The following is a 61,764-nucleotide window of genomic DNA, read 5'->3' on the forward strand; positions in this document are numbered from 1 at the left end:
TATTTGTGATAAGCATAATCTTCACTTAATTGAATAAATTATCAAGCTTTACCGTCAGATCTCTCTATAAACATCTATAGTGTGTTCTCATAAAGCCAGGATTGATAGCAGATAATTAAAGTTGCTCTCAGTGATGACTGATACTGTGAGATTACAGCTCTTGATTGTGCCTGATTCCCAAGAGGGGAAATAAAGGACAGAACACAACACTGTTTACTTTCCAGGCATATTTAATTGGCACAGTAAACACAATACAAAGTATTCAGTGCTCCAAAACACAAGCATGGGCTACCAAATGGAACACAAACGAAAAAGTGCAAAACACACCATTTGGTAGACCTTACAAAGGAAAGGAAGTCTTACTTTGCAAAGCAGATAAAGTAATGGTAAGACTCTCAATAGTTAAAATAGATGTTTTCCTTTTTTAAACTTTATTTATATATTCATATATATTCTCTCTAATTCCATCACGCCATTTCCACTGTACAGGCAGGTTATTCTGGGGCATCGATTAAAAGGTTTGTGGTGGTCTCATTGTAGAGCACTGGCAAGCGGGCGGCTACTATAAAGCTACTGCTGCCACTGAAGCGGTGGCCTTTGCCTCGTCAGATTTATCTTGTCATTTATCACTCAGAAACAACAAAACGAACAAAAAGGCTTGTTTGATATCTTGAAATCTTGAGATGGGTGGTGAAAAAGCCAACGTGGTACTGTCTTAAATTCGATTCAGCAGGGATCTGATCATTCCTTCCATCACGACTCCAAATGGTCATTATGTCCATTACTCATCATCAAGTGTTCATAATATTCTGCATCAGATGAATATTCAGCAATGGCTTCATCCAAAACACACACGATGTAATTGTTACTTATATTCGCAGTTAAGGGATGTTAGTCCCGTTCAGGCAGAAAAAAGCTACAATAAATCTCCAGCTTAAAATAAAAACACAAAGCGGAATCTCAACTTAAGATCATCAAATATAAAACAAAAAAAAAATTGTTAAAATCACATACATTATGTGCCGTTGAGCCGGAGGAGGGGGTCAGTGGACACGTTTCCTCTCATTTCATGATTATAAAAAACTGCTGTGCCCCCCAAACTTCTGAGATAATCACATCTTCATCCTTTCACCAAACCACAGCCAACATCAGCATCATTCTGCCTCTCAGTGATCGAACACAAACCCAGTTAAGGCCCAAAAACAGTTGATTCTGTTACACTTCAGTCACGAAATTCACAGGAACATGATGGATCACAGTATATTTTCATATACAGTAGAGAGTTAGTGGACCATTGTAAAAACTTTAGGTGGAAATCAAATCTTCATAGGTTTTATTTTTGGGTCGACTGCTGCTTAGACCGAGTGGAGACATTCCCACAAGGTGATTAACTGTAAACTAACATCAACTTGCGTTAGACACTCTGATCAAAACATACAATACTAACATACAACAACATACTGTATTGTGAAATTACAGTAAAACAAATGCACAAGACATCCATGACCTACCTATGCATAAGATCATTCAGAAAACAACATTTCGGGTCCCTGTTGTCCTTTTCTGACAGTTTTGAGATTAAACTGGGTGGGACACTGGGAGGAGGAGGTGATCACTCACTTGCTGTTAAAAACAGGAAACATGCTTTCTGAACCAACAGGAAAGAGATTTTCTTTTTAAAAAAAAAGTAAAGAAAGAAAAAAAGAACCACAGGCACCGAACCCAAACAGTAGCATTCAGGTTAATTCAAACAGTACGACCAGGCAATGAGGGTTAACTGAACGGAAAGACTGGAGGCTGGAGGCAGGAGGCGGGGGGGGAGGGGGGGGTGTAAGCCTCCCCCACCAACACCACCACCACCTCTTCTGGGCTGCCAGCAGAGCGGCAAAGAGGAAGACAGGGCAAGCATGCAGCACACCACAACGCTGAGAGGCCCCCGCCCCTCGAGCTGTTGCAAAAAAATAAAAAAATAAAAAACAAGGTAGGTAGGGGGCTCAAAGCAGCCAAGGGATAGCCTGAGCCGCCTGAGCAGGGAGGGGCCGTGGAAGCGAGAGGGGGTGTGGTGTGGTCAGAGAGAGGAACAGACACCAGTGACAAGACAGGTATTGGCTGGATGAGGGTGATGGTGAATGGACCCATCATCATCTCTTTTCCCTCCACAGTTGGTCCTGGGGATGTGGGGAGTGATTGCAATGTGGAGAAAACGGGAAACGACGTCACACAAAACCTTCATAATAAGGCGCACGCACAAGCGTTCAGATCAGTCAGACAAACCAGAAAGACATGACTCAGAAAAAGATGATTAGCACCTTCAACTTCTTCAGTTTCCAGTCGGGTGAAACCTGCAAATATGGAGCTGATTTTAGTGAGAGAGAGGTGAGCGTGAGGTTTTCACAGCCTCATATGTAGGCAGATGAACCCAGGATGATTCTCTCCAGAGTCAATGAGTGAGTGAGTGAGGAGTTCATGACTCTCACACACACACACACACACACACACACACACACACACACACACACACACACACACACTCTCACACACACACAGCTGGATGAAGAGGGACACGGCTTCCTCCAGCTGGTCTTTTGTCCATAGGCTCCTGCTGGTCTCCGTCCTGTCTCTGACCACACCCTCTGCCGTATGCGAGTGTGTGTGTGCGCAGCGGTGGGGGGGGGGAGTAAGGAAACAGAGATGTGGCAGAGTCAAAGGGGCGAGGGGCGAGGAAGCCAACAGACACTTTGATGACCGCGCGTGGTGCAAGCGGAGTTAGTTACATTAAGAAGCAAAGCTTTGCTCAACAACAAAAAGCAAATCGTATACTGTGGCTGTGACTGCTGAATGGGTGTTAAGAATGGAAAAGGTTATCAGCGCTAAAATTTAGATGAATTTCTCTTATCCTGCAGAGTTCTGCAGAGGAAGCGCAAAACTGCTGATGAGTTTTTTTTTTGTTTTTTTTTAACGGTTTTGGAAATTGAGATGCGTTATTATTGGCCGTCTCTCTCTCTCTCTCTCTCTCTCTCTTTTAGATTCAGGTCACCTTTCGCTTTTTCTCTCTGATTCTGTGAGCGTGTGAGGAACGTGGTGGTTTTCTCCGAGGCTGCTTGCCCTGCCATTCCTCAGCCAGCCTCACACTTTTAGGAATCTGCAATTCAAAAAAAGGAAATACAAACAAACAAACAAAAAAAAAAAAGAATGACAAAAAGAAAAGTTAGATCGTTTTAAAGGAAAATCGAGTCAAAAACAGCAACCCAAACATTCAGAGATGGAGAAGAAGAAGAAAGAAGTCATTGCATATATGAAAATACTTCAAACTGACTGAATGCAATCTGCACATACTGTATGTGTGAAGGACCTAATTTTACCCAAAGATGTATCTGTTTAACTAAAAACCTTTCAGCTTACTCTACTAACGTTTTCATCTGGCTTGAATGCATGTTAGAACGCAGCCACTCGACTCTGTCACAACATGCTGCGATCATGTCACAACAAGGACAAAAATCCCACAAATACTGCAGCATGCACCACATTTCAGACGCTCTTCAATAAAAATCACAGGAGGCATGAAATGTGTATTTACAGCGCTGATGTAAAATGACATCCTGCGCAGAAGAACCCCCATGCTGTGCCAGTAACAAGCCGTCAGAGCTGATTAAAACGTGTGAAAGGAAGTTAAACAAAGGCTTGTGTGATGAGTTATGAAAGAGATGATTTCTGAGTATTGAAAAGTAGCACAGGCCTCCTTATTTTAGCAGTGAAGTGAAATGGCACAAAGGCCGTACACGCCATGCTTTTTACAGGGAATGCACCGTTCACAGAGGAGCCGCTCAGAGACTCATGCAAGAAGAAACCACAAAGCTTTAAAGTCATGACCAGCTCCGTGTCTCAGCCCAGTCTCACCATATAGCTTAGTACAGCTAACTCTCAGTCCTTTATTCCTTTACCACTGGCCTGGAAAAAAGGACCAGAAGAGCTCAACACTATCATTATCAAAAGGTGGATTAAAAAAGAAAAAAAAAACATGTCAAATGGGTTATTAGTTACCTAATTTAATTATTAATCTTATAAAATTTACCCTAACCAGGGGTGAATCATTACTTCTCAACTTTTTCATGTTGTAACAGCACTATGATCAATCTACAGCATGCAACACTTGAGAGGGGGGATATTTTTTTTCTTTCTGTTTAGACTACAAAAATATCTTTCAATATGTATTCATATTTTACAGCAGATTTAAATTACATTTGCATGATTGCACATGGAGCATGCTTTCCTTTACAGCACAACAAGTGACTGAAACGCAACGACTTGCGTCATGATTCAAGTTTCACTTGATGTTCGGGGACACTTCAGATGGTGCGTACATTCACTCAGCTGAGTTTAGTGGTTTATAACCATATTGGCTCAAATATTTGACAGAGGTTGTGGATCGGACTCTTGACTAAAAGCATGTTAATTTGATTGGAATATGGTAATCTGACATTTTAAATCTTAAAAAACAAAATAAGATAAGAAAAAAAAACAAACAAACACTGTGTTTGAAATTTACACGTGATTGTCAGTGAGTGATTTGTCCCATCATGCTTTAAACCGGGGGGTGGGGGTGGGGGTCATTTTTTGACTGCATGACCACTAAGTGGCACTGCAGGGAACAAGAAGTGAGGAACTATGAGCTTCTTTTCACACACTTCTTGTACGGGCTCAGCTGGCATTCAGTGTCATTTCCTAAACATTAACAAATGTTGTGTTCAGAGCTCATGAACGGTGTACAGTGACACACACGTCCCAACTGTCATGAGGCACAATGGACAAATCCATGTGTGTGTGTGTGTGGGGAGGGTTTTCTTTTGTCTGAGCTATCAGTAACAATCTTTAACCTCCATAACTTGCCCCATTCATTTTGCACGTATTTGGGAACTTACTGACTCACAGTAACAAAAACACACTAGCTGAGTTAAATGTATGTCATAGCACCTTTGGCATTTGTTTCCAAAAAGACCTCAACGTAGGATGTGGGGACGTATCCCTCCTCGTCCTCGTTCCTGCGTACTCGTGTCCACCCGTCTCCTTTGTCTTCCTCTATGACGTACAACAGCTCGCCCTCAGCCACGGAGATAGTACCCTCATTGTGGCCTGCAAAGGTGTGAGGAAAAAAAAAAGAAAAAAGGCAAGAAATGTTCACTCTACATTCTGTGCAGATTGAGGAACCTCCTCTGAATAACTTCATGTAGATCAGAGCTTAATTTGTAAATCAGATTTCCTGGATACAAAGAGGAAGTAAAAGCAGCTGGTACGTGTCAGGAAAATGCAATCATGCTGTAACTTAACAAGTCATTATGCTGCTCAAGAAACTGCATTAGCCTACAGAGTGAGGATGCTAACCTGTGTCTACACCCCTGTAGTCTGGACAAGAATGAAGCAAAACTGCAAAAACTATCCTGTAAATCCACCTCTCAAGGAAGAAAATAACAGCTCTTTATCGTCTTGGACAAAACTTATCACACACTTTTCTTCACTTAATCTATCCATTAATGAAAAATCTGCATTATTAAGGGTACACCAGCAGCAATAAAGCGATAAAAGTCTTTGTGGATATTTGAAATTTAAAGGAGTGTGTGGTTCCAATATACAAAATATTTAAATAATACCAACCTGGGGGTCAAGACTTTCTCAATTAAAAGGTATTCTGTGAAATACTGGATATTCTATACATCACAACATCTAAAGAACCTTTTAAAATTTTATAACTTAAGGTCCTTAAAAATCCCGTAAGTAAAATAATAGATATTCTTACCTGCTCAGGCCTTGAAAATTCATTTAGTGAGACAAAAACAATGGAAAAATCATTGCTCATGATTCATGACCATACTTTCATGAGAGGGTCACAATTCACCTATTAAAGGTTGGGACCCACTGTATTAGACAGTTACAAGTTTGTGCAAAATATTTAGTGATATTGTAACCAGTTGGCCTGAGACACATGTTGGTGCTTCTGGTGTATGTGGAGCAGTGGTTGGTGGCTGGGGAGCCATTTTGGGGTGGGGATTGGGGATCGGGGGTTGGGGGTAGATATCTTATCTTTTGGTCTTTGTACAAATTTCTTTTTTATTTTAATCCTGACTCTAATGGCTCAGGGGCTTTAAAGATGTATGCAAAGAAACAGGCCCTAAATCCTAAATCCACTATTTGGACTTATTCCTGAGCCTATTGATTGTTAGTGCTGTTGTGTTGGCTTTCCTTAGTGTTAGTTAGGTCATTAGTTATTAAGCACTTTTTATAACAATTGGTTGTGTCATTTTGATGTTCTTACCATCTCATATAGAGGAAGATTTTCCTGTTTTTTCGCTTCCTCCTTTCCCTCTGATCGATTAAGGCTCTTTAGTTAACGACCTCTCTCTGATTTGCACTCAGGGCTACACTCAACATCTTTTGATAGTTCAAGATGAAAATAGTGTACCGAAGAAATGACTATAATTCCACCCACTCTCCTCCTCTGCACATTTCCTTAGAAAGGTCACAAACCTACTCCTCCTCATTCCCAAGAAATCTAATCAGATTCCTCCACCCTGCATCCATAGACGCTGAACTGTTTCCAGAAATAACAAGATGTTACCAGCAGCAGCTGACCAATAGAGAGCAGGTGTGTGGCACCCAACCAACCAGTAAGCTTTGTGATTTGAAACACTAGCAGCTAACTATCGGGTTTCTGTGTTCATTTTAAACATTTGTAATCGTTACCTTCAAAGGGGTACAGGGCTTTGCAGGTGCCGATGGTGGGCAAGGTCTCCTCATCATCAAACTCATCATCAAACTCCGGCGTGGTGGTGGTGGGGATGGGGTGGGTGTTGGCTTTGACCTGAGTCTCTGAAGTCTGCTCCTCTGTGTAGCTGCCATCCGGGCTGCTCAAGGGCCAACACACACACAGTAAATATACTGTGAAAACATACATAGTTTTCTTTCGAAAGGATAAAACGTGTAACAACTCCGGGGTCTGGGGCTGATTTCAGGGGTTTGTCAGAGTATACCATACCTCTCCCTGTCCTGCGCACAGTTGTTGCTCACTGTTGTGTTGTTCTGGGTCTCATAAATCCCACTTCTCCTGTGAGTATCACTCTTGGATGGCATCCTCTCCTCCACCTCTGCTAGCCAGCCCTGAAACACACACAGTGATTATGTGAATGTTGGCTGCAGCTGATCTTTTTTTTTTTCCTACATGATGATTTATTTCTGTTTATCCGTGAATCTGATGGCCTTTATAATTTGGCAAGAAACTTCACAGGAGGAACACCTCCGCCTCACACTCCACCTTGTTTCCCATTTATTTACAGGGTTAAACCAGGCCATTGTTCTGGGCCTCCTCTCTCCCTGCACAGAGGTGGAACAGGCAGCCAGCCCATCCAGCTGCATTACATCTTCTCCTAATATGGACGAGCAGCAAGTCTTCTCTGGAACTACCCAGGATTGGAGACGCGTGTTTGAACTCCTCATTATTTACTGTCTCACATAAACCAAACAAAATAATCCTGCCAACACTAACATTCACACAGAAACGAGAGCTAGGGCTGGCACCGAACTAACCTCGAATTTCTGCACTTCTGACTGGAGTTTCTCGATGGTCTGGGCTATTTCTGATAGCCGGGGGTCTACGCTGGCGGGGTCTCCCATCTGCGGGTTCTTCACGTACACGTCTTTCATCTTAGTTAGAGCATCCCTGTGGGAGCAAATTACAAAGATCAGTGCAAGTCTTTGAGTCTCTGTTGCATATTAAAGAGGTAAACACAAATATCACTTGTCATATTTGGAAAGAAAAAACTTTATCCTTTATACTAAAGTCAAAGCTTCATAAAGATACCTCTGGTCCATCTCTTTCTGAATGTCTTTATTTAATTCATCTATCTTGCCCTGCAGCTTCTTCCTCCTCTGCTCTGGTGGCAGGTGGCTGAAGTCCTCTGGTCCAGAACCCTGAGAGAGGCAGGAAGGAGAACCAAATATAGAGAAAGAGATGGAAAGAAACTGTAAGGTAAAGAAAAATAACTTTTATAATCCAGTATTTGTTGTGTTGCTGTTTTAACAGGGATCATATCTAGTTAAGGTGCAGTATCTCCATTTGCTGTAAACCCTGTGAGCCAAGACTCAGGGATAAATGGATAACAGCTCCATAAATGGAGCTCTTGTTATGTTCTAACCACATAATTCAACCTGAAGGAGATACTGCAGCCACTCTAACACACTCACTGAGAGTTGGGATGTTTGTCTGTGTACAGACTTGAGGCCTTTCACCTATTCAGTCGCCACACCTAATTTAGTGCTTGCTGCGGATGCATTGGAAATGTAATAATGTGTTAGCTACATCCTATTATTGCTCATATAGTGTTTCAGTGTGAGCAGGATAATGCTTCTGAAGCTGTCTGACAGGACTGTGTGTTCTTAAAATGGAGGTTGTGTGAGTGAGAGGTTTTTTGGCTGGCTAATGGGTCATATTTCCAGGCTGTAAGACTGAACTGATGAGTCACACTGCTCGGCAGTTTCTCAAACTCTGCAGATATAGTCTATCTGTACTCTGAAGCACTGTAGTGCTAGCTGGCCTGTACGTATATTTATTTTAACTTATTTATTTCCTTTTAGCTAAAGAAAAAACAATGCTAAAGTAATTTTGAATCAATTGGTGTAGAAACAGTGTATGGAAACAGCAACTAACACCTCTTTAAACTTAGCTTAACAATTCTGCACATGAACTGCTACTAAATATAGAACTTAGCATGTTCTTCAGAGAAAAACACACATCCTCTCTTTGTGGTCACTTTAGCCAGCAGAGGCTAACTAGTTAGCTGGCAGTAGGTTAGGATGACAAACCCATGCAAAGATGAGATGTATGCTTTACAAGGACTACGTGGTTGGTTTGGCAGATGCATTTCTGGTAAACTTCCCCACCTCAGATAAAAACTAGCCCTCAGCAACTACCCTGTTATTTTCTATGGGAAACATCCAGGACTGTGTTTTATGCTGTTGCACATTCCCAAATGGGGTGAGGAGTTGGTAAGCTAGGGGCATTTGATTGGCTGAAAGGTGAGGGGAATTATAAACCCTGTTCTAATTCTATTTATATACTATTATTTTTCTTAATTTTATTGGTTTGTCACAAATACTCCTCTATTTATTCAAATAAGTATATTTATTCATTTCATTAATATTGAACCCTTTGTGAGTCCAGCCTCTATCACTTTATTTTTGAGTGTGGACTGAATAGATCAAGGCCTGCGACTGGATCTCATTGAGATGGGTCACAGCAGCACCACAGGATATAACAGACTTGACGTCAGACACGAGCCAGGTCAAACACAGCATCTAGGTTACCACGGCAACCTTACCCTTTCTCCCTGTATCAGCACGCAACACTTACCAGGCATGCAGCATAACAAAGATCTGTCAGTCATCATGCAGAGACATGCTCCTTTCTCAGTCACATTACAGTATGTATTAGTGTTGACACTCTCTATGCACCCCAAGACAGATGAAAACACTATTATCTAAAATGTAGTTCCACTCTATATGATCAAAACTATAACTATGGGTGGGCATTAAGTAATTTGTTGTTTGTAGTATGATTCTGTATGGAATCAGGTCTAGATTTAGAAAATGAAAAACTCAAAGACACTGAATACAAGAATGCTCAAATGACATTAATCATACAAAGACATAATTTTCATTATAAAGTCAGCTTAGTTTGCCATTTTTGGCAATTATTTGCTTTCTTACTGAGAGATGCTCTCATGTCAGCACAGAAAATGTGAAACCAGAGCCAGCAGCCAGCAGTTAGCTTAGCTTAGCATAAACACTAAACAGGGGAAAACAGCTCTGTCCAAAAGGTGATCTGTTTCTTCAACCGGGAGCTGTGACTTCACACTCACTGTCTTTGGTTTCTATACGTATTACACAAATAAGATATGACGAGCTAGTCAGTGAGCTTTCAAGGTGACTGAAAGTGGATTTATTACCTCGGGACAGAGCTTCAGTTTCAACCTATTTCCAGTATTTATTCTAGGCTAAGCTAACTGTTTGCTGCCTGTAGCGTCATATTTATTATACCGACATGAGAGAGGTGGCAATCTTTAAAATTAACCTTCAGCAATAAAACAAAGAAGTGTATTTCCCAAAATGTCAAATCATTTAATACTTAAAATGTCTTGGTCTGAAAATATGGAGGTCTGGCAACATACACCATCAGTTCTACAGAGCAGCATTCAATTGTATAAACAAAATTGCAAATTGGCATGCAGTGTGAGGACGTGAGTGAGCAACTACTATGTAAGATCAGATTAGTATTTGTTACGAGGATATACAATCTGTCGAGACAATAGGGACTACCAGACAGGCTACGAGACGGAGACAGATAAAACATAGAGTAAATCTGATCACCTCAATGAGATTCCGGACGTGGGAATTGAGTGTGATCTGCACCACAGAGACCACAGACACAGTTTGGGAGAGACATGACGAGAACACAATCACAACGTAAAAAAACAAACAACAAAATAACACATAAAATGAGACAACGACATGAGTCTGAGGTCCATCGTTGTGTCACAGCAAAAAAATTAAGTTAATAACTCAAATCCAAAAATTAAAAAAAAAAGAGCACCACAAAAACATAACGGCGCACAAAACGTTATTCACAATGTGTTACTGGGAGGACGTGACATGCATGCTATGGTCATGCCGCTATAGTCGTGCGGTTATACGGTCATGCTTACCAGCTTGAGAGAAAGCTTCATGGGGGAGAGGAGATAGAAATGGCGAGGAGCAGGAGAGAGAAAGAGACAACATAGACAAAAGTCAACATCAGAAGAATATAACGGCCATTTGCTTCAGTTTCCTTCAAACAAAAATTGTTTACATATATTTTATGGTAACGCTTTGCCAAACTTCACCATTTAATTAAAAGAGGGTATAGCTCCTATAGGCTGAAGGATTTGGATTTATATTGTAGCTATGTCATAAAAAAGCTCTTTCAGCAGCAGTTTCAACTACAGAGCCCCCACTCTTTTCTACTGTGATGAAGTTTGACATTTCTAATATGATGGATTAATGAGAAATGAGAGATAAGTTGGCAAAAGAACCAACCCACTGCACAAGCATGGAGTAAAGAATGAAAACAATTAAGACAGATGAAGATAAATGCAGAGGAAGAAGTAGAGGGGTAACAGTGACTGCAACAGGGACGGATGTACCCTCGAACACCCCCCCGCTGTGCTGCCATTGCAATGACACGCAAGTGACAGCAGAGGGCGCCAAAAGCATGTGTCACATAAGCAGATCCATAGGTTGACATGGAGGCAGATACTGTGCACAGACAAAGCTGGAGAGATGCTTTCAAAACCAAACTATCAACACTCACTGTAAGAATACAAATGTACACATCCAGGTCTGTACACTTCAAATGAAAGCAGCTGAATGAAAGTGGAAAACAAGTCACAGCAATCATGAACCAAAAGACAAATGGAGAAATTAAAACAAAAGAAATCGTTATAAAAGTGCTAATTCTGATCATTTGCTGAGTGATTCTTGAGGGGATGTGGTTATGTTTTGAAGACAAAGAACAGAGTAGAGAGCAGGTTAGCGACCATTGGCTGGTATAGCCAGAGCAGATGACTTGTAATCCTGTTAGAGGCTCACAGGCTGGTGCACCGAGGAGCTCCACTCACTTCAGCCCACTAATCAAGTCATCCACCTGGAATGGCCTGTTACGGGCCTCACTGAGGCGCCTTGTGTTCCTCAACCTCACCTCCCCACTACTATATCATTCCCACATTTTCTGAGTGAATTCCTGATATCACCAAGTGTACTTTCTGTACAAGTGATAAAAATGCCTCTAGGTTTGGATTCAGTTTGAACCTTGCTTATGTTTCTAAAGGATCAGATATGGACTAAATTCTAATGAGCATGGATATAAGAGAAATTCTGACTTCCTGGTGTAAAAAATGGAGAAAAACAATAAATCTTTGCCTGTAAAAGATGAACTTTGGACTTAAATGAAAGATAAAAGTAAAAATAATTTCCTCCTACTCCCAAATGAGGTAGTTTTAGCTTAGATTGTGCAATTTGATTTGAACATTTGATAGGATGTTAAGTCACTTTATATTCCTTTTTGGCATTTGTTAAGCCTGAAAACAGTGAGAATAAAGCTGGCACTGATTTTTTTCTATTAACTCTGTTAATTATATGACTGTATTTAATGCACATCATCTGCCAGCAGCAGAATCTCTTTCATGCTCAAGTTTGGTTTTCTTTTTGTTTATTATTTAATCCCTATTTATATATTCATGTCTTCTAAATACACTGGTTGATTGTTTTACATGTTAACTGAGCATCATACAAATGAACTCTCCTTTTAAAAATTTAAATCATACATGCACAATACTACACCACTGAGAAAAATGTAAGGATTTTTTTTTTTTTATAAAGAATGAACAATGAGGCAGATGCTGGGTAAATCCTTGTCTCTGACTGGCCATTCCTGCTCCAAGCATACATGTGATGAATCATGTAATCACTTGAAAGCTCCTTTTTTCTATAAGTAGGAGTGAGTCACACTGTGTATTTTATTCTAAACTTCCATCAAATAATTCTTTACATGTGATTCTTTGAGTCCGATTAATACAATCTACCTGAGTTCTTTCCAACCACCCGGATAGACATAGATATACAGGTATATCATGGTACTTACAAACAGATAACACTGCTGCTGTATGGCACACCAGCACAAAGAAAGCCCTGGAAGGGGTGAATTCTGGGTCCTGTAGGCTGAACCCAGATCCAAAGTGTGACCAACACCTTGCCTAATGTTACATCCCCCTGATGGTGAGAGGGGTGACTGCTGGGTGAGATTAACAGCATCCTCGCACCCAAAATTCCCCTCGTCCACAGGTGCTTGTGACACTTTGTGAATTGACCCCTTGTAGATGCTCGGTGGGGAAGCCCTGGAAACAGCTGCGGGACACAGCGAGCGACAAATAACCTCAAGCTGATACATGTGATGTGGGATGAAGTCATCATCTTCTCCGAACATTCGTCCTGATTCTACACGTGTCAGACCCATGTGATCAATACAGAGCCAGACACAGACACTAGCCTCCTCTGTGAGGAGAAATTTATTTAATAAATTGTGACAAACAATCTCCTCGTAGAGACATGGCAAATTATTATTAATGAGGCTACTGCCTGTGTTGTACATGGCTTTTACTAATCACACACATCCACCCACATCCAATATTCATTCATGCTTTCTTTCAAACACGCATACACACACCGCTGGTACTCGCTGACGCCCATCACACACACTTACAACATATTGCCTGGCTTCGAAAGCATATGTGGGCCGGCCCAGAGTCCTCTTCATAAGCTCTTTGTGACAAATGAGCGAGCGCGGGGATTGCTGCTGTGGTGGTCGTCAGAAAGAATACAGCTTTATCAATGAGAACGCAGAAAACAGCACTGACGTCTTAAAGCTCTTATACTGTATGTTTTCTTAATTTTAACTCCCAAAACATGTACACTTTCTCTTTTTCCTCCCAAGCAACAAACATACACGCGCACATACACAGTGACTGCGGATGGATTACACAGCTGATATGCAACACACAAAGGCTCTCCTGCAGAGGTAGACATCTTTCCACTGTGCAGAGAGAAACGACACCCCACCTGCACTGGCAAAACTACTCTAATCCCTAAAGTGATACTAGGCTCTCCTTGCAGGAGGTCCGAGAAAGATACTCTTTTATTTTCCTGATTTACCTGCAGCTGTGACCACAGAATATCATTGAAACTATGTTTCATATCTTGCTATTGCTCTGTGAAATTTTAAAACAGGGTTTATGTAGCATAAGATTTAGATCGAGATTAGATTTTTGCCACATAAAGGCAATTTAATACCTGTTCAAATTCAGTAGGTATGGTATTTCCAAGAAATATTTATTAGTAGATCATATTTTTTCAGTACTTCCCAGCAGTGTATAATTAATAAGTAGAAATAAAATTATTTAAATGAATTCAACCTGGAACCAGATATGAGGCAAAAAAGGATTAAACAATTAAAAAGGATTAATTCTTTTAAATTCATTTAAGTTCTTGCTAACATCAACACTTGCTTAATGAGCTTACAAGCTGCAGTAGCTAGTGGTGGTGACAGTGTTTGCTGAATGTCTCACGCTACGACTGAAACTCAAAAAAAAAAAAAAAAAAAAACGAAACAGAAAAAAAGGATATAATAGATTTGTGTGTGTACAATCCACTGTCACAATAATCCCACTTCAATTAATTAGTATGTACTATCCCCCTTCAGTCTTCAATTAGATACGAAAACATTCTTTAACTAACATCACCGTCTATGGCAGGCGAGGGAAAATATTCCCTTCCTGCTCAAAATGAACATAAGTTACTGTAGTGCTGGTGATAAAAGTCCTGAAGGCCTGTTTGTAAAAGGCCTGCAGGAATTACCCTGACCCTCCACCAGTAGCTGAGGCATTGCGGCCACCTCAACCACTAAAGGACCTCTTGTCATCTTACTGGGTTAATCATGCACCCTCTCAGAAAGTCATCATATTATAAAATGTGTGCTAACGCAAACAACATCTATATACATGGAAAACATAAACAGGTAACTGTCATGAGACATGCAAAGGAGTTCAAATTATAATTAAATGTATTGTTATGAGATATGGAGAGGAGAACTAATTCAATTGAAACCTTTGATTCTCCAAAGGGATTTCTACTCTGATCCAGTTTCTAACCTCTCTTGGCCTCAGAAACATGATCTGACCAACCACTGCGCTGTGAAATGTTACAGTAAGGTCAAACTTCAATCTTTGTTAATCTATGTATAGTTGAAAACAATGCACCTCGTTTTCACTTTGAACATTTTTTATCGCTCTTCTCGAGAGTTGTTGCAGCACTTCCGCTTTGAGAAACATGCACTTCCTGCTTGATCTGTCTGGCGCTTGAAAAAATACATGCTTCCCTTTTTTCTGCTGACCTTCAATCATTTCCTCTACAATACGCTCACACACCGCACTCTAGCGCCGTTATTGTTCTTTGGCCTTTTCAGACGTCACGTTAGCACCAGTTCATACAAATGTTTTTACTTTGAGGCAACTGCTACCCTTTCAAAATATGAGCGTAAACAAAAGCTATATTTGTGGGGCCCGGAAGGAACACGTGAGTTACCGCCCATTCCTGAGGTCAGGGACAGCTGGAGGGTGAAGTGGATAACGGAAAGGCTTGCTATGACCTGCCCCTGCCCAGCGACTCGATTAGAATGGGAACTGGTGATGATACCCACCAGGACCCTGAGCTGGTGCTGATAAAGCCACTCGCCAGGAAGCCTAAAATTACCCTGCTGGCCTCACTGCACAGAGAAGTGACTCTGTCAGCCTGCTGCCATATCCACAACCCTTGCCTCAATTCAAATTGTGATATCAAATCCTCTTCTTTATATTCTTTTCTTTATATCACTTGCAAAAAAAACAAAAACAACAACAACAACAACAACAAAAAATAAAAATCTGCCTCCAGCACAGACTGCAGAGAAGTGCGCAGGGAGCAACTGCAGTCTCCATGCTACTGCCAGGACCGCTCAGGCGTCTTGCTAATTTCTGTCCAGAGGGGGAAGATGGGTGAGAGGGACTGTCATTGTGAGCACAGTTAATATGAAGAATGACGGGACAACATGGAAACACTGCTGGTAAGTCAGACAAGTACCATGGATTCATAGTTATGCGCTACGAAAGCATGCTAGAGAAGCAAAAAGCCTGAGCACTGTATGAGTGAAGGTGCGTTAGCATTTTGGTCGTTTGTAATAATAGCATCAATTTTGAAGGCAGCTCTGAGCAGCAAAATGTGAGAATGAAAGCAGTAATGGGTCAATGTGAGCACTATTTTCTGACTGCGGTCACATTGCCCACATATAGATAGATTCTCTTACTCATAATGCAGTGTTCAATTACCTGCTACGACACCAACATTCAATCCTTGTATTACTTCACCCATACAGTGTAGCAGGTACAGAGCTCAGATACAGGTGTACAGATACACACACACACACATGCACAAAGCTTGCTGGACACACACACTTACCCCTCGCCTCAGGCTCCGGAGGCAGTGCATTTTGGGTTTGGAGGCCATGAAGTCGTTGAGGCGGTGGGAGAGGGGCTCCTTGTGCTGCTTGGGAGACTGGGGGTCGTTGGGAACAGCAGAGGGTGAGGGTGGGGATGAGGCTGGGGGGGCAGGTGGGGGCTGGTGGGGGGATGTTAACAGGGACATAAGCTACCAGTAAGAGAGGGAGCCGTGACGGAGAGGAAGAAGAGGAGGAGGAAAAACATGGAAGAAGAAGAAGAAGAAGAAGGGGGCGAGAATCCAACGAAAAAAGACAAAGGAGGAAAAGGAGGAGGGAACACAAAACGAAATAAATAAGCCTCCTACAAATATTAAAAAATAAACACACAACAGAAAACCCAAACAGAACGTAAAGGACAACCAAAGGAACGTCAAACCTAGTGTATCAGTAGTTATGTTGTGGAGGAAAAATGTCAAACACATAAAACATAAAAACAGTTAAAAAGAAGAAAACAACCAGAGTGAGTAGGAAGCGTAAAATGTATTAAAGCAAGCGGCTGCGACAAAGCAGACAGCAAAGAGTCTCAGTCAAAGCGCATGCAAGCTTCCATTTTAGAAATTCTTTTTCCCTTTTTTCCCTTCCCGACCTCATCACATGCCAGCTAGGACGAGAAATTCACCGCATCCCCAAGGATACCAGCAGCTGAATTTGAGGTCATCATCAGAGAAATTTAATTGCTTATTGCTGTCCTAAAAGATTTGACTGCATAATTCATCGACCAGTTTAGGAGTTAGAGAGTGAAGCAGTGACGAGTTCTAAGATACCACACAGTGCGCATGCATGGGCAAGTGATTCAGAAACCCTTCTTTACAAAGCAGAGACTGGAAAATCCCTAAAAACCCCTGGTTCTTTGAGGAAATAATGGTGCTTTTATACTGAAATACCAGTTTATGTTTTATTTGTGTTTCTGTTTCTGTTATGCTTGCATGCCGGTGTGTGAATGTGCAGCATATATACCTCTGTGTATGAATGTCTTTGCTCCCAAACACTAATAGAAAGATACTGTTCTGAATAAGAATATGTTTGGAAATACACACAGTGAATAAATTAAACACCATTCTCTGTTCCCATACAGGCAATACGCTGGGGTTTCTCATCTAGCATTGCACACACTTGCTTCCAGCCTTCCTCTTCCACACACACAGACACACGCACCCAATTACTCACTCATGCTCTGATCTGATTCAATACCAACAGTGCCACCAGCCCATAAGACAGTCAAGAGATCAGTTTTGCTGTTCAGAAGCAGGAAACTGAAGGAGGCTACTCGAGGCCGATCACCAATCAATGGAAAGACGGTGGAGGGAGAATTGTTACTTTAGATCGAGTTAATGTCTGCCAGATGAGTCCATCCACAGGTTGAAGGTAGAGATGCATTAGTTTGAGTTACAGAAGGGCAGGCTCCAAAATCGGTGAGGGTGATTGCCGGGGAAGAGGAATCGGGTGGCAAATAATAACAACAAAAATGGCAGTACTAACGGAGAACTAGCAACAAAGTTCTTGAGCTTAACAGAAGTCAAAGAATCTACATAAAATGAAGCTAAATTAAATGCATAACCAGTGCTAGCAATGTAACAGATACTGGAAATGTGACATTGAACACATATATTTCTATAGCCACTGTATCACAAGACACCGTGAAGTCATTTAACCTTGAACATCCTTCAACCCCACCCCATAAAAATCTCCCCAAAGAGTAATGTGACGGCTTAATGTGCAAAACCAAATTTTCTACAAGCAGTGAGGCTGTATGTTCGAATGTAAATGTGACTCTTTGTTAAGCGTGCATTCATGTGTTACCTTGTTCTTATTCTTAATGAAAGGCCACAGTTTGGGCTTGGTCTTGCCAGGGGGCTTCTCTTTGCCCTCTCTGGTGTTGGACAGGCTGGTTTCAGACGCCGCCCTCTTCATGGCCTGACCGTAGTCCTCGAATTCCACATCTCCCGGGGGCTCGAACCCAGACTTATAGGACTCCACCACCTGCTTTGAGTCCTGGTGGGGCAGACAGTGGTCACAGCAATCAGCAACAGCCTTATTCTTGATACATTTTTGTCGACCTTTTAAATATCATAACAATCTTTTTCAAACTTTTTTTTTTTAAATGCAAGCAATGTAGGAGGATTTCCTTTTTGTTCAGATTGTCCAGCTAATCAGCAGCTCTGGTGATAAGATGAAACACAATAGTGACCTGGTGATTCTGCTGTTTAGAGCAGTTTCAGCCTGATAACAGTTTGTGAGTGTGTCATGAAAAGAGAGGGAGAGGGACCAATGTTATTCAGTTTGTGGGCTACAGAAGAAAGAGAAAAGGACCTAAATCTGTCAGCCAGGAGTTATGACAAAACGCTGAGGTCGGGGACACAGCCAGGCTCGACAGACACAGGAAGAGACACATTAATCAAGTGCAGCGTGCATCGACCTGCAGTATCTGCACTGATAAGGCCAGAGGGTCTGGTTGGAGTTAGGATCAGGGGTCACAGAGCTGCTGTTGTGCACTATATACATGAGGGAAGAGTGAGAGACAGAGGAAGAGAGATAGAAAGAAGAAAGGAGCATGTGATATGTTATTCCCCCGCTGTTGTTTACTGCCGCAGACAGTCACAGGCTGGAGTCATCTCCCTGGAGCTGGGCCATGCACACACTTAGATATACACATACACGTACTATGCAATCCCCTGGGGATAGTCTTGTTTTTTGTCATGCGGCAGGCAGCCAACATGTGACATCTCAATATATCACACTGCTCATTTTCTCTTTAACGTAGGCGAATTTGGTCTTCCTTTTGAGTATCAGCCATGGGACAGGGCTTAAGCCAACAACTGCATATTAGCTTCGAAAAATAGAAAGGCTCTCATCAGCACGTTTAACCTACAGGAGGAGGTCCAAATACCTATATTAACTTTCTGGCAGAAAGTTGGATGAGAAAATTGATACCATTCCCACAGATGTTGATTAAGTACAATGCTACAGTCAGCAGTCTGTTAGCTGAACTTAGCATAAAGACTGGAAACAGCTAGCCTGGCTAGAATTGTTTTACACTTCAGTTTTGTTATGGATTGAACAAACAAGGTACAATGTGTTAAAAACTGTGCTGGTAGACAGATTTTGTGGCCACTGAACAGAACCAGGTGAGCGGTTTCCCCAGTTTCCAATCTTTATACTAAGCTAAGTTAATCAGCTGCTCTCAGTAACTTCATATGTACAGTAGACATTGCAGAGAGTGGTATCAATCTTCACATTTAACTCTCAGCCAGAGAGTGAATGAGCATATTTCCCAAAATAACTATTCCTTCAAATTTAATGGACTGCAGCAAACCACACTTAGCAGTGCTGCCCTGTGTATCCTTGTGTGTGTGTGTGTGTGTGTGTGTGTGTATCAGGAGTATATCAGTAAAAGTCCTTTGGAAGAGGGCCAACACAACCTATATGAAATGCATACGCCTCAAGTCAACACTCCTTACTCTCAACTATTTTCCTCAGATCTTTAGCATCATTTGAGGGTGAAAACCCCAGTTCTTGCAGCTATGAGCTCATTGACAGGCACTAAAGGGGAAGCACCTTTGAGGAAGCTGGCTGTATGTGTTTTCACTGATTAAGTCATATGAAACTTAGGGGGCAATCCAGAGATATAGTACTGTACTTCCAGATTCTGCCTTTTTGTCCATAGTATGGGTGTGAGTTTCAAAAACGTTGGATCCTATATTCCTATGATGTATGTCTGCAGCATCTTTCATTACACTGTCATTCAAACCCCACACCTCCAGTTTGTAATATGGGCTTCTTCAGGAGGTCTCAAGCCAAAAGTGAGATTATTACATCATCATTGCTATTTTCCTCAGTCTTTGGGAATCTCTTCTCAGAACCACAGAGGACATTATGCAATTGTTTTGACAGGCTGAATAGTAAACACAAGTTAACTGAATATCAGTGGAATGTCCCTTTAAGGGGGACTACGGTGTGTAATTTTAGGCAACACAAACCCCTAAGAATTATTCATGGGGGAAATACAGTGTGTGCTCACAGCTCATTGATTTTCTTACTATAAAAGAAAGGTCAACACATAAATTGAATCATTTTGTTCAGCTATTCTCTCAGCTAAGACACGGTCCTCCCACAGCACTTCGTCGTTCACAGGTGGGTTGTTTTTATTTTTAAAAAGCCCCCTCAAGAGTATCAACCCACCAGCACACTTGTTGCTTAAGTGAAAGTCTAATCGTTGTGTGGGTTGTGACTGACAGCATGGCTGAGTGAGTAATGTGTCCCACATGGTGGCGTGTGTGAGTGTGTGTGTGTGTATGTGTGTGTGTGTGTGTGTGCACATATATCACATTCTGTATACTCACAGTCTTGGGCTCGATGGACTCGGCAGCTTTCGTCATGCCATCTAAACATTTCCCCACGATGGGCAGCACTTGGCGGTCTACGTCTGCAAACGTCTTCATGCACAGTCCTATCCTCTCAATTCTTCTCTCCTCCATGTCTTGAAGTTTCTACATAAAAATGCAGGCACATTCATACATAAAACTTTACTAGCATAGTGCCAAAGAATGAGGCATGAGTCAGTAGGGCTTGCTTTGAAAATGATACTCTGAGCTTGGAATAAAACTGACTAAAAGAGCTGTAGTTTGATATTGAGCATCAAAGATGTGATGCACCATCTGGTAAATCTCTTATGCACTTTCCATCTCTAAATGTTTCACTGCACAAGAAAAACCTACTTTCTGTATCTCAAACTCACAACAAAACAAATAGCTGCACTCTTTGTAATGATGGCTTTTTACCCTGAGTGTTTCCCACATGTTGAAAATGTATTTTTAGTTGTCGACCCAGAGGGGAGTGGGGGTTGGTGGCCAGCAAACAGCACTGAATTCACAAGCTAACTAATGACTGCACATGAATGCATTCTGGCCCACTTTTTAATCAGTTGGCACTTCTCAGTTACATTACTACAGCACTCACATTTTTCACAGAAATGTCTGGGTAAAGGCAAACTAAAAAAGAAAAATATTATATGTTGCAGTGTTGTTGTATTTACCTGGAATATGGTGGGGATAATTGTAAAGTAATGATCATTCTGCTCCTGGTTGAACTTTTGCAAGTAGGAGGAGTATTCGCCCTTACTGTCAGCGGCCATCTGGTGCCTCATCTGAGCTTGCTGTCGTGCCTGAGGAAAAGAAAACACACAAACATGCACATCACAAACACACTCTACTCACGGTACCTCAGTGTCCCCCTGATTAACACAGACATATGAGTTACACACACACACATACACACACATAGCCAGAGCATAAAAACCTACACGAGTTGACACATTTGTGCATATGAGTGTTCAAGCATGCTCATGTACAGACATAAACATTGAGGTTGTGGATGCTCGGTCACAGGTGCAAATCCAAGTCGGGAAGCAGCAACAGCCTTAGGCATTAGACTATATGTAGGCCAGAGCAAACACACAAAAAGGGAGACAACAGCTGCCTGCAGTGGCTGAAGAATGGAGGGATTTGGATTTTGATTGCCCGTCCAGTCTAGCCTATCTCTTCTGTCGATAATGTTGATTATTTTAAGCTAGTTCAGTCTAAGGAAGGGAAGGCAGGCAGTCAGAAACGCAGCGGGAGCAGCCTATTACAGATCCACGGCAAGCAGATGGAGATGAGATTATCTCAGCTAGACAGCATGTGGGGCATGTGTGTATGTTGTGTGTGTGTGCTCGTGCAGCTAAGTACTCATATCTGTTTCCTCTTTCCATTAGAGCTGTGGCCTGTCCACTCATAAATAGTGGTTTCATTGGTTTGTCTATAACAAAGAGTCACCTTGTGAACCTGTGATTGCAATCAGCATTTGGTCTGCTGGATGCAGATGACCAAAACAAAACACTACACTGCAGCCATATAGCTGCATGGGGCAATGGAGGGAACATAACCCTGATCTGCCATAGTCCTGAGGGAAACATTTAAAGGACTTCATCTGAGGACTTCCACTGATCTGAGGCAAGAGTTAAGTCTCTCACACTCGCACTCACACACATATGGGTAAGTAATAGATGACATAATAGAGGAAAAGGAGGACATCAGAGCCGAGGTGCTCGTCTGACACAAAAGGTACATTATGTCCAGCACATGAGGGGTGACAGATAATACCTTGGTGGAAAATGATAGTCGCAGCCTACCAAAAAAAAAAAAAAAAAGGAATCCAGAGGAAAAGCTAAAAAGCACATGTGAAAGTCCAGCTGTTTAAAGTCTACGTGCAGGCCTGTGAGCATGCATTTATGGACGAGTGCTGAGCTGGTGTAGGTGCATGCAAAGTGTTCTGAATGTGTTGCAAAATGACAAGGGTAAACAACATCGCCATGGTAACCTGCCGGATAAGGAAACCTCGAAACAAGCTGCTGTGTCTGCAGCCACATCACATCCTGTTGTCATTTTCTGGAAATTACCTGTTTTGCTGTTACTCACACCTCTGTGCATATACGCATGTGTGCATCTAAACATGCATTTCTATTGAGTCATCTATCTATCTATCTATCTACATATAACTGAGAATGAAGAACAAAGAGAAATTTTGAATGAAAGTTGGTATGAAAGCTGACACCTTACGCAACATATTCATCATTTCTCTCATTTCATTTCTCTTACATCACACATATAAACCTCGGGGTGACAAAGTGCTCAGCAGAAAACAGTGAGGCAAGCCACTGATCATGGTCAGACAGGACAGGGCGTGTTAACAGTGATCTGGTTGAGGCTGTGGGTCAGAGTCTATGTGAGTGTGTGTGTGTGTGCGTGTGTACTGAGACACGAGTCGAGACGAGTGTGTGTTCCCACAGATATAACAGACTGTCTGTCCGCCGCACCTACCTTGTGGGAACTTCGCTTCAAGGCATGGCATAAAATAAATATACAAACACACACACACACACATACACACACAAACAAAAAAAGGTTTGTTAGCCGTTTCCAGCTAAACAAGAAGTTGCCATAGATGCACTTCCTGGACCACCAGGCCTGTCATCAGTCAAAAGGGGAAGCTGGTGTCATGGTAAGCACACACAATAACCGCTAAAGTGCTGGTATTGTAAACCGCTGTCTTATGCTTTTAGAAAATGCAGAACAGACGTGGAGAGGAGGAAACTGTGTAATTTTTCTAATGCCTTATGACTGAGGATCACCACGACAGGGAGGTCTGTGAGTGAGTGTGTCAGGGCCGGGGGTCCCTCAAAGAACTGGAACAGGCTTTGTGGATGTTTGGGCTATGAATCCAAACCCCAAATTGAGGGATTTCGTTTGCCAGAGGAGAAGAGGGAACAGTTAGAGGTTTGTGCCAGCTGGGGAGAAAACCACAATACCTCAGCTCGACAAACAGCAGCTCTTTTGCATTAGAGAGAGACATCACATTACAGACAAAAGCAACTCCAGGAACTTAGCTTGTCAAAATGTATCTGTGTTAAATATTAGCAGTTTCTTCTTTATTGTTAGTGACAAGTTACTTTGTTGAGGAAGTTAAGTTATATAATTTCTTTATTAGTAACTTATTAAATCCCAAGTTGGTCCTTAGCTGCAGAATACCAATGTACACAGATACAAATCCACACACAACTATGCCTACAAACATAATCTCTGTTTGTGCTCTTATTTTCTTCTCCCACCATGCATCCTTTCTGTCTGTCCCAGACCTATTTACACCCCAAGGCTTTAACTGTAACTAAAACACAAACTAGTCTGAGGTTGTGACATTTCATCCCTTCTGGTGATAAAATACTGAGAGGCTCTCTAAGTAACAAGAAGAATATGCCTCTGCAAAGAAAAAAACACACTGAGACTTAACTTTAAAAAAAATATCAGTGCACTTTGCTTATATCTAAACATGATATATGGCAGCATTGTATCTACAGTATATACTCTATAAGCTACTGAGCAAAAGCAGATGGAGTAGACACACAACACTGAGATACATAAAAATAAAACACTTGCACACACACTTTTTCATACACCTGCACATTTTTTCTAGAATCGTCACAAAACCAAAAAAGCACCTGTTAGAAAAACACACGTAAAACTGTGTGGGATGAAAAGCCAATCATCTTCCACAGTGACTGATATGAGGAGATTCAGTCTTCAATTCAGTCTATTCTAAGTTCTTCATTTCTGTACAATGGAAATGTGAGTAGGTGAAAAAGAGAGCTGTGGTTGGTCAAAACACCCACACAGAAAGGAATAACAAATGAGAAGGCTAATATCTGGTACTTTGTCGCCTTTATTTTTCAGATAAGTTACATTTTTAGAAAAACTCAGCTTGCTCTAGGATAAATCTGAGTGAGATATTGAAAAGAAAATCAAACCTTAGAGGAAAATTGTGGTATTTTTCATCCATAGTCTCTAGAGATTTGTGAACTAAAGCTTTCCAAATAAACTTAAGTGTTGCATAAACCATTTAAAACGCTTATCTCTGAGTTTGTTCTTTCCAAACCTCAGCAACAAAGGAAGTAGGTGCAGAATTATTATAACCAGTGGTCAGAGTGGCAACAATGGTGAAATAAAATGTTTGATGTCTCGACAGGGACTGACCCTAAGATTGAATTTCAGTGTGGCATGAACAGAAACTAAAAGTTAATAGAAAAGGGTGATTAAATGCAAATTTTGGTGTTAACACAAGGAAAAACACCAGTATGATCTTTTAGAACTGAGTAATGCATCCAGCATATTAAAGAGTTGTTTACATGATCACTCTACACAAACAGTGAAACTAACACAATAAGAGCAAAAAGATACAGAGTTGTCTCTCTTCCGTTTACAGAACTCTGTGTAATGTATGAGTCTTTCATGCTTCAATAAATGGAATAACTGTAATCAGAGACAACACAACTCTTGTTTCTAGACTTTTTTTTTTGAGCTGCTGTGCCGGGTCTTTCCAGTTGAGTTCAGTGTTAGCCTAAGCCTATTGTAGCTCTTTGGCTGTATGTCCAGAGTGCAGAAAGGCTCTTTATTCCAGCCTATATTTGCATAATAATCGGGTCTGAACTGTGTCAACTCTGAGCCTGAGCTCTGCTCCAACAGCTGATGAAGCAGCAGGAGCACGCGCTGCTGACCCATGATGCCTTGCGGGCGTGGGAGCTGTGTGGGTTAAAGGCTGAGATTTTGAGGGCTCATTTAATTGGTTATGACAACAGGAAATGACATCAGCTACAGGCCCAGGGGGCTCTGGTCTACAAGTCCTAAGAACTGGATGATCACTGCATGTGTTGATTTATTGAAGGGGACATATAATCAAAAAAACACCAAAGGACACATTTAAATTCTTCACTGGGAAAAAGAGAGCCAACTAAAATATATCATCTATAACCATATAAAGTCACACAAACACACACTAGCACACACAGTCCTCTCTGTTGCTAGGGCCCATACAGCACAGCAGAGTGTTTGGTGGCTGCAGTACAGTGATAATGAGGACTCAGTGTTGTTATCAGCTTTGTTTAGCAGCAGATCACTGTGCTGCTGAGACAATGCCAGCTTTTACACACAGTCTCTGGCATCAAACACATGGTCACTCAATCTTTGCTGTCTTTGAACTCAGTGGAATGAGGAATCAGGGCTTGTTGCATGGAAAGGAGGAGGGGTGGGGTGGGGTGGGTGGGGTGGGGTGGGGTGGGGGGTGAGTGCTAAGGGGAGGGTGCTAGGTGGGACAGTGAGCAATCAACAGGGAAGCTGTGCTCTTTAAGCATGGAGGGTATTGGACAAGCTTGTGTGATTGGTGGCTGCTGCACAGAAGTGCAGATGACACATACCTTTTCCACATCAGCCTTAGTCACGTTAATGTCAGCATCCATCTTCTCAAAGTATTGCTGTGCTCTGTCTGCCTCTTTACAGTCCCTCTCAAACCGTCTTTTACACTGAGAACACAGAAAACAAAATTTAATGTGATGAGACGTTGCATCGGTAAAATCCCACTATGAGCTGTTGCAGGAAACAGCATATGACTTGACCTTTTAATAAGCATAGTAATGGATGTCATAACATGCACATATACGTCATATACATTTAAGGGCCAGCATTGTGTGCGACAGAGGTTAGTTTATGTCACTGACACGGCCTTGGGGTCTTGTCAAAGTCTGCAGCCTGCAGATTAAACAAATGTTCATAGTGGTCATTTGTGTACAGAAAAACAAGCATTCATCCAACCCTCTTTCGACCCCTCAAACCGAACAATCAGTGTTTGTTGGGCCAGCGTGCACTCTGAACTATGCCTATCTGCCTCGCACACACACACAATGGGATCATTGAACGCACAGAGAAGTTTGAGGAGGACAAGGCAAGTTATGCATCTCTCTCACACTCTTTCTCTCCCCCGTCAAAGGGGCCAGGCGGAGATAAGGAGTGGTGTTCTGTGCAATCTCTCTTTTAGCTCCTCCACTAAAACAAATATAGAGGACACTCCTGGATCTGCTCTTACCTAGTTTTTTGAACATACTACAGCATGCGGTAACATTAAACAATATCCCAAAAAATTGGTCTACAACTGACGATTAAAACACACACAGCTGATATTTAGCGATACTTCAGTGCGTCAGTGTCTGAGGTAATGGTCTCAGGGTCTTCTTCTTATCTACATTTACCTCAGGCAGTATTTTGTGTTAATTAGCTAAGTTAAAGTCCTTATCTTGATACATTCTCAGCATTGTCAGCCAACCAGGCAACAGTTGACACATATTATGCAATACACATTCATTAAATGTTAGTTGTAGCTTTACTATAACCTTATCTATGTTGTATAATTTCATCTTAATGTAAGAGCTTCTATTCATCCTATAGTTATAAAGTCTGCCCTGTGTCCTATTTTGAGGGAAAGAATTGGAACATTGCTAGAGGTTTTTGTTGAAGACAGAATATGAGGTCCCTCAGAGCCCTGTACATGGGTCTCTCTCCCTGTTTGCTTTTTTTAGTTACAGACAGTTTGCCACATCCTTTATGTGCTCCCTCAGTTTCTGATGAAAATGTCTTTTACAGTCACACAGTTCCACCCTGAATTTCTGTGTAACAAGTGCTTTTGTATCATGTGGCATTGATGTTGTTGACTGATTGTAAAGGTGTTGATGACTGGATGAAAAAGCCTTGAGCGAGTAAGGTCAACAGACCATCTCTTCACAGTCCTATATAGTGTTTTATTCTTTTGTTCTTAAGGTATTTCAGATGTATTTGATGTCTGAATGGTGATGAATACCTATGGCAACTGAAAGTGCACATCTAAAATGTAATTACTGTGGTCTGTGTATGGTGTTGCCTCTGAAAGCTAGGTACAGTATACTATATTGTATGTCAGGACTAAAGTTGGGTTCTGATCAGAGCTAACAAAGCTGGATATCACATATAAACCTTTTATCTCTTTTCCTTCTTTTTAAATGCCAAATAGCAATGCAGATAACATTCAGGTAACATTTTTAGCCAGCTCTGACCATCACTTTCACTGGTTAAAATAATATGTCACTAGCCACAGATTACATCATCTTTAGCTGACTTACTAGCATTACTTCCATGATGATGGAGTGAAACATTACACTACTGTCAAGTTAATGTGCTCCCTGCAAGCCAGCCTCTGTACATCTCTAGTTACTTGCAAATGATGAAAGCTAAACCCAGTTATATTTGATAAAGGATTTGGATTCAATAAGCAGATTTGATTTAATCTGATTTAATAAAATGCTATCAAACTGCAATCCTTGTTGTGCCGTTACATTACTTCTAAATACTTTGTGTCTACATACTTTTTTAAAGAATTTCTCAAAATAGGAGGTTTATCTATTGATTTAGATTGAACAGATATTGAACAGCGTTTGATATTACATGCTGTAACAGCTGTCTGTCAACAGAGCTTAATTTGGTGCAGAAAATAAACATTTCTCCAGCTAATAATGTTGATATACTCCAAATTAATTAACCTGTTATTCATACAATAATGTTTATGTTTGAAATAATTACACTAGAAATTAAGTTACACTTAGCAGCTTTAATGAACTGCAGAGGTAAGTCATATTATATTCTAATTTTGTCTTGATATTGTGTAACTGTAGCAACTGTGGCCAATGGCAGCTGCTATGTGTGGACCACTGTGGTACTGCACACTGCACATTAACACACTTACCGCTTCCAGCTGTTTCCACGAGCTCTCAATGTGCTGCTGTGCCTTACGCCCATCATGGAAGTGCTGTAAAAAGAGTTGGACAATGAGTTAGGGGAAAAAAAGAAATATTATCATACTGTTCACAAGCTTAGGGGATTTCAAAGCAGGTGAACCTGACCTTGACATAGTCAGGATAATAAATTAGAAGCAGTGGAAATGGGAGTCTCAACCACACCATTAAACACTATGAATATTACTCACACTGTGACAGGAAAGTATTGAGGTGAACTGAGAAAGTAGGGCAAATTCAAATAGATACTATACAGTGACTACATTAAAAATTATGACCACATAACCCACAAGCTTAACTCCCAGAGATTTGTACAAGCTCGAGCAGATGGCTTTAAGTCTATTTGATTAAAGAGCAACCAGCTCATATCTCAGCAGGTCAACACAGGTGCATTAATACTGTGTGTTTTAAAACTCTAGAGAAACAGTGTTACAATTTTAACTTACAAAATACAAGTAGAAATTCCAGTTTAATAATATACTGTTGATCAAGTCACAATGACAACCAAGGGACCAGTAACAGACACAGAACAGATGTTGTTTTATGAAGCTGCAAAGTCACATGTCCTCTAAAGGGTACTGTGCCAATGGCAAAGATTGTGTTGTTAAAAAACAGCCCTCTATACTTTCAGCCTCCTCGTGCATACATTCAAGGCACATTAAGTGGCTTCTTGAACTCAGTACAAGTAACAAGAATGAAATCTGTGCAATTCCTATACAAGGAATATTTAAACAGAAAAGGACTGGAAGATAAATGTAGAGTAAATATTTAATGTCCCCAGGGGACAATATGACAGTCAATGACAGCAAACACATAAAATAAGTAAATAAATAACATGCAAGTATACATACATAAAAGCACACAATGCATTCTGTCCAAAAGCTAATGATCCACTTTTCATTTTAAAAACATGTTAAAAGAAACTACTCAAGCATCTCTCTAATGCGGCCCACAGAATAAGTTTTCAGCCATGCTAGCAGCATGGGTCTTTTGACAATGGCAATGTAGGGGATTCCCTAGCTATTTCTCTGGAGCCACAGTGAGGTTGATGTTTGTGGTTTTGAGTGAAATGTCCCAACAACCACTGGTGATCCCCTGACTTTTCCTCTAGAGCCTTCACCAGGTCAAATTTTCAGTACTTTGGTTTATAACATGACATTTGATCAGCCTAGCTGTACACTCTAAACTAAGAGAGTAAATGCAATAACATTAGACTGCTTAATATCACATGTCAGCATTGTCATAAACACAGATGTTCTGACTGTGGATAGGCCAGTGTTACAGTATGTGCCTGCCTCAAGATTAACACACATCTTCATTTGCACTACACTGCAGTACAGTGTATGAATGACCAGAGGAATGGAAAATATTTGCAACAAGACAGTTACAACTGTTAGATGAAAAAGTAGGAAGGTAGAATAAGGAACACAGAATGGGTAACTGATAAAAACAAGATGGTTGTACATGAAACAAGACGCTACAGTGAACATACCACAAGATAGAATATGGACGTGTATGAGCAGTCAGATATTGTAATCTAGGGGGAGACAGACAGGCCTCACTGGATTCTGAGATATGCCAAATGTGGCATATTGGACAAGGCTAGGCGGCAGCTGCTGATCTAAACTCACAAAGCGCATACACTGTGTGTTTTTGTAAAAGGCTTCACTTGGCCTAGCTCACTCCAGGAGACCAGAGGACTTGGCCTGGAGGCAGAGCGTATCTCTCTGCAGCTCTCTGTGTGGATCACAGCAGAACCCCTGGAAGTGGAAACACAGACCACTGATTCTAAACCTCTGCTGTTTTTAAATTAGATCGTGATTACTTATAAAACATGCAAATAATCCCTCCATCGCCTGTGGTCACGTTAATCTGCTAAAAGTCCAAAAAGAATTACGTTAAAATGAAAATGACACAGGGACTTGACTATTAATGAGGTATCCCCTGGTTACGCAGCCGGCGGAAGCCTGGGTCAGTAGCTGAGCTGAATATCGATGCTGCCATTCAATAACGGACCCAGACCATTATAAAGAACAGAAAGCTGTTGCTTGTACTTCTCTGGAATTTCAGAGCTTGGACGGCACAAGGAAGTCCTCAGTATTCAGCGTATTAGCTCAAACGCACAAACAAGAGATGTGAAATTAAGACTGATGCAGGAGGCCTAAAGGTTAATCTCACCTGAATAGCACTGGACATGACAGCAGTTAGTGAGAATGTACCCTGGTTTACCTCATGTAGTCACACTTCTCATTTCCCAAAGTTTCGAGGGAAGCTGAGCAAAATAAGGAAGTGCTCCAGTGTTTCAGAGGAAGTATTTGATGTCAAACAGAAAACGGGACATTGTGGAGCAGGTGGAGTCCTGTCAAATCAAAGAATAATCAAGTGTTTTGTTTTTTAACTGCTGTTAAGACCTTCACCTTCAAATTCCTGTTAGATAACAGCAATCTTTTCAATGATGAACTTTAGAAATATCTCACTTGATGATGGTAAGATGGAGTGAAGATATAACAAAGCCTTTTATCACAACACACAGCATCAGACTGGGTGATATCATTGTTACTGTGAAGCATTCTTTCAGCCAAATATTTGTCTCCATAACAACATTTCTGAAATATATCCAACGTCTCAGTGCCGTCTGCATCAACAAATCTTCCATCACCATGAAGATAAACAAACTACGGTGACACTCTTCCCCAAACACCTCCATCAGATTCAGGAGATTCTGCTGAAGGATGAGGATGTGCCGACCGCGTTGCGTTTGCCTCAACTGAACCAAACTGAGTTCATTCGCTTTCAAACACCACAAAAAGAGCCATCAGCCATCTGGGATGCAGGTATACAGGCCGCAGAGATACACTTGGCTCGGCACAAGAAAGAGCAGGCACATCTTTCTCTTACTCATCCCTCTCAGTTAACAGCATGTGACTGCTGGCACCGTCAAGGACATCTGGGGTACTTCAACAGGTCACTGACCTGAAGCTGCCACTCTCAGTTGCCCAGGCATTTAAAAGATGGTGAGATAGATATATATAGAGAGAGGGACAGACAGGGAAATCTGGACTTAACACACTAACAAATTCTTGACCCATACTCCACACTTTAACTTCTTCAATTTATTAACTGTAATAAAAGTGGGACTGGAAAATATGATCATTATCCATCCAAACACATTAGATCAGAGACAGCAGATTTAATATTTACTAAATAATTTGAAGCAGGCCTGCTACTCTGTGCTATGACCACGTATTTGTAGACAAAGGAATTCCTCAAGCTAGCCTCTGTAGCTATGCACTGCTATGCTCCAGGTACCACCCTTGAAGGAGAGCTAAGGGATGTAAGAATGAACGACCAGAACAGTAAACAATGATTTTGTAGACTCTTGTTCTGACAAACAGTCTACCTTATCTGCCTTGCTACTTTCCAATGTCATCCTTGTACCACACTGAGCAGAGGTAGGACAGACATGCTCCGGTGGGGCTGATTGTGACATTCGTACACCCCGTGTGGCTCACAAGCTGACTGCTCCGCAAATACAATACGCCCCCGAGCAAAACAAAAACATGAGGTGAAAGAAACAAACATCCTCTGCTGCCTGAAAAATAAAGAGCGGAACAAAAACTTGCGTTTAGACTTCAGAGTTTTCTTGTGTGAAAGGGTGAACATGTACACCTCTATGCACACGCACAACCTCAAACTGATCTGTTAGTCATTCATTGACATGACTTGGTTCATAGAAATGTGTACCTGCAGCCCTGTGCAGCTGTCAAGACAAATATAATCATGAGGTACTAGAAATAGCCACAACTCATACAAGATCTAGAGACTAGAGAGACGAATAAAGCACTGAGCTACACTGAGACTTTTCTCCTCATGTTTAAAGCATTAGGCAGCAGTTCAAACAGAGTGATACTGCAGAGGTTATTCATATTTGAGTCATTTTCTTTGGATTGACATGTGCATTTGAGCAACTGTGGCAAGATCCCACGATCAATTCTCCCTTCTCAGCTTCCTATTTATCTTTCCACTCAACACACAAGAAGGCATGCGAGGTCACTCCAGAGAGACACATTGTTCTTACACTGTGCCTGCATCTCTCTCTCCTCTGCCTCTCAGAGATAAATGAGGAGGGCACTCTCTGCCAAACCCACCTAAAGATGTTTTATAGTGCATTATGGTTTTCAGCTGACTTTTCTATAAATGCAGTGCTTATTTTCCTGGCCTTGGCAGCTGAATAATCTGCATTCTTTTCCCCCCCATATTTTCCAGCTGGTTGAACATGTCACATCACAGCAGGATAAGACAGCTAGAACTCCCCACAACACTAAAAGATATAATTACGTGCTGTGCTGGACTGCTCCACTAACATGTACAATAAACATAGTATTGTGACACTTGTGTTACAGTAAATGTGCAGTCTTGGGAGGTCTTGAAGAGTGTTTAAGGGTCTTTATCAGTCCTCCTGGGCAGCAGCATGCTGACCTAACACCTTATTATGATTCCTCAGCACAATCTCAGTCCACTGAGACTTAGGCTCTTCATCCCATATTAACCCTGCCTGCTCTTCATCCTTACCTATTATACTATTAAGTACTAACAAGCAATGCGTGGCAAATGAGAAGGCATCTTGTTGAGGTCATGATACTGTATATTTTCATAAATCTACATGATTGATAAATATGTTTGCGTAACACATTAATCAACAGATTCTCCTGTAAAACCAGGTTCCACTTTTGTAAAAACAAGTATATCTGCTCTGAAATAAAATCCTTTAAGACAACATTCTTGGCCTCACCTCCTGTGCCACCCCAAGCTGAGCTTAGTGAGAGGCTCACTCAGGGAAACAGCAGAGGGAGGTGGGGAGAGTTACAAAACCCCACCCGAGAAAACTAATGAGGTATTATTGTTTTGTTCTCCTTCTGGGTTTGTAGTGCGGACTTTACCTGTCCAATAAGCTCTGTACAAACCCAGGAGGCCCTGACCCTCCTCTAATCCTACTGTCTGGGTTTGCCTGCATAGCTGTGTCTGACACAGGCACAAATCAAAAGGCTACAACAGAAAGAACACTGAGTGGTGCTTAAAAATTCATGTGAATGAAACCAGAGAAAAAAACAACAAGAAGCTTGGGGAGTCATTAGGCATGATTGCTTTACAATCACCTTTCAAAATATCACTAATACCTTCTCTAAGCGTCATGGACAGACTTGCTCTGAAACCCTGAGTGTTTTTTTGGTAGAAACTTTGATGATGGTCTTTTTCTTTGTAGCTTGGGGTTGCTGTTATTCTCAGCAGCCTTTTCAGCAACATGAACATGTCTCATTCTCCATCATTCATGAGTGCATTTAAGCCGCGTGAGTGTCGTTGGAAAAAATAAAAGCTAAACGGGCTACATTTATCCATCAAGAACACTACTCTGAATATGACTGAGAAACTATTTGCTCAGTGCCTTCAGATGAAAGAATCCTCTGTTTGTAAAATATACTGTAAGTTATGGGGTCATGCTATGAAAGGAAACCCCCCCCGCCCCCTGCATCATCTCACTGAAGAAGCACTGTTGTAGGCTTCTTTAGACAAGACACATGATGAGCTATTCATGATATCAGCTGCAATAAAAGATGCTGAGGGAACTGAGGAAAACATGGGGTGTAAAGGTTGTGAAGGAGACACTATGGGGAGATAATAGAAAGGACAGAGGGGTGGAGGGGAGAGAGACTGAGATATGGAAAAGAGGAAAAGAGGAACAGTGCAGAGAAATGAAGAGGAAGAGAGGTGTCAGAGTGACATCCTGCAGCCTCAGGGAAGCCGGGGCCTGTCCAATGACCCTCTATCACAAGAGCCACATCTGGACACTGGACTGCTGCTATCCCAAGTCAAACCAGGCCAGGCCAAACCAAAGCCAAAAGAGCAAAACAGGCCTTGGTGTGGTGGATGATTCCCCTTCTGAAGCGTTGGAAATTCCCTTCCTCTCTGTTTGCTGCGACTAAAACTGAGATTAAAACCAACACTGATCGCTAATGATGTGACCCAGGGCTTCCTGTATTTAGATAGGGTGGCAAATGTAGCAACACTGATGTCACAAGCTGTGCACATGAACATATACTCTCTGGTTTGGGTTTTCCACTCCAGTTCCCTCAGCTGGACTTCCGTGACACAAGAGTCCATAACAGATTTTTCAGAAAATACTTTTTTTCCAGCCGGGCAGCTCTTCTCTCTGCTTCTTCAAAAACTCTATGGGCTTCATGGGCACCCCACTGTTATCTATGAATTATGCACTGCATGCCCACTGCTCTTCCAAATCACTTTATACTGGTGAAGAGGAAGTGACTTCACCATTTAAGAATAGTGTGTGGTGCACCAATTTTTTGTAAGTTGGTTTAAAAAAGAGAAATAAGGCAGTAATGATAGAGAGAAGACAACTTTGTTCCATAAAAAGGACTCAGTCAGTCACGTTCTGCACTTCTGGCAAGCCTTTGGGTGCATCTATATTTACTCAGCGATGACCTCAGTTCATGGAGAATAGAGTATGTAAAGGGGATGGGCTACTTAATTTCTTGTAGGCCAGTGTGTCTGCTTTCCTTTATAGAATCCATGTACTGCTGTCTCAAATAATGTGTAATTTAAAACACTGGCATGGGGAGAATGACAAGATGATGTAAGACAAAATTCAGATAACTAGATGAAAACACTGCATATGGAAAGAGTGATGTTCAGTGGAGAAGATGCCTCACCGATTTTCTCTCGGTCTTGAGGTCCTGCAGGTAGCGTGAAAGCTCAAGGATGATTTGAGACGTTAAGTTCTCCGCTATAACCTCATGTTGACCTGCATAGTCATTTAACTCGTTAAGTGTCGTCAGGAAGGCTCGACAGAAGGTGTACCTGTTGAGACACAGGAGAAGATGTTAAAGGACAGAAATGGTGGCAATAATAATATTAGGATTTGGTTTGGAACAGATTCAAAACAAACAACTTAAAGGAACAGTTTGACATTTTGGAAAACTTTCTGGAGTAAAATAAAAACACTCTCGTATATGTCCATTAAATACATGGTCACACTCAGTGATTAACAAGTAAAGTCTTGTTTGTTTAATCTATTCAGAAACTGAAGTGTAAAAACATTAATTTTGTGTTAAGGAGTGTCATTTTCACCGAGGCTAGATTACCAACTAGGCAAAGAAGGCAACTGTCCAGGAGCCTCAAACAGTTACCGGGTTGATTCCATATTATTTGTTGCTTTTGTTATCCGATCAACAATCACCGGTCCAGCCCTGGTTTTTGTGTTGATTAAACAATATGTGTTAACTAGTAAGCTTCATAGGCGCTGGAAGGCAGGTTTTGGTACCAGCAGACAGGGCTAGGCCAGCTGTTCCCCTGTTTCTTGTCTTTGTGCTGAGCTAATAGTCGTCAGTTATATTTAACAGACAGATAAGTGGTATCGATCTTCTCATTTAACTGCCAAGAACGCGAATAAGCATATTTCCCAAATTGTCAAACTACTCTTTTAATTTATTTTTCATGCAGGACAGTTTGACCTACTTGCTCTCCTCCTCTTCTCGCGAGTTCTTCTTGGGTTGATACTTCTTTGATAAATTCCTGTGAGGACAAAAAGTTTAACATTGTCAGACATTTCTTATTGTGTTTTTCCTGAGAGCCTAATCTGTAGACGGGTAGTGCACCATTCCCGTTATATTTCACTGACACTGCTCTTATGGACCTGCCAAAGGATCATCCAGTACACCATTCAATCCAGCAGAGTGCTTTCTGCTCCTGCGACTACGTCCCCTTTCCTCTCTTCAGGTCATAAATCATCGCCCCCAGGAGCATGCATGCAGAGCCAGTCACCAGAAACAAGTATGCTTTTCTTATGCAGCCATTGCCCTTGTTTTGACTCTGACTGTATGTTAGTGGCACGAGATGAGTGTAGCAGCAGGAGGAGGAGAAAGAGAATGAGATGTAGGGTGGAGAGAAATGTGTAAGGATGAAAGAAAATATGCCACTGTGCTAGCTGAGCGTGTAGGGGTAAAGCTGGGATGCAAGTAACAACTCTTATTATGATTACAACAGTCTTTCAATGTCCTTCTCTCAACCTAGCAACTGTGGTGCTGTTTGACAGGCTACAGTACATCATGTCACGTTTGTTTCATCATGACAATTTGATGCACACACACCACCCAACTGGCACTCTGTCAGCAAAACATAATAACAGGCACTATGCTCTGATGGATTCGGGTCCATGTTGTGTACTTATGCCTTCAGCATCCTTTGTCTAATTAGGGAGCACTGTTGTCAAGTTGAAAATGAACAACCAAGTGGTGCAAGAGCACACAAACAAAACAAGCCACTGATATTTTAACTGAGACAGAAGACATCTGAATTTAACATGGCATATAACAAAACTGTGACTAATAGTGAATCATACTGTAATTTTCCAGTTCCATTGTATTACAAGTCAGTCCAGTGCTTATAAGAAATGTATATTTTTATAAGAAATAAAATATTGGTGATAATTATTAGTACATGTTTAAAAAAACACATTACTCTTGTCCACTTTTCATATCAGTGTTAACAGCTTTGAAAGAGCTGATAACAGTCAGGGGCAGTTGCCCTTGTTTTGAGATAATGGGGGCTTTACTCACTGCTGGAATTTAAATGCCTCAGCATGAACATGTTGTAAGAGGGCATGCTTAATTCCTGCTGAAATAAATAATGCATGTGTTCAAAAAAAAAAAAAAAAGGAGAGAACTACATGTAATGTGTGTGTGTCTGCACTCCATCCAGCTCTCTCTGCCCACATCCCCCACACCTCTCCTCTCTGGTGGTGTTTGCACTGTTGCTAGGCAGATCTATCCGTCTATCCCACTCCCTGTCCTTCTCAGCCCATCTCTAATTATAGTTCCAGTTTCCACTCACTCATTCATTCGCTCACAGTCAGATGTCAGTTGTTAGACTGTATGAGCTTGCTCACCTCAGTAACACATTTAACAGAGTTGTCAAAATTATTGTAGAAGCTAGCGCTTCATCAGGAGGATTAAAGGACCTCTGTGAAGTGTATAGTTGTGTATGTGTGTTGGGTTATATCTGTCTATATATGAGTGTTTCTGTCTGGACAGTGATACAGTATGAATCACATCTTACTGGAAAGTTACTGGAAGAAAATGCCTATACATATTGCTGGATAATATAACCACAGACTCTTTCTTTCACCCTCACCCAGTCTCTTTTGTCAGCAGGACTTTATTCCCACTGTGTTATGGATTATGCCAGACTGGAATTTGGGGGAGGAGGAGGAGGAGGCATTAATGCATTGCCCTGCAATGACTAGACTGAAGCATTGTGCATGTTTACACCAATGCAATGGAAGAGGATTATTCATGGATTAGAGCAGTGTGTGGTTGGTATGGTGACAGAAATGGTACAAAGTAGAGTAATAGCCATGGATGCCGTTCAACTGGCAAAGAATGTGGGCTATTTCATATAGTTTAAAAAACGTTCTTTGGTAATTATATGAAAAATGCTGAAGCATACAGCTGGTGATCAATAATTAGTCTCCTCTAACTGGAACTGCTCTGCAGGCCTTTTTATCTATATCTCACAAATATTTTCTTGATTAATCATTTGGTGAGAAAATGTCAGGTAATAGTGAAAGAATACAATTTTTCACAATCTTGATCTCTCAGAGCCAAGTGTGATCTTCCATTATTATTTTTAATCAATCAATTCACTCATCATTTTCCCAGTGAGCCAGCAGCAGGGGATGGGAACTTGCACCGTTCCAGTAAACAGAGTGAACCCATCATTATCAATTACACCTGAGCTTTTCCTGTTATGACACGGGAAAACACCCACTGTGAAAAGGTCTATTATCACTAAAAGGGAAGGAAAGAAGAGATGAAAATCTCCCCAACAACTACGATGACAGAAAAGAGGAGTGGATCAAAGGGTCAATTCCATTAGTTTATTAGATCTAACAGCCCTGTGTTTCTTTTGGTTTGAGCGTGCCCCTTAGATTAAACCTGATTCCATGAGCTAAGTTGATTACAAAAGATAATTAGTCCTGAGGTACAGCCAAGTAGCACAACAATAAAGAAACACAGTGTGCTGGAAACAGGAAAACCTTATGACTAAAGCTATCCTGCCTGCACGTCCTAATTTCCTCATTTCAGCCTCTTTTGACAAGTGTACCAGTGTGGACATGTGTGTGTGTGTGTGTGTGTGTGTCTGCGTGTGTGTGTCTACCAGATAACAGACCCACTTTGACAGCAGGTCCTCTGTGTAAGCACACTGACTGAAAACATCCGCACCATCTGTGGAGCCTGAAGTTCAATAAAAGCCAACCTGCCATGGCAAGATGAGTCTATCCCTGTTCTTTTGTCAAACATAGTGTTCACAGATGCTGAATAATTGAATTATGGGGATATCTGTATGTCTTTAAATGTGTAAATACACAAGGAAATATGTTATCGGTCCACAATATCTGATAAGAACACTGCTTTAAGAATCATCCAGAAGTTTAAGTTTTATAAGTATGCTTGAATACTCTCTGTACATCAGTCATTTGCTTTTCATAAGTTGGACAGTATTTGTGCGTGTAAAAATATATATTTCTGTTTAATATGTGTCTATCTTTGATTGTGACAAGCTTGTGGGTGCAGGGGTATGAGGGTAATGCATGCATGTAAACACAGACAGCTAGTCCTATTATCTCAAGCTGACTTAACTCTCAAAGAGAGGAGTGGTGTGGTCTGTAGAGGATCTGTTTCAGGGGGTTGCTAAGTGCATGCATCATTGGTATTGGCTAGTCGCTATGAAATGGGGGGTTGGGAGTCAATACTTAGAGCATTAGCCATATTGCCAGGCCTCTTTAAAGATGAGGATCCTGGATTTGGTGGTGTCTCCCACTGTGCTGGGATGCTGGAGCCCTTAGGAGATGGATCCTTTCAGTGCGGGACCACTCATGCTCCCAACACTGCCCTTAAAAATCAGTGACTGCAGCAAAACATAGTATGTGTGGAAAAAAATGGATGGGGGCGGAGCCGACAGTTGTGGTTGGAGGAAAAAAAAATCTGGGTCAAACCTGGGGTTGATAATGCTGATACCTACTAGTCTCTATGGAGACACAAGCTCCTCCCCATCCCCCCACAACCTGACTTCCTCTTGCCTGAAGCAGAATCCAGCAACAACAGACAGTGTGCATGCATGAGAGAGGTAGACAGAGAGATTCTCTATAGAATAGAGAGAAAAGGATGGACGGGGGTGTAGACATCCTCCTTATATATCAACATACATGCATAAAGCAATTCTGCTTCCCTGCAGAGAAACAGCACTGCCACTATGAAAACATAAGTTTTTATTTGATGATCAATGTAACATTGTTAACGTACTACAACCCATTTGGGAATTCTTGTTTCAGCTTCCCCCTCCAGAGGAAGGTCAGAGGTCAGGGTCAGCTACATAATGAACTGTTAAGGATCCAGTCTCTTGTTTCAAGGACACTTCAGTAGGTCATATCCTGCTGTAGAGGGGGATTTCTGTATCTAAGCTGTCTGGATGGAAAACAGCCACCTGAATTATTGTGCTGTAACCCCAAATATGGATCATCATCAGCTTGAGTACTCACCTAATTTGTTTTGCATAGTTGGTCTCAATCTCTGATCTCTCCTTGACAAATTTGGTGTACTTCTCCACAAACTCAATCCCCCACTGTGTATGCTTCTCCAAGTTGTCAAACTGATCCTGCAGAATAGAAGAAGATGTAATGATTAAATCACTGAAGAACAAGGGAGACAGCAATCTCTCATCATTTACAATACAGAGAAAGCATAGTGACAGATTAAATCAACTCAATAAGGACACTGACCCATTGCCTCATTTGTTTTGGGAATATTGTTCATCTGGCTCCCTTCAACCAAAATAATCAGGCATAAACGTAGTCATTGCATTTATTCTCATTCACTGATCACACAATAGCATTTGACCCACTCTCTTGGCTGCAATTCAGACATGAAACACCTCCAAAGGTGGCGTGCCAGGCCTACGACTGACACTGTCCTCTTCAGATGCCATCATTATAAGACACTAACATGACATGCCAGTTTTCTCTCTGTATCTTTAATATCCTTTTAAAGTGAAATCTGTTGCAGAGAGTAAGTGTGGTTCATAGTAAAAACAGGCACAACAGCCTACACTACTGATAACCAAATACAGCTGTTCAGGCTGAACTCATTATTCATGATTTGTTCATGACTTGTGAGGAAAAAATGAGCCACTTGTTGGCTGAGGTCACGTCTTGAAATTCATCAGTTCAGAAAAGACAGCATTTCATCTGGGATATCAATTACCACACATACACACACACATCACAGCTACGATTTACTACCCATCACATGGTAACTTTGAAAAGATCTTTTTATGACAGTGTACAATTTTATATATATATATATATAAATGACCTTGGTGTGGCTCCAACAGTCCCCCATCCTCTCCTCCACCATGTCTGGAGTCTTCCTGAGTCCAGCTACTAGTTCCTCTGGCACAACACTCTAAGGTTGCGAAGTGTCAGCACGAAAGGTTGCGACTGATTCTCTGAGCAAACCACGCAGTGTGCACTATGGCTGCTTTGGAGCATATCTGCACTAAAAGCATTTTCATATCAAAGACACAGGAAGCGGTTGTGGTGATGAAAAGTTTGAGTGTTATACTATAGCCTACATGGTGGCGCAGCACTTTGATGGATCTTTATGTAACTGCATTTTTTTTGGTCAGAATAAGATCATGATAAAGACACAGTGCAATATACTTAACTAAAATCACATTGTGTCATATGAAATCTCTTGAACACCTTAGAAACTGCATTCACAAATTAAACCAGTTGAAGTACTCAAGGAAAACAATAGAGTGCTTTGAATGTAGGGGGGTGGGGTTTCCAGTCTGCATTGTTAGTCAGTTTCAATGAGCAATCACTCATCAACCAGCCACTCAGCAGAGGAATGAAGATAAAACCCAATAATTAAAATTTTACTAAAATTATGAGGCAACTCCTCAGCCCTGTCACTTCTCGTCTTTGTTTTTGTCTGTCCTCAGACACCTATCTCTTGCTTTTCTTGTTTTTACAACAAGCTTCCCTTCCCCTTTAATGCCCAAAGACCCATGTGCCAATTAAAGTAATCAAACAGCGCTTACTTCATTATCACTAGACTGCAACCACTCTTGGAGGAAAACACACAACAACAACCAGCACACATCAATGCAGCCACATTATGCACATGAAACCCTCCTCTCTCTGACACACACTCCTCCGCACGCATAACTCAGATTACCCTTTTTTGCAGGGGCACCATCTTATCCAACGTGTCTCAGCGTGGAATGTGTACCCTTTTTGAGATATCCAGAGCTAGTAAATGTCCATCCAACTGGTCCGCCTTCCAAAAGCAGCACAACAATAGGCTGAGGTTAGGTTAGAGAAGTCATCCGCAAGACCTCCAGGTATCCAAAGCAGAGTGAGCTCAGATTAGTGAGAGCGTGCCTGGGTTGGGAACAATGTCCGCTGACCCCACACTCCCACACAATAACAAAGAAACTGTGCAGTTGTAGCAAGTAATTCCCAAATTTTTCAAAGGAGCAGGGAACCTAGAGAGCAGCAGGGAGGAACCGATGCAGCAGCACTGGCTCACCCTCTCTCACACACACACCACTCTGAATCTGAGGACACGGCTGCCCACAGTATTCAGGCTTAATGCTCCATCAGGCGTAAGGTGGAATAAGTGGGATGGGAGAGGAGGATAGTGAGAGAGGGAGAGCGGAAAAACAGAGGGAGGGGGCTTGAAAGGAGTAGAAATGACAGAAGAGGCGGGATTACATGGGAGGGGATTAAATTTAGAGGGGGACTAGCCTGGGCTGCTGGGGCCTCATGAACTCCACTTCACTGTGCCATATTTGAAATGTAACAAAATATATAAAATAAAACAACAGCATAAAGGTTGTACAATATGATCTACAATATGATGAGTCATTCTGAGCTCATGAATCTTTGCAAATGTCAAACGGGGCAGAGGAGGCAGATGCTCAAGTAAAATGGAAAATTCATCAACAAATATATTCCCCAGCAGCAAGAGAGAGAGCAGATTAATAAATTATGAATCTGAGTGAAGGAAGTATCAAAGAGAACAACACATTATGAAACAGTGTCAGACACAGGTATACACATTGTTGTCTGTGCACCATTCCAGCTTGTAAAGTATGTTTCCCCATACATTTTGTACATTTCTCTGACCATAGAAAGCAGATCCACTAACACAAATATGTACGTAAACAAAAGCAAAGCACATGGGCATGTAGAGGGAAAGAGACTCAACAGAGAGAATAGAGACTAGAAAACTTCTAAAAGAAATGGAGTTTGAATTCATTTAAATGCTGCGATGTAGCTCTTCAACTTTTTCAGCTGTACTTCTGGCTACGATCTTGATTATAAACACATTTTTTTCCAAACCAAAGACAAAGAGGTAAGGACAAAATCATTTTCCACTCATTCCATTTCTCTCCTTTCTTCTGTTGCCACTCCTGTGGAAACTATAAAGCATCAGGATGCCAAAGCAGCTGTGACCATTCCCATTTTTTATTTTTTATTATTTCAAATCATTTGACTGACTGTGTAAAATGAATCCAGTTACTCAAGTTAGTGTGTGTGCCCTACATGCAAATTACAGTGCCAGTCATCTAGTCACAGTTGGCTGAAGAGTTTGATGAAGTCAAGCCTGCACATGAATTTGTGCAAAGCTTCCTCATATGGCGCCGTACCAAAGACTAATAACTGCTGCTCCTGCTCTCAACGTAACTTCCATTCTGTCATCTGTGGCCTCTGACACCTGACCTTGTCCCTCCAGGAGGGAAGAAGTGGGGGATCCCTTCGGGAGACGGACCAGCCCCATTCTGCTTGTTATTTCAGGACACAATCCCACTCACTGTGATGCATGTACTATTGTGGTAGTACATGAAGAAAAATAAATACAACTGCTTAGCTAAATATTTTTTATTGTCCAGGAAATGAGAAACAGGTTCAAACAGAGAACAAAGGAGACACTTGGCGGTTACTAAATATATGTAGGTTGCCCATGTGCTGTAGGAAAACAAATACATGCTTGTTTAAGGATCAGCCTCCTGACCTCCAACCCTTCCCAACTGGTGATGAGGATTATGGTGCAGTTTAATGTATGGGACCTTGAGTTAATCTGAACTAATGCACATTATTTATCTACCATACCAGATCAGATCTCTTGATCTCAACCGTAGTGAGGGGCCATTGACCTGCATCCCTTGCAACACAGGGGTTCTCTCCTTACTCTGTTTAACACTAACGGAGGAGAAACACAAGGACAAGCATAAGGCAAGGTGACCCTGGAGCAGACAGACATGGTCTCATACAAATATCATGTCCTAATCATCTTCACCTTGCAGCAATTACAGTTAACGATCTGGCTGGTGGTTTTCCTGTAGCAAGCAGGCAACAAGAAAGCTGATCTGAACTCTGTTTTGATGCTATTTATGGTTCAATGATTCAACATACTTACATTTATCAATAACCTTTATATAACATTGTTTTTATTGGCAGAGACCACCATTCCCACATGGTTTCAGATTCCCTGGCAAAGCACAAGGGAATGATAGGAAAGCTATATAGCATGTGCTCCATGATTGAGCCTATAAGATACCCAAGTACACTTGACACCAAATCCTTATCTGAGTTCCACACTAAAAGCAGGTAAATTGTTATCTGGCTTTCTGTTCTTCTTCTTTCTACCACAGAGGGTAGCAGAGAGTAATAACATTCCCTCAATATCAGCAGGAGTTGTAGTAGGGGAATGATTTGATATAGGGAATGTGATCTTCTTTGAGCAAATGTCTAAGGATGGCATAATTAATTTAAAGATACATCCCTGGCATATTAAGCAGTGTATTTAACAGTGCTGCTGTTGATGTTGTCATTATTATTATTTTTATTATATCTTTAGTAAATTTCAAACAACCAAGATTTAAATTAAATTTACCACATGGGGTGAGCACTTCCTGTGACGTGACCACAAATTTCCGAGAGACTCATGGGTTTCACATAATAATACAGCTGTTAACCTCAGAACATGTTGATTCATGATGAAGGAATGCAGACAGCACAAGACAAAAAAAAACACCTACCATGATCACCTCTCTTTTCAAGAAGAATAAAACAAGACAATGAGATCATGGATCAAAAACTTCTACAACAGACAGATCCAGAAAAGTGAGCAGAACCACTTTAAAACGAGGCTGGTGATAACAGAGCTGCACTGTTTAAAAACCTCTGAACAAATGCTCCTGGGGACACTTCTCATTTCATTACAGCCTTACCACCTCTGCAAAGTCGGTTTACTGCTCTGATGATCACAGCAACAATCAATACACCATTAAAAACACAAGAGAAGAGAAAAACTGAGCAGTTTCATTGGTTGACTGAGGGGAATGAACAGATAACAGGAAAAGGAAATCGCTGACTAATATGTTAAAAAGATGTAAATGCAGATGAGTTAGACATCATGCTTACGCACTAGGGATGACTTTGGCTAGACTCTGTTAACACTAAATACGAACAATTCGGTAATTCTAGCCCAGTCTATCTTTAATTGGTCGTGTACAGACTGTAGAATGGATGTAATTATAGAGGATTTCACTGATGGGTGCCTGATTAGTTTCTGCATTGCATGAGCAAAAGTTCAGGTTTAACATAGTCATTACCTAAACATATAATTGACAGAAATCACATTTGTGGCATTACTTCCATGTATCCATTAATCAGACTAAGATAACTGTTAAACTACAAGCATTTAGATCAGAATTAAAATAAGTGTAAAAAGTGTAAAAAGTTTTATTGCAACAATGAAATTTGATGCCATGGTGTGAATTCATCTCTGCAAGGACTAAAAAAAAAAACCTCTTTAACTTTCCAAAATTTGGTTTCAAGCTTTCGCAACTAAGTTTCATTCTTTCCAGACTTAGCTTCAAGGTTTCAGATTGTGTCAGTGGAGATTATATGAAATCAAGCTTCTGACAGGAATCTTGCTGAGACAAAGAAGTGCAGACGTCACACTAGAGTAGGGGGTAATCCACAGAGGTTGAGGGGACAGATGTTCTGCTGGAAGGGGGACAATGGGACAAGAGGCCTATAGATGCTTTTGTCTTTTTTTTAATGGCTCAGTGTATTGAGCAAGGAGCAAGGACAGTGGGCCAGGTTGGGGAGTATGGGCTTGTGCTGAAAACATTTAAAGCCCTGGCAAACTACTTCAGTAGAAAAGCTCACTTCTTTCAACTGACCTGGACCTGGACAGACACCCCATACAGAACATGTACTGACCTGGAGTCCATGTTATTAACTGTTTGGTGTGTCATAAGCCATGATGAATGTACTAACTGCGTAATATTCAAGCCCCATAGCCTACGCCTATTTAGTTTGTTCTCTTAAGTGAGAGAAGCTGGTTTCAGTGTGGTTTTTACACGCTTGTCTAAAATAATTTTCACAGTAAAAATGAATGAGTTATTTTAGGCATCTAGTTAGTTGACAAACTCTAAACTGCACTGAGAATGAGAGAGGTGACAAATAAGCTACATTCATCCAAAACTGTTCATTAGGCTGTGAAGGTCCTGCCAATTCTGATACTAATAAGCAGCCCAATTGTTCTAGCAACAGTAGCTCTGCCTTGATGAATACAGCAAAGACGCGGAAAATGTCTAATGTTCTGAGCCTGTTCTTTTAGTGATTATCCAAAGCTCTGTGTACAGCCTCTTAATGATCAGTCAGGACACACCAGAGAAATGACTCAGAGAAACTCTGCATTCAGTACCACAGAATATCTGCTGTCGAACATGAGTTGGTCAATGCAGGGCTTCACTGTATCTTGCGACAGTGGGCGTCGAGCAGCAAGAGCAAATATTTGGGGGGAGATGCCAAACCCTCTCTCGGACACACACCGGGCTTTGTCCAAGAAAGCAGGGCGGAACAATGCCGCCATAGCCCGGTGTAACCCCTGTGTCAGAGACGAGTCACAGGAAGAGAGACAGTAGCCTCAAACACACAAAAATGCACGTGCACACACATAAACAAAGACAGATGATCATGTGCTGGACCACTGAATAGCTGCCCTCAGCTATCTGAGGATTTAGCACATGAATACAAACAAATGATTTCTTTATGGCTCATGCAGTTTACAATACAACACATAAATCTTCTATTTTCTATCTCGTTCTTCTATAAATCTCTATTTTAAAATCTCTGAACTTAACATTAGCACAGAGATTTTCACTAGCACTATCAGGATGTTAGGTGACATGCAAAACATTCTTCTGACAGAAGGAAACACACTTGTCCACAGGCAAATACCACATACACATGTACAGACTCACAAACTTTCTGCAGAATATGAACAGCTGTTTGAGGCGGTGGGTGACCTTAGGTATAAGAGCTCTTGTTTGCATGCCATGAAGATATTTATAGAAACAACGCCTCTGCCTGCCTGAAATTTAAGAATGCGTGTTGGTGTATGCACACGTGTATCATGCTTTTGTGCTCATAAAATGTTTCTTCACTGTGCCTGCCTCTACACAGCCTCAGTAGTTATCACGAGAGAACTTTAGTTGATATTGGTAATTATCACGATAAGTGTCAATCATTATTTCCTCATGTTTTAAGGCTGATTTTTGCTCCAGAGTGAAAGTTAAGACAGACAGACTCTATGATCAGAACGTGACATACACTTCACACACATGGAACACTTCACAAATCTGAGAGCATTTATAATGATAAACTTTAACCAAACTAATCTACAACCTAACTTGTACAATGCATACCTCTTTTCCTGGGACATGATTGGTAGGTTGTGATTCTTTTTTGTGCATGCTATCTAGCCATGGAAGTGAATTATATCAAACCTTTATTAACCATTTGTTGTATTTCTATAGAGAAAAAGTATATCACGATAATTATTATGATTTTATTACCCAGCCCCAGCCCCAGTTGTTATTTAAAGCAACAAAATGTAACTTTGTTGAGCAACAGCAGCCTCTGCACCCATGATTGGTAATTCATTCTATTGGGCTCTGAGTCCACACAGTTAAGTGGTTTTCATGTACAGAAAACAAGGGCTATCAGACCTGAGCTCTGACTGCATATTCCCACTCACTGAACTGAGACAGTTTCTTCACTGGATTTTAATGACTTCCAAGTCGTTTTAAGTGATCTACAGTTCAACATTGCTCTTGAACATGCTAAAGTTACACGGTGGAAGAACAGGTGTTCTTCAGCAGCACTTATGAGTTGTGAGCAGTATCAGTAGTCACTTCACTCAATAAGAAAAGCCAACCCTTCTTCTGGCAGTTAAGCAACAGGAAATTGTTGTCTCTCCGTTGTGAGTCATAATAACTGGAAGGGTGGTCACCTCATTCATGGACATCAAAAGGAAACTTTTACTGCAGATTTTTTTAAGCTCTGCCACTTGTAGAATAAATAAGCTGGCATGTTACAAGTTCTTGATTTTACAAAGCGGAAACTCTTTTTTCATCGTACTGTACAATGGTACGTATCACAGAAAATGAATGACTCTCACACAGCCTTTGTTGCTTAGTTGTTGACTAGTTCTACTGTATGTTTGAACGGAAGGGATAACTGTGAGAATTATTTTACTGCTCACTTACAGAACTGGTCATTTTCACCTGCAGCAGCACCTGCAGATACTCTTCATAAGGGCTCAGGTGGTTCTCTTCTTTTTGCTCTTCCCTCTCTGATATCACAGAGCGAACACTGTCCAGGAAAACAAAAAACTCACTTCTTCTGCGCAACATGGTCGTGCTTTTCATAGTAGAAAAAAGGAGCCATGAATGAAGTTAATCCATCTCTGAAGGATATAATACAATGGAAGAAAAAGTCTCAGTCAAGCAGAACCGTTAACACTTAACAGATCCTTCATACAGTCATGCAAAGACTGGATCCACACATCCAGTATCCTGGAAATGCCTAATACAAGAACATATTCATCATTCGAAGCATACACCACCCGGGCAGAACACAAGGTGTAATGAGAGGAAACAACAGAAATGTTGTAACCATCACAGAACTTGATTAAATGACGCCATTATTAATCTGATTACTACACCTCCCTTGCAACTACCTTCACCACCCAATAGGCTGTTGTGTGGATTAATCCTGTGAGGCCAGAGAACACACATTAGCCATTGTTCTTGTTGAGCTGTTTTTGTTCTTTTTGGAGGCTAAAGCTCTTTAATTCTTATATAACACATTATCTGGAATTGGGGAAATCTTTGAACTTCAGACTATGCCCAATATGAAAGAACTGCAATAACACTTCATACAATAAACAGCATAGCAAGCTATTAGCTTCAGCTGAATTCCTTCAGTGAACGAGCTGGAAGCAATCCAGATTTGAATGTGATAGGCCATCTCATAGCCCATCAGCTTGATAACATTATATGGATATGGGCAGTTAAAGCAAGGAATATGATGGAATATTGATGAAGAAATAATTGCATATCAGTGCAATGGCATTAGTGGCCTGTAATTTAGTAAAATGTGTCACTTTCAGCTGATATAGTTAGTTTTCAAGCCAATCCTCTGGAACTAAGGTCAATAATGTATGGCAGATATATCAGTATCAGTGTTACTGGTAACAAGATAACAGAGAATTGTAGTACACTCACTGTTACATAGTTTGTCTACCAGGGAATTCTTATCTTAAGTCAGTTATTACACTGTAAAATGTCCCGCTCTATATGCATCTTGGTCACAATTATTTAAAACCTAGTATGTGGCTAGACCATGCTTAAATGTGAAAAATTAATAACAGCTGTGCTGTGATTTTGGCTATATGTACCTGTAAATTGATCACTCAGAGATAAAGTTAGGAGCTCGTTCGCATCTATGTGAGCTGCAATGCAGTCAATGGAAGGCAACGCGTAGAGAGATATGCCTGTGGAGAGAAAACCCTATGTTGCGCCTTCTATGGAAAGTGTACACTGTGGACACTCTATCAAGATTGTTTGTTTATGTCTGTATTAATGTTTTTAAAAAATATTATAGGCCAATATATTGTTATCACATTCTTTAAACTTCCAAATATGAGTATCAGCATCAGATTCAAAAATTCAGTATTAGTCAGGCTGCACCATGTTATTCTTGTCCGGTGGTGAACTGCTAACCAATGGCATGATTTGTGACAGGAGTGGTGATTTGACACTGACCTCAGTGTAACTGTAAATGACACCCCTGCTCAGCTGCCCACTAATAGTATAGGCGCTATTCACAGTTCAGGTGAATCTCTTGCCAAGGCACTCATGCTATGTGCTGCCATGACATGTCTTGTGCACCTTTTCCTCTGAGGAACATAATAAGTACAGGTTCCTTTGCACTTGGTCAAAATAATACCTTTGTGATTACTATACTTCCTTGCCAATAGGTGTCAGTCTTTAAATGTAATCACAGTTCCCATGGATCTTGTGGAATTTGAAAAAAAAAAAACATACCAACAAACAGCACTAGCTTATAATTAAGTCTGCTGCCAAACACGATGGTAGCAAATGAGAGACTAGATTAAACATATTTGTATTTTATGTGTGTTACACTTTCAGCAAGCTGTACGTCTTGCTTACAGTTTCAGTTCATAAATAGATGTGTCTGATGCTTTTTCTGTCAGTGTCATGTAAGGCTTCTCTTCTTGCAATGGCTCTTCACTCACTACAGCTACAGCTTAATAACAGCTTCAAATGACCAGAGTCAAATCAGTCCCCTGTGGATCAAGTCATACTGCAGTAGGACTCATCCATACTGTGTGCCAAGTACCATGTATTTCTCTTTTGAGTCTCAGACCACTTGTTTTCGTCCTCAACTGAGTGAGAAAGTGGTACTCCCTGTTTTTGTTGCTGATGCTGTATTTACCTACTTAATTTAGCTCATTTAGCTTAGATACTGCAGAAAGGTGTCCTGAGACAAGATAGGGAAAATATGGCTAGTATAGCCTGTGAGGAGATAGTAGTTAAGCCAGATAGACATATAACTGCTGTGGTTGATGACATAGTTTTCTATCTGTGGTAAAGCGAAAAACTTCCTCTCTCACATTTACTTACATTTACTCTAAAGGAAATAATTTTGTAGATAAGAAAATGCACTCAATTCTTGAGAGTTCTAGAGATCAAAGATATTATGTTGGATCTCCTACTACATCTCGTCCTCTTATACCACACACACAGTTTGCTTTTGCTTTTGAGATCCTCAGCAGCTTTTATTCTACTGGATGAAAAAGCCAACAGTTTAACCTGCTAACAGCCCACAAGGACTTTGAGAAGGTAGCTCTATTCTCTGCTACAAAAGATTTTATGCTAATGCTAGAATATCTACAATAATTTCTGGAGGGTGGGCTCAGAGGACTTGGAGAACGTAAGTACATTCACTACATCATCAAAATGAGCTCAAATCTCTGGGCGGTCCCTTTTTATGCTAGCAACATATACAGTTTTTCAGGCAACTTCTCTAAATTGTGTGGTAGCACTTTCACTCCACCCTGGCATGCCTCATCTCAGGATGTGAGTAAAAACGGCATTTCTTAACAGTCGGGTCTGACACGACAAGGTTACTCATCTTGGAGAGACTCAGATCTTTGAGTGTGTTTAATACACTTGTATCCGTGACAGCTGCAGCCACTGTTTTCTATGCTAATACTGAGGAGTAGCACCAACTCAGAGGAGACAGGCAAACTTATTATGTTTGTGAGAAAGGCTGTGTTTGTTATTGAATGTAGCCAGGCCTCGCTAGAGGAAGTGATGGATATAATTTCAAATGTCATTTACTGCTACAACTGTTCTCCCTCTCTGTCTATCATCATGCACATTAATTACTGTCCACAACACCACCATATACTGCCCTATTAAAATAGCTAATAGGTAATTATTATATTTTTTAAAAATTAAGATAGATATTCAAGTTAGAGCAGAAAAAATCTGAAAACATCTTATAGGCTACTACACAATCTTGCATGAGGCTTCCTTAAGCGCACACATCCTCTCGATAACAAAAAATGTGAAGCTAATTCCTATTAGAGGGAAAATCTAAACTGAGAAATGTTGAGTAACCACATTATAGCAAGTATCCATTAACATCTGCCTCAGAGAGCCAAGGGAGAGGGCCAAGCCAGTGAGTCAGCATGATGAAAACAGAGAGGACAAACCAAAAACAGAGCAAATGAGAAAAATGTAAAAGCATGAGTGGGCTGGAGTAAACGCTGGACCTATCTTCAGCAGTTAGAATATTTTCGAGCAGTGGGAGACAAATGTGGGGTAACTGCATGGCTACATGAGCAAGTTTTCAATACAGCTTTGACTCATTTCACATTAAGCAGCCATGAAGTTAACTGCTAAAAACCTTCACATGGCACTGAGCATGTCTATTGACCACATCTGGTATCCTTTTAAGGAAGCAACAGACCACTGCTGTCACAAAGGCAACAAGCCCACTGTTTCTTGGCCTCAGAAACATCCCCACACTTCCTGATCACAAAAGAGGACAGATGGAGAACTGAAATAACAGAAAATTTACATTAGCATCATTAGCACTTTAGCACACACTCTAGCTAGCAGCAGACAGCAGGGGGTAGAGACCACAAAGTACTCCAGAGGACCTATCTACACAGCTAAAAGAAAATACAAATTCTCTTTGCATTCAGCCCTAACACACCTATTATTTTCTTAAGCACATTGGGAGGTTTCCCTTTCATTTGTTATTTTCTAGAGATGACATTGTTCCAAATGAGGGAATTTCTAGTTACTGTTTTGTTCCATACGTGAAAACTGAACTTGAAGCTGAAATGTGTCTGTTATAAAAAAAAACTGAAAGAGACTTCTTTGTCCTTGCTTTTCAGTGGCCTCTGTGCATTGCTATCACTGCTGTTACTACTTGTTTATAAGCCACACAGTTGTTCCTACAATAAGGGACACTTTAAACACAAGCAGTTCCAAAAGAGAGGCTTGCATTTAAAAAAAAAAAAAAAAAAAAGATGGTGCAGCTCCTTGCTCACCCTCCTCCACATTGAGCAGCAATAAAAGAGCCAACAATGCAGCAACATGTCAATCTCTGTGTTAGTGTTCCTCCATTACTCTGCAGAGGGAAACTCAATGCTGTCACAGAACAAATGGGGCTTACAGTATGTAGTACAATATAGCAGTAATTAGGAGAACATGGGAGGCTATAAGGCTTAGGTGACAATATGTCAGCGCTCATGTGACTGAGGACCATCAGTGGTATAATTTCCACAGTCGCAGCAGTGATTAAAGGCTGGATTTACAAATAACAGAAGAGGCAGTGGCTAAAAATTAGAGGCTGCAGCAGTCTGTGGTGGGAAGGACTGAGTCACCTTTTCATGGACAAGATGACAAAATAGCTGACCTGCCCTATTCAGTTTTGAGGAAGCAGAAGGACTACGCCTGGGACAGAATATATCAATTATTTGTTTAAAACATAGAGCCCAATGAGATGTCTTCAAATGTCTTGTTTTCTCAGACTCCCAAAGATATGTGATGTATCATAGTGTTAAGATGATAAGAACAAAAGTTTGGTATGCTTCTGTATTGTAATTCATCTCCATATATCCTACATTTGTCAAAGTGAACCTACTCTGTTTGAATACCCCATCACCTACCCCCCTCTTTCTCCTTTCTTTCTGCTCTTTACTCCCCAGGGGTGCAGTCTGGGGCCTTCAGATCCAACATGGATCCATTCATCTCTATTTTACCATCACAGGAGCTCAAAGAAAGAGGTGAAGAGAAAATGGGCTTGCGGTGGTTTCACTGAGTCAGCAGGTGGGTGGCGATGAGTATAAGATTTAATGTGGGGGGTGCAGGGATGTTTGTCGTAGTCTGCCAAAGGTTTCAGTCTCTGACCACCCCCCACCCCCCCAAGTCCAACACACTGACAGAGGGAAACAAACTAGCTCAGGTTTCAGGCCTGGAAGTGGCCTGAATGTCAAGTGAGCAGCAGGGGATGAGTCTGGACCCTGAGGGATGGGAGGTGGGGAGAGTCTGAGTCGAAATGAGATACAACATCAGAAAACACTGAGGAAATCTCAGTCTAACACCAGGCTGTTTCAGTCTCAAAATAACACCGCCAGGAGATTAGCCATGATATCTCCCCGCCTGTGAATACACGACTGAAATCCACACAAACAAGACCATGAGGTTTTGATTGAACTTTTCTGCCTGTGCCCCTCTAGCAAAGTCTGGAGCATCACTTAACGACATGAGAGAAAACAAATGACTTTTAAAAGACCCCTCCAGACAATACCACTTTCCCTTCTCAATTACATTAAGGGCGATGGGCAACAGATAGGCATGTGCCTACAATTAAAAAGACTGGAGAATCTGTCCCTGATGGCAAGACGACCACAGATATTCACGCCTCGGTTGACACTGAATAAGCAAAGTAACGAACCATTTGAACATGACAGCGTAACAAAGTAGGCTCAGTCAGGGACCATCCACTGACCAGTTCTGATGACACTGACACCTGTGCAGTTCAACTCACCTTTAGCTGCTGCTCCTTGAGAAGAGTTTCAACCTTGTCCATGTTACCTCATCAATATATTATGTAACAGAAAAAGACACTTTCACAGACTATAGAGTTAGTCAACTTCTGCACACAACTGTGAGAAATGTAGTTTACATCCAGTTCCCAAATTAACCACACGAGAGAAGTGAAACATTATAGGTGTGTCATAGTGGAAAGGTGTAGCAGTTACTACACTTAAATGTAAAGCCAGATAATTATATTCAACATTGTGTTTTCATTTTTTACTATTATGTACTGCTGATATTTATTCATAGTATGTTGTGTATGTGTATGTGTGTGTGCAATGCGTGTGGTACAACCACGTGTGTGTTTGATCTTTCTTCACAAGACAAATTTGGCCTGGTTATTGGCACCTTTGCTGCTTAGAGTGCCAGTTCTAGCTCTGACATGCAAGCCCCAAAAGGAAGTACTTCGGAGTCGTTGCGGTTGCCCCTTTCTTCAAACTTTCTTGAACACCTCAAGCACATGTATCTTGATATAGAATGGTTATTCAGACTGTAATGCCTTTATAGTTAGTGATTAAAAAAATAATAATTGTAATTTCATTTTTTTCTGACCTCTGTGTTCCGCTGAGCAACAGTCACATGTTTCACCACATTCCACTTCCTTTTTCCTGGTTGCATTTGTACATAATGCCTCTTTTGCAAGGGCTTTGGGGTCCTTACTGTGCATGCTGTGTGATGCTGATCTATTTACTTCATTCTCTGTTTGCACAAAAATGAAAAAACTCTGCTGTCTTCCAGTACATTTCAGTACTCTGAATGAAATTTTGTAACACTTCTGTTGGTGCCTTGTTGCTAATGTTACAAGATTGGGACAGTGATGGTCATAATTCTCATGGCAGCAGACATTCCCAGGGTCTGTCTCTAAGAAACTCAGTGAAGTCTATAATCAGTGCTATGATGTTGCACCAAAGGCATTCAACATTTTGAAGTCTATCAACTGACTGTGGCGCTTTACTCATGGTGACTCAGAAAGCCTAAACAATAGAGGTCCACCACACTCATTTCTGTTTGTTTACCTTGTTAGTTTGTCTGAATGTGAACACAGTTTTCCAGCCATAACCTTTCCCACATCCACAATGTCCAATCAAGTAAGCTACAATACCATTGGTACCATCAATATCATTTGATTCACTTCAGCTCACACAACAATCCCGTCCTCTATTGTAACACAATTTCAATTCCATGCTGTTAACTTCAGGAAGCAGTAATGGGGAAGAATATCACAGCATGGCCTGTTTGCACTACCTCACTACAGCAGTCATGGATGTTAAGACATTAAGAAACCCTGCTCAACTGTGACTTCACTTACTGACATATGATTTACCTTCCTGTTTACAGGTGAGGAACAACAGGATGAGCATGATAAAATGTGTACTGCATGTGGTGCCTCATCCTTCGTCTGTCATGTTGCACCATCTAACTTTTTAGTGATCATAACACTGTGAAAATGAATCTGATGTCCAGCATATTGGCTCTTGCCCTTAAAGCTAGCATAAAAGGAATCCAGGGTAACTAGTGTTGAATTTTACTTTGACAAATCAGGCTGATTTAAGATTTGCAGCAGTGATTAGTTGATTAATCTGTTAGCTGATTGGCAGACAATTAACCAGCAGCCATTATGATAATTGATTAACTAACCAAGCATTTTTTTATTTCAGCTCCTCAAATGTGAGGACTTTACTGCTTATCTATTCTTAATATAAATGTAAACTACATAGTTTTAGACTGTTAACTGGATAAAACATGCATTGAAGACATTGCCTTGGATTACTGTAATCAGCTTTTTAATCAAACATTTTTGACATTTAATAGACCTAATCCATTTATCAAGAAAGTAGCTGGCAAATTAATTTGCTAATGAAAATAATCAGTAGTTGCAGCCCTCCTAATAACTGCTTAATGTACCTCTAGCTTAACCCACAACATCCTGCTCTTGCTCTGCATAAATGTGTGGGTGCTGCCACACTGCTAGTGTTACTATGTTTCGCTGTTTACTTCTATTTGGGACAACAAGAAAACAAACTCTGTGTATTCTCCAGTGGCAACAGGTACCTGTGGAGTACTTCTGAGCAGCTCAGCCTGCTGCCCTGTAGCAGAGGCTAAAAGAAACAAGTGTCTGGATTCCATTCAGCCCGCTAAAGGAAAAAAAAAAGCCAGCATCTGGTTGCAATACATTATTCTCTGCAAAAGTTCAGTCTCTGTTTAAAAAACTTGCAAACGTTTTCCAGACTTTAGGTACACAAGAAAGCCTGTAAAGTACCTTCAGGCTACGCTCGCTTTGCATGACTACCTGGGCAGCAGTGTTTCTCGGTCAAGCATTGCAGCGGTAAAGTAAAACTACACTGACATCACTGGGAAAACACAAAGAATGTGGAGTACGATGTGATTTCCTCTGTGAACTTTGGACCAGGTAAATTACTGGAGAATTCAGGGGAGTGCTTCTTAGAAAGGAAAACACATCTCTGATTCAACTATCTCCAGACCTCTTTGCTGCTTGGTATAGGAGAAACAAATCACTCATAATATTGACTTTAGACTGTAGTTTTACCAGAGAAAAACACTGTAAGTATTGTGATCAGGTGTTCTGCAGAATCAGTGGTGTACAGCTGAAAACAAAGTTCAATAACATGAAATATCCATCATATTGAATAATGCATGTAAAAAAAAACAGGTGTTGCTTGCTGCAGGTTCAAACACTGACTCCATGTAGGAACTTGTCAGTACACACTCCTTTGCACATTTGCCCTTGCACACAAATACACATAAACTGAACATATCCCACCATTCATTCAAAATGTGCAGTGAATCCTGCAACAACAAGCTCGCACCTCTGCCAGGCTGTTCGTCAGCACACAGACAGCAGAATGACAGCTTTCCCAGTGGATCATTTCCACAACAAAATAACAACATGAGCCCACTGAAACAAAACCCTGACAACAGGAATTCCACTCACTGCAACTGCTTATTATCAAGTCATAAAAATAGTCTGATACAGTCCTGTAATCTTCATCATTACCAGGCTCTAGTTTATAATACACTGCCTTAAATGTGTGAGTATGGGTCTGAAAATAGGGAAATACCACTGATACAGTGGCTGGTTTGATAAGGGGCAGTACTGCGTTATAATAAGCTCAGCACTGCTTTAAAGTGAATTTAAGTGGGATTTTTTTAAAAAGTGACATCATAGCACAGGAATTCATTGTAGTAAGCTCACCAGGCTACTTTATCTTCTAGTGGTGTTCACAAAGGCTCTGTTTGCCTGATGAATTTAATCAAACTTTAATAATATTTATAAGGTAAACCTGCTTTGTGGCATGATGTTCTGGTTACTCAGTCAAATGAAATACAATTTGTGGTCAACTCTAAGACTAACTTAAGAGACATTTCCATATGTAGATACAAATACTTTATCAGCCCCAGATTTGAGGGGTTGTGAATAAAATCAATGATTAAACCATGTCCCCTTTTTTCCTCATGGTGATGAATAAGAGGCCTACTGTACATCTGAAGGAAAATTAGCTATTTATGTTAGGGTTAGGGTTAATAATCCAGTTATTTTTCACCACTGCTTGTAGTTTAACAGCTGTGCTTTTCTGCCCTTTTTGACTGCAGATAGAATAAGAGAACTTAACCTCCTCATCTGCTTCCTCTACTGACAGTGACAATACAACACTGACAGTGTTAAATGTACGTGTTTGTTATCAGATGGTTACAAAAGACAAGTGTGTCTGCAGATACACTGAACATACAGCCTCGACAACTTGGCACCGCAGGAGCAGCTATGTTATATAGTGAGGGGGGTGTGTGTGCAAAGCGTGGTTTGATATGCTCAAACGTAAACTAAAATGGATGTTGAGCTAGCTGCGGATTCACCCTCCTCGCTAACAACACTATGTTAGACTGATATTAAAGGGGGCGTATAACACAAACCACCGTTGCCGACATATGGGCAAAAACACATAAGCTCCGGTGATTACCGCTACAAATTAGCCCCCTGTTGGCTAACATCACTGTAGCTGAACATCCACAAAGAGGCGCATATAAAACGTCGTTTTAGCGGCAAAAACACGGAGCCACTGCGCCTCGTCACACGCATGTTTATTTTATCTGTGGACCGTTATGTCCACACAGGCTCGATAACGACATTGTGAACAAACGTTACAAGTGCACACTGAGACTCACCCATAGCTCTGACCCCCAGCTCATGGTTTCAGTACGATGTCCTCGGAATAATCCACAGTTCGTATGAGGTGTTTTCAGTACACACCGCGGTCAGACGTGATTTATGCCTTTGTGGTGTTCGTCTGTCAGCGGACGTATGGTGAAAAAAACGCTCCTGTGTTCGTAGTTTTTTTTTTTTTTTTTTTTTTTTTTTTCAGAGTCTCATCCTGTCTGACACAAGATGGCCAGGAGCTGCAGCATAATCTTCAAACAGGATAGTCTCGCTATATGCAGCGCGCGGGCACCCGCCTCAACCCAATGACAGCTGCTCTTGCGCGCGCGCACAGAAAAAAAGAAAAGGTTGGTGGGGGGTGCCCCTGCAGGGTTGTCCAATAAAGCTTTACCAATATCTCTGCTCACTCTCTCACCACCCCTTGTGCTTTTTGAAATGAGGCTTGAATGCTGGAAGAACACAGGGCGGTGGTGGGTGGTTCAAAAAGGTCACCACCCATGGCAGATGTTTCATTGAATAGCCCCAGAGGATTTAACTCTAACTTTCCCTTTTTGTCTTGATGTCCTTGATGAGAAGGTAATCATGCCTGACGACGACAAGACTTTAGATTTACCTAACACTTACCCCACATCAGCCACAAGCCTGCACTTTGCACACAGGATGTTGCATTGAAGGTGCAAAGTTTAGAAACTCTGATGCACCAAGAATCAGAGCAGATCTGTTGAGCTCAGATGAGCTGGTGGTAAACAGCAGCATAACAGCCACTGCCTGCTCTGTTCAGATAATTATCACAGGATATGAGCTGTAACTCTTAAAGGAAATCTAATTGTGGATGCATCTGAGACATCATCCCCATATTTAATGCCAAAAACAGTTGCTCTATCTTGCCTCTATTGACAATAATTCTTCCTTAAATGTACAAGGACACCTGCAAGGAGTTCTTGTATCTACAAACAGCACTCAGTTGTTATTATGATTGCGTCTATAGATTCCTCAGGTGCTGCGGATGTTCAGTAATAAAATGAATAGTACCGTGTGCCGGCTCATTGTCACATTGTCATGGCTAGAACTGAGCTGAGCCATTATTAATTGGTGACAGCAGCTGAGTCAAAATGTTTGCTGTTACAGCCAGTTAAGTCAGATACCTCAATATACTGTTTATATGTTATCAACCTGTCGACACAACATTAAACATTCACCATGGCAGCAGTTACCATGGCCACCATGATTTTGTAATGAATTATGTGAGTCATTGTGTAATCGTAAAATTTGATGGTGATAGTACCTTTAGTTTGTGAAGTCCAATTCACTGTCAATGCTGTGGCCATTATTAGTAAAACAACACCACCATCTAGTGGTTAAAAATGTTAAAACAAACAAAAAAAAAAAAAAAAAACAGGGGTAGAGACACCACTGGGGGCACTAAGTGCACATCAGGGCATTTCAGTGCAGAGTTGCCAAAATAATCAATATTAGGAATAGGATGGTCAGTCAGACCTATGGTTAATCTATCATAAGAAATGATGGTGCATGTGTAATGTGCTTTACTGACCTCTCTCAGAGCAAATATCAACATGTCTAACACAGGTGTAATAAATAACAGTAATTATGTTGTTGTTCTTTTCAAGTGTGCCAGATTCAGGGCCCAGGAACTGAGCATAGCCTACTGACACACTTTATGGAACAGAGCCACAATTATCTCCATTACTTACACCTGTGTTTTTCCTGCTGTGATAAGTGAAAATGTGAGAAAGATCCATCTGTTGGTAGAAAAAGCACACAAGCACCCAGAAGTATCCATTAGTTCAACTGTCTGTGTTAAGGTAGTTGCTTCATTCGCAGCTAAAAATATCAATGGGAAAGAGCCAGGTGGCTATTTTTACTATAGTTCTTGTAAGATTTTAGGCCTGGTGTAGACACTACATGGAATAAACCTACACACCTTTGACTGAATATTACAGAAATGCAGTTCAAAGTAGTCTGTTCTTTTGAAATTACTTAGTTGGACCAAAACATTCAAGACATACATGCAATTACTTCATGGTTTGTGCTTCCAAAATTACACAGAATTTGACCTGTTGCACTCAAACATGCCTTGAGGGATCATTAACGTGCTTTGGCACGTTTTAGCTAATTTACAACAAATTATGTTTACTTAACATTCCTGCTGACTACTACCCAAAGTGAATTGCAGATTTTTAAATATTTCCAGGCAACCACACAGGACAGCATCAAAGCAAATCTCTCTCTCACAGATGTGTAATTCAGCATATGCTTTAGGAAATATATACATATGTAACAAATTTTAGATTCTGTCGAACCTCCTCATCCTTTATGAACTACCTTGGTGTGGTATTTAAGTTCATCAGATTCTCTGGATAAGAGTATCTGGAGTGTACAGTATATGCATGTGCAGTGTCAAACAAACAAGTGAAAATATGTTAATTAAAGGCCCAGTCTTTATATCTAGTGTTAGTTCATGTGTTTAAAGAACTTTCAATCAGTTTGGGAGTCACAGGTGTTTCAAGTTTGCTATTAGACCAACTTTTGCTTGCATTTGGATCACACATTGTGTCTTACTATCCGGTATGTCACATTGTTTGAAATAAAATTTAGTTTCACCAACAGGGGGTGCCCAAGGACCTTCACTGTCACTGTCATTGACATTAACAACACAAAACTTAAATCAGTGTCAGAGAATCACTGAGAACCACATGAGATACTCTATGTCATGTCAACAGCTGTTGTTACCTGCTTGCTGTTTTCAGAATGAGATCATTAGTCTTGGCTCGTTCTCTGATCCAACAGACCACCAGATGGTGACAGGTTATCTTCTACATTCATCCAATTACACAGGTCTGATAAAACAACTCAAACAAAGTCAACATCACACATTACATTTTGCGTTTCATTGTAACGTGTAGCTTGAACAATTGATGGCTCGCACTGATGTCCAAACACAACAAACCATGTTCATGACTGAACTGTTTTTCTTAATCACTCATGAGGTCTCTCATGAGTTTCCTTTATGGGCATTGAAGGCTGATGAGCATTCCACTCACCAGATGGTGGAGTTTAATCCCAGAGTCAACAGAGAGCCTGAATGTGACCCCAACATTTCAACATGGCGCACAAAGGCTGGGAACCCCAGCCCACCCCACCCCCACCCACCCACCCACTGTGGCTCTATTCCACATTCAGACTGCTGGTTTCCCAGCAAGCAGTGCACCCTTGGTTTCACCCGAGTTGCCCCTGTTGAACACCTTTATACTGTCAGGTAAAGATGAATCACCATTTAATTCACTGAGTTGACAGGAAACTTAATGGTTTAATGAGGGTGCAGCTGAAATGGAAGAGGACTTCAGTCTTAGCAGGTAAACTGCACATTTGCACTTCATTAATCGACACCCAGAGCTATCGGATAATGACTCGTGAGAGATGAAGGTTTATAACTCTTTATGCAGAAATGCTGATGTAATGAGTATCACTGACAACACAAATGTAGTGTTAACAGTTATCCCTGATAAATCTCCTTAATTTCCTGGGGATACTTTCACTGAATGGCTTGTTTTTCCAGCAAGCTTTCAGTTTTTTTGCTGGTTGTAG

The 61,764-nt window shown here is 41.1% G+C and overlaps 1 protein-coding gene across 17 annotated transcripts; it reads right to left on the reverse strand.

Moving 5' to 3' along the window:
* Nucleotides 1-212: 212 nt before the first annotated feature.
* Nucleotides 213-58,650, reverse strand: LOC108898806 (formin-binding protein 1). Of its 17 annotated transcripts, XM_051072975.1 has the most exons (19): nucleotides 40,787-40,931; nucleotides 39,955-40,070; nucleotides 35,874-35,930; nucleotides 35,069-35,216; nucleotides 28,295-28,357; nucleotides 25,944-26,048; nucleotides 21,198-21,326; nucleotides 20,506-20,652; nucleotides 17,966-18,157; nucleotides 16,126-16,314; nucleotides 10,749-10,763; nucleotides 10,414-10,449; nucleotides 7,850-7,959; nucleotides 7,576-7,708; nucleotides 7,028-7,149; nucleotides 6,736-6,896; nucleotides 4,972-5,130; nucleotides 3,898-3,948; nucleotides 213-3,142 (listed from the first exon to the last, which is right to left on the reverse strand). In XM_051072975.1, exons 1-18 carry the CDS (start codon nucleotides 40,826-40,828, stop codon nucleotides 3,938-3,940), a joined length of 1,935 nt encoding a protein of 644 aa, XP_050928932.1. In that variant the 5' UTR covers nucleotides 40,829-40,931; the 3' UTR covers nucleotides 213-3,142; nucleotides 3,898-3,937. The 17 variants fall into 17 exon arrangements, with proteins under 17 accessions (XP_050928932.1, XP_050928933.1, XP_050928931.1 ...); XM_051072976.1 differs by lacking the exon at nucleotides 3,898-3,948 and having other exon boundaries at nucleotides 40,787-40,930; XM_051072974.1 differs by lacking the exons at nucleotides 213-3,142; nucleotides 3,898-3,948; nucleotides 40,787-40,931 and adding an exon at nucleotides 53,935-54,051 and having other exon boundaries at nucleotides 3,970-5,130.
* Nucleotides 58,651-61,764: the final 3,114 nt, after the last annotated feature.

This window comes from Lates calcarifer, linkage group LG9 (assembly GCF_001640805.2).
Source record: "Lates calcarifer isolate ASB-BC8 linkage group LG9, TLL_Latcal_v3, whole genome shotgun sequence".
Lineage (NCBI taxonomy): Eukaryota > Metazoa > Chordata > Actinopteri > Centropomidae > Lates > Lates calcarifer.

Excerpts from the sequence above, each read along its gene's own strand:
- LOC108898806 (XM_051072974.1), bottom strand. The coding sequence starts at position 53,976 with ATGGACAAGGTTGAAACTCTTCTCAAGGAGCAGCAGCTAAAG. Across the intron at positions 26,049-28,294 it reads CGTGGAAACAGCTGGAAGCG|TGTAAAAGACGGTTTGAGAG; the intron begins GTAAGTGTGTTA and ends CTGTGTTCTCAG. Across the intron at positions 7,960-10,413 it reads ACGTCCGGAATCTCATTGAG|GGTTCTGGACCAGAGGACTT; the intron begins GTGATCAGATTT and ends TGCCTCTCTCAG.